At 36.4% G+C, this 72,089-nt stretch overlaps 1 protein-coding gene across 2 annotated transcripts; it reads left to right on the top strand.

Moving 5' to 3' along the window:
- Positions 1–34,716: 34,716 nt before the first annotated feature.
- On the top strand, positions 34,717–70,988 carry DCN (decorin). 2 transcript variants are annotated; one of them, XM_070454316.1, is made up of 8 exons: positions 34,717–35,062; positions 38,888–39,134; positions 50,213–50,325; positions 56,579–56,792; positions 57,591–57,704; positions 62,089–62,182; positions 65,829–65,967; positions 70,276–70,988. In XM_070454316.1, exons 2-8 carry the CDS (start codon positions 38,921–38,923, stop codon positions 70,468–70,470), a joined length of 1,083 nt encoding a protein of 360 aa, XP_070310417.1. In that variant the 5' UTR covers positions 34,717–35,062; positions 38,888–38,920; the 3' UTR covers positions 70,471–70,988. The 2 variants fall into 2 exon arrangements, with proteins under 2 accessions (XP_070310417.1, XP_070310418.1); XM_070454317.1 differs by lacking the exon at positions 34,717–35,062 and adding an exon at positions 37,973–38,143.
- The last annotated feature ends 1,101 nt before the right edge of the window (positions 70,989–72,089 follow it).

Raw genomic sequence — 72,089 nt, 5'->3', positions numbered from 1 at the left:
GGTTCTGAGGGTTTCTGAGAAAGAAGATTTCATGTTTTCCCAAGAGTTTCTTGGACCAACATGCTCTGTGTCTGCTCACAGTGAATGAGTCACTGGTAGCCACTAGCAGACCCTGGCTGGCATCTCAAAACCCCAAGAAAAAGCAGCCTTAGGTTGAAGAGCACAAGAAAAGTGCCAAGAAGGCATGGAAATAAAGAGTCTTTTTTATATTATCAAGAACATTGAATTAAACCTTGCCTAAATTCGGACATACCTCTGGTGGTCACTTACTTAGCCCTTTAGATTCCTCTGTTTTTTAAGCCTGAGTCTGAGTAAAGTCTTCTGTTATCTCAATGAAAGGATTCCTAAGTGCCCGGTACTGGTGATAACAAGGGGGGTAACACAGAGTCTGTGATTGCAAGGGATTTACATGTTAATAACAAACAGAAAAGAAACAAACTAGATAGCGTGATGAGTTTTAGGATAAAGAGAAAGAGAAGGCTCCAGCTAGCAAGGAGAACTCACTCAGGTTGTGGTGAGGGACAATGACAGATTGTCAAAGAAGATTTCTTTGAGATGATTCCTCAATGCTTTTTATAAATAAGTGAGGCAGAGAAAAAGGAGAGTCAGTGGAAAGTAATAAGTCCAGCACTTAATGAGAGTACTTGCTAACCTTTCTTGTCTGCTATCTCTCTGCTGTGCTCAAATATTTGCAGATATTGCCTCATTTAAGCCTTACAACAACTCTATGAAGTAAATACTTTATATCAATGGGGACATTGAGGCAAATAAAGGTTATACGACAACCCATTTTCAAATAGCTAAGAAATTGCAGACCTGGGAACTGAACCAACACTTTGACTGTAGGACCCACATCTGAATCTACTGTATGCTTCCAGAATTTGGGACTAAAGCAAACATTTTCTTTTCTTTTTAAAGATTTTTTTTTGAATGCAAACCATTTAAAAACTTTTTACTGAGTTCGTTACAGTATTGCTTCTCTTCTGTGTTTTGTTTTGTTTAGTTTGGCCACAAGACTTGTGGGATTCTAGCTTCCTAGCTCCCTGACCAGGAAGCAAAGCTGCACCCATGTGTGGGAAGGCAAAGTCCCCACCCCTGAACTGCCAGGACCCATAAAGCAAGGATTTTCATGTTGAATAATATTTCTTTGGGCTTCCCCGGTGGTTCAGACGGTAAAGAGTCCACCCGCAAAGTGGGAGACCTGGGTTCGATCCCTGGGTTGGGAAGATCCCCTGCAGGAGGGCATGGCAAACCACTCCAGTGTTCCTGTCTGGAGAATCCCCATGGACAGGTGGGCTACAGCCCATGGGGTCGCACAGAGCTGGACACGGCTGAGCGACTAAACACAGAAGACACAGCACAATATTCTTTATATCTGGAATGATGGACAAGAGCAGGAGTAGAAATAGGTGAAAATAAAGAGGAAATCAGGAGCTATATTAAGGGTCTCATGCTCCAAAGCTTATATTTTAGGCCTGAAAATTTAATTTCTTATACGATGATATTCTAAATGTTATAATCTGCGATCTCACCAAGATGTGTCTGATCACCAGAAAACACCTGCATCAAGCAGAGGTCAAATATTGAGACTCAATAAAACCAACATGACTTGTGATTATCTCAGAAGTGCTGTAGAAATTCCTGGGACTCCGCAGTTGCGTATCTAACTTACAGTAATATAAATATACATGAAATGTAGTAAGCATCACATGTAGCTTAAGTGTTCTTAAAGGAGATTATGCAAAACAGTTTTTTGTTTATATGGAATATTTTAGATATATAGTTTAATGGATGATAAAGTCTGTAAAATAACATCATTAAACATACATCAAACCCTTTTTATCTTGTGTAATCAAGAATTCCTATGATATGAAATATGTTAATTGATATTTATTTATTAAACTATTCACACTCAGGAGCTATTTGGACCAACTTCATTTATATTGTATTTCTTAAAATAAAAACATTTGTGTATAGAAACTCTCACTCTTTTTTGGTCGGAACACAAAACGAAACAACCACTTTGTAAGACAGTTTGGCACTCTCTTACAAGTTAAACATAGTCTTAAAATATAGCCAGCAATCACGCTCCTAGATATTTACCTAAATGAGTTAAAATTTTATGTCCACACAAAAACCTGCCCACTAATGTTTATAGTTGCTTTATTCATAACTGCCAAAAATTGGAAACAATGAAAATGCCTTTCAATAGGACAATGGATAAACTGAAGGTAATACAATTATGTGATAGAATATTTTCAGTGATAAAAATAAATAAGCTATCAGGCCACAAGACATGGAGGAACTTTAAATGCATGTTGCTAAAAGAAAATAGCCAAACTGAAAAAGCTACACATTGTAAGATCTTAACCATATGATATTATGGGAAAGGCAAAACTAGAGAGTTAGGGAAAAAAAAATGAAAATTCAATGATTTCCCAAGTTCAGGAGCAGGGAAACAGGAATGAATTGATGGGGCACAGGGTACTTTCAGGGTTTATGAAAGTATTCTGTATGATACTACAATGAGGACACAAACCATTATCCCTTTGTCAAAACTAGAACATAAGGGGCTTCTCTCAGAGCTCAGTTGGTAAAGAATCTGCCTACAATGCAGGAGACCCAGGTTCAATTCCTGGGTTAGGAAGATCCTCTGGAGAAGGAAATGCAACCCACTCCAGTATTCTTGCCTGGAGAATCCCGTGGAGAGAGGAGTCGTCAGGCTACAGTCCATAGTGTTGCAAGAGTTGGGCCCGACTTAGCCACTAAACCAGCACCACAACATAAGAAGGGAACCCTAATGCAAACTATGGAATTCAGGTAATGTACTGAATATATTGGTTCATATTGCAAGAAGTCAATGCTAAGGGAAACCCTGAGAATGGAGCCCAGAGTACAAAGGCATTCCTTGTACTTTCTGAACGTTTTTTCCCCTGAAAACCTAAAAGTACTCTAAAAAAATTAAATCTATTAAAATTCAAAGATAAAAATTATTTAGAGACCATTTTGGGACAGCATAGGCCACAGATAGCTGAATTCTATAATTCGGAGCATAAGTTTCAATACACTTCAGAATTTAGAAGGAATCTGGAGATTCTCTAGTTTAAGCATTTTCTCAGTTACTCAGTCATGTCCAATTATTTGTGGCCCCAAGGGCTGTAGCCTGCCAGGCTCCTCTGCCGATGGAATTTTCCAGGCAAGAATACTGGAGTGGGGTACCATTTCCTACTTTGGGGGATCTTCCTGACCCAGGGATAAAATCTATGTCTCTTATATCTCCTGCATTGACAGGCAGATTCTTTACCACTAGCTCCACCTGGGAAGCCCAGGTTTAAGCATGACTTTGTTCACTTCAGAACCTCACACTCAGGAAGTTTAATACCTGTCCCCATGGCCACAAAACATGCAAATGGGAGAATCTGGCTTTGGACTCAGTTTACTTGATGTGTAGTTCATAACACTCTTCAGTACACCAACTGACTGTGCTTGCAAAAGGATCAAGGATACAGCTCAAAGGTTGGGGTCTTTTGAACAGCAGTGAAAATGTAAGTGTATATTTCCCATGTGCTTTTTGGTTTTCCAGTAATGGTCCATAGTTTGAAAACACGCTCACAGACAAACTACAAACACTCTCTGCCAGGGGCTTTTGATGTGCCTCCTATAAAGAAATACACTCAGAGCAAGGTAGAACCTACTTATTTGATTGATTCACTGAAGACTGTCTCAGTTACAGTATTGCATTTTGAGGGGAATGAGAGGAGTAGTTACGAACAATTCCTAACTTGTACAGGCCCTTCTTTTTAAAAATCTAGCGTCTGTGTAGATTTTTGTAATTTGGCAGATCCTGTATCTGGACATGACAAATTTCAGCTGGAAAAATATGTTGTGAAAAATCTTTCAGATGTCACATCACAACTGGGGCCTCTGCTAAATCCAAAGTGCAGCTGGACCATATTATTACATAGTTATTTTATTTGCATTCCTGACCCCTAAGGAGTAAGTGGATTTCCATCTGGTATATTATATCATTCTTCTTCTGTGATGAGGGTAAGCATTTTTTAAAAGTTATACTAACAGCATAACTGACTTAAACACTATTAATCAATTATTTGAAATAATATTATTCATTATTAACTTAGCAAGGAACTGGGAAACCAACTGTGTCTTAAAACAGAATTAATATTTGAATTTGATCATTGTTAAATAACTTTGTACAGTTAAAGTTCAGAATTAAAGACAAAATTAAATATATTTTATTCAAAGGGCTTTTAAAAATAATATATCTTTAAAGTATCTTGTTATCTGTTTAGCATCACGTGACTTCTTCAGAGTCTCAAAGTTGGTCATTGTCTAACTCTTGAGCAAAACCCGAGGCTTTCCCCATTAGAAGACAGCAGAGTTCATATTATAAGAAAAGAAAGAGAGAGAAAGGAACAGAGACAAAGAAAAGAAAAAAGAATGAATTTCTCACATAAATTATGATTTACATAAAGATTCTCATATCTGTTATGTAATTTCTACTCAAGAGCAGGGCAAATATTCATATGCTAATATCACAGATGAAAGCATGGCCACCCAGTAAGGTGAAGGGGGCTCTCTGAGCTGGTGGAGTCAGATTGATCTCAATCTTCTGCTTTAAATTATATCCAGCTACTTTAAAGCAAGAGAGGAAAGACATTCTGAAAATGTGCTTTTTGTTCAATCATATGCCATTCCAGAACCTTATTCCCCTGAGAGACTGTTATGGAACAGTCTGAAATCACCAACTATTTCCCATGAAAGAAGTTCCTAAATTAAATGTACTGGTAGAAAGGGCAACTACTGACAAGTATCTTATATTTGATAAATTTACCCTCTTCTATTTGGAAAAAAGTTAAAAACTACTTGTGTTCCAAAGTGTGTTTTTGGGAGAGAAAAACATGGTGGTGGTCTGGGTGCTGATACTGGAAATGACTCGGTAGAATCACACAGCTACGCCTGCACCTTTTCTTCACATCATAGCACTCTTGGCAATGATTTTCCACGATGAGGCCAGGTTGAGAAGGCTTCCAGCATAGGGAAGTTCTGTGGACTTCTGACCTCAAGACCTTGGATTTGAAAGAATTCCGCATGGCTGAGAGAGAGAGAGAAACTGGCGTCCAGAGCGGTGGGGGCTCCAAGGAGGCCACAGCTGTATCCTGGATGGGACAGAGCAAGTGTTTACTTGGCAAGCAGGCCCAAATTGTCACAATTCTTGAGGAGACATGGGACCTCAGGAGATGGTTAAATTTAATATCATGCTGGCTATCCTCTTTTTACTATCTTCACCCTGTCCTGAGCCCCAGTGGGCTGTCCTCTATGGACCTCCTTATGGTGTTTCCTTCATCTCTGGCTTTCACTGGATCTGATGAATGAGAATAATTTGCCAGGCAGAGGAAGAATTGAAACCCTTCACCTTTCTCCCCACCAACTGTGGCTGGTTCAGTGGCTGTGTGTCTCTGCTTCTACAGCCACGCTTATTCAGAGACCCTCCATCCCCAAGGCTACAGATTTCCCTGGATTCTGATGATACCAGTCCCTTCCCTTTATCCTACAGGGTAGGTCATTGCTTGCGACTGTTGCTTGTTAGGGATAATCAATCATTCTCTCTACTTTATCTCCTTAACACACCTCTGTCCGTTCCTTCATTATGAAGTCTTTTTCAATTCAAACTTTGGATGTGTTGTTGCTGCTCAAAACTTAATATAAGGTAGTAATAATAGCTAATAAGTATTACTATATATCTAATATTATATTAGAGGTAAAAATGAGATAAAATTTTATAATCAATATCTGAGGCTGATACACATTATTCACAAATAAATACTAGAAAAGTTGATTGGTTTCACCAAGGTCATGCATCTCAAATGGATGAACCAGTATTCAAGCTCTGATTTTCTGACTCCAGAGTTTAGTCTCTCATTTATTATGTGATCTATATTGTAAATCATCACACCCTCTAGCAAATATCAGAAGAGTCTATGTGCAAAAGCTTTAGAAAATTTCATAGTTGAAAAAATCAAATGAAGCCTGGTTTTCCAAATTATATTTCCAAAAGGGTAAAATTTCCACATTCTGCTTAACTATTACAGCATAAGATGATACAGCAAGTAGTCATACTTGCTAAGCCAACAGTGTATATTTTCACATGTGGAAATTCTGGTTTTAACATTAGCTATGTGGTAGTAAGATGCCTATATAAATCTGCCCAACAACAAAGTGAATGATACAACATCTGTCACTGTTTTCCCTCAGAAACACCAATAGCTCTGTAGCCTAATCCCAAAGAGACAGACTGATCTCATCCTGCATTTGATGTCCTGAGAAATATCTACTGATCTATAAAACTTTTCGCCAGCTGCAACAGAGAAAATCTGTCAGTTGTTTAGTAAGTGCTGTAGTTGGCTTTGCAATGGAAGCCTAATAATACTGGAGAGTATCCTGTCCACAATTTTTTTTTTTAATCAAGCAAAATTTTGTCTTGCCAACTTATAGAGGTTATGATATTCAGACAGTCAGAGTTATGCCAAAGTATGTTACTGTCAAAAGCTACAAGGATGAATTCATGTTGGGGTTACAGAAGTAAAAGTTATGGCTCTACACCTGAGTTGGTATTATTTATTATAAGTTTCAGGCAGTTCATCTTCTTTGGTTATGTTATTCTATATCAGGGAAAAATAGAAATAATAGCTTTGAGAGTTACAGGGACACAGTTGAATTCCATTCTTCTATATTGCTGATTTAAAAACATGAATGCTCTTCTCAAAGCTAAGTTAGGTCTTATTCGTGTCACCTTATATTTCTCTCAAAAAAGTAAACGCTAATTGAATGTATAAATGAAGGGACCAATTAATGAATGAAAAATCAGACACCTCTTAGACTGAAATTTATTTGCTGAGGGCTGGGTAATATAAAAATTAGCTATACAATATTTTACAATTTCTAGTTTACTTGATTCTCCTCTTACTCATAAAACAGTAGGAGAAAATTTCACAATTATTGAACATCTTTTATGTGTGGGATATAGCTAATGAAATTACTTAAACTTTAAAATAATTATAGTATAAGAAAAAGGTGACTTATGGTTAAGAATAAGGAAGGCCTTATGGAGAAGGCAATGGCACCCCATTCCAGTACTCTTCCCTGGAAAATCCCATGGATGGAGGAGCCTGGTAGGCTGCAGTCCATGGGGTCTCAAAGAGTCAGACATGACTGAGTGACTTCACTTTCACTTTTCACTTTTAAGCATTGGAGAAGGAAATGGCAACCCACTCCAGTGTTCTTGCCTGGAGAATCCCAAGGATGGGGTCGCACAGAGTCGGACACAACTAAAGTGACTTAGCAGTACCAAAGTATCAGATTTATGTTTGAGTCCCAGCTGGTGATTTGAGTAGATCCAGAACTTCTACAAAGAAGGGGTATTAAATATTTATGAAAGTCACAAATAAAACATCTTATATACATAGGAGATAAATTGATAGGATGGATATGCCAATTTTATTGCCAATAAAAACTGTATTGGAAGATGTGGCTTAGGATAATGGCCAAATAGGTTTGGGAAAGCCGTTTGTCCTTTATATACACCCTCAACCTCTCTTGAGACATTAGCATAGTCCATCGAAAGAAAAATTGAGGTCTACTGAGGCAAACCCCACAATAAACTGTGTAAAATTCTGAAAGAGATGGGAATACCAGACCACCTGACCTGCCTCTTGAGAAACCTATATGCAGGTCAGGAAGCAATAGTTAGAACTGGACATAGAACAACAGACTGGTTCCAAATAGGAAAAGGAGTACGTCAAGGCTGTATATTGGCACCCTGCTTATTTAACTTACATGCAGAGTACATCATGAGAAATGCTGGGCTGGGAGAAGCACAAGCTGGAATCAAAATTGCCAGGAGAAATATCAATAACCTCAGATATGCAGATGACACCACCCTTATGGCAGAAAGTGAAGAAGAGCTAAAGAGCCTCTTGATGAAAGTGAAAGAGGACAGTGAAAAACTTGGCTTAAAACTCAATGTTCAGAAAACTAAGATCATGGCATCTGGTCCCATCACTTCATGGCAAATAGATGGGGAAACAGTGGCAGACTTTATTTTTTTGGACTCCAAAATCACTGCAGATGGTGACTGTAGCCATGAAATTAAAAGACACTTGCTCCTTGGAAGTAAAGTTATGACCAGCCTAGACAGCATACTAAAAAGCAAAGACATTGCTTTGCCAACAAAGGTCCATCTAGTCAAAGCTATGGTTTTTTCAGTGGTCATGTATGGATGTGAGAGTTGGACTGTGAAGAAAGCTGAGTGCCAAAAAATTGACGCTTTTGAACTGTGGTGTTGAAGAAGATTCTTGAGAGTCCCTTGGACTGCAAGGAGATCCAACCAGTCCATCCTAAAGGAGATCAGTCCTGGGTGTTCATTGGAAGGACTGATGCTGAAGCTGAAACTCCAATACTTTGGCTACCTCATGTGAAGAGTTGGCTCATTGGAAAAGACCCGGATGCTGCGACGGATTGGGGGCGGGAGGAGAAGGGGACGACAGAGGATGAGATGGCTGAATGGCATCACCAACTCAATGGACATGAGTTTGAGTAGACTCTAGGAGTTGGTGATGGACAGGGAGGCCTGGCGTGCTGCAATTCATGGGGTCACAAAGAGTCGGACATGACTGAGCGACTGAACTCAACTGAACTGAGGCAAACCCACTCATCAGTACTTGCTACCGCTTTCAGGTCTGGAATAAGAGTGGAAGGAAACAGAATGAATAGAGCAGCATTCCCCATTGCCTGTGAACTGAGAGTCATTTAGCTCCATCTAGTTGAGCACAGCGGAGAAGGCAATGGCACCCCACTCCAGTACTCTTCCCTGGAAAATCCCATGGATGGAGGAGCCTGGTAGGCTGTGGTCTCTGGGGTCGCTAAGAGTCGGACAGGACTGAGCAACTTCACTTTCCCTTTTCACTTTCATGCATTGGAGAAGGAAATGGCAACCCACTCCAGTGTTCTTGCCTGGACAATCCCAGGGCTGGGGGTGCCTGGTGGGCTGCCGTCTATGGGGTCGCACAGAGTCGGCCACGACTGAAGCAACTTAGCAGCAGCAGTAGTTGAACACGGGCTTCCCTCGTGGCTCAGGGGTACAGAATCTGTCTGTCAATGCAGGAGACGTGGTTTCAGTCCCGGGGTTGGGAAGATTCCCTGGAGAAGAAAAATGGCAACTCACTCCAGTATTCTTGCCTGGGAAATCCCATGGACAGAGGAGCCTGGTGGGCTACAGTCCATGGTGGTCACAAAAGAGTCAAACCTGACTTAGCGACAACAACATGCAATTGAGCACAATGCCAGACACAGCCTGTGGTGTTTAATAAGCAATAGCACTACTGAAAGGCACAAATGTTCTGATTTTTCCATTCTAAACTAGGGTCTTCAGAAAGGAATATGGCCCCACTGACATCTTCATTTTAGACCAATGAGACCATTTCAGATTTCTAACCTCCAGAATGGTAAGATAGTAAATTTGTGTTGTTTCAAGCCATTTGATTCGTGGTCATTTGTTACAGCAGCGATGGGGCACTAATAGAGATGTGAAAGGCAAACCTTCTTGCCCACAGCACACTCTTCCTAACTGAACAAGGACTGAATCAAAGGCTAATGTCTAAGGGCTGGCTTAGAAGGTGACATGGCATGAATTCCAGTTGTGCAGGAGTGGCAAGAAAGATATATTTTGATGAAAATGGGTTGTTTGTCCCTAATATACTTTGAGAAATATTATATAGGAGGCTTTGGTGAAAAGACAATGGAAGAGTCAACCCTTTTACCTCAGTGACATGCTGGCTTTCGGGGACACTGAATAAAATGACAAAGGCAGAGAATTTCTATAACATTTTTTTCATGAATACATTGTGCTTCATAGGCAATTTTAAACCACACTGTCATTCTGTGGTTCTGTCACTAAAAACTGGTTACCAAAATACAGATTACTCCAACGCAAAAGAACTCCAAAGCAACGTATCACGTCCATTTAACTCTACCTTTTAATCTAGCACTAAACCAAAACCTTTTGTGAAGAAATCCAACAGCAAGACTAACCTGTTCTATTTTAGAAACTAGTAAAAATGACTATTAATAGTTTAGGTTAATTATGGTCTTTAGGACATAAGCTGATCTTTTGAAGGAGAGTTGCCTTGTGTCCATTCCCCTGAGTTGAAATCATACTTTTTATTTGGGTTCTGCCTGGAAAGGAACCAGCCCCAAGCAGAGAACATAAAGCATCATGGGCTTCAGGTGGGAGAGAGTTAAGAAACTGTAAATTATATGAATCAAACTTGGTCTCTTCAAAGCAATTTACAGTAATGCATTAGAACTTTACAGAAATTTATCTGTACACAATTCTTTCCGCTGCTTCTTTAAAACCAGTTTGTGGAGATGTTTGGCTATGCATTGATCCAGAATTCTGGATCCTCATGTTTTCTTTTGCTCACTCACCCTTCCCCAGCCACCATTGCCTCTCCTTGTTGTCTGGAAGCTAAAATTTGGAAAGAATTTCAAAGGGCTTCTGCCCTCTAAGACCCCTACTTCTGTTCTCAGACAAAACATGGACTTCCGGGACTGCAATTTAAAGATCTGAGTTTTCTTTCTCTACCAATGTCTCTAGGAGAAGCAACTTATGAAACACATCTGGAACACTCATCCATGAAATGGAAATTCCCTGAAGTGAGTGAGCACATGTGATTAGTGATAAATATTTTCTTATGTATTCATTCACAGACTAACTTGCAAAATTTTGAGCAAGCATCCAGGAAAAACACATGCAGGGTAAATAAAGGTGGTATTAATAAATAGGAGACGTTGTTTTCACAAATTCACAGCTATTTTTGAAGAACTGAAATCTGAATATGGATGTTCCCCTGACTCCAGGAACATCTCACTCCATATCTCACCCATGGGTATTTTTAGGTCTTTTAACATGAATTTCATATTTTAAACGGCTTACTTTACAAATTTTGTATGTGGGAAAAAAAAAGAGCAGCTGAGTAAATTTACTTTTATCTTCTGCGTTTAAACTTAACTTCAAGTGAAAACATGCATTAATGCATCTGTCCAAATACCTAAGGGCTTCCCAGGTGGCTCAGTGATAAAGAATCTGCTTGCCAGGATAGGAGATGCGAGTTCAATCCCTGGGTCCAGAAGATCCCCTAGAGGAGGAAATGGCAACCCATTCCAGGATTCTTGCCTGAAGAATCCCATGGACAGAGGAGCCTGGTGGGTTACAGTCCACGGGGTCGCAAAAGAGTCAGACATCACTGAGTGACTGAGATATACACACACACACACCCCAGATACATAAATTATGTTTCTCCATGATTAATAGGCTCATACAAACATCATGTTCAGTTCACACGAACATCATGGGGAAGTGGATTTCTTTTAGAGAACAATCAGCTTTGGTCAATAATTATTTACAAAATTAAGCAATGAGGGAAAAAGACAACCAATTGGTAAAAAAATATGGAAACTTCAAGTTAATAATTTAAATAATATACAATATTATGCTCAAAACAGTATTATAAAAATCTTAACCCATCAATTTTTGTGTTCCTTCAATAAAAACATAAAATTTCAAAAATAGAAATTTTACATATGCATGAATAAATATATTCCTTCTCTTTATGCTTTCATATATAAAAAGCAAAACTCATTATGGGGATAAGATGTATGGTAAGACCATTTAGTTATAGATTTGACGTTTACAACTTTTCAAATTTTGACTTTTTATACTATTTCCAAATATAGTCATAGATATCATAGAACTACATGTAGTCATAGAACTACAGTGATGAAATTTAAAGGAAATCATAGTCATATGTCTTTAAAAACATAGCTGATTTCAAATCCTATTTTCATGTATCTTACTTTTTAAAATAGAGGCTTCCCTCATTGCTCAGCAGTAAAGAATCTGCCTGCAATGCAGGAGACACTGGAGGCACAGATTTGATCACTGGGTTGGGCAGATCACCCAGAGGAGGAAATGGTAACCCACTCCAGTAATCTTGCTGGGAAAATCCCATGGACAGAGAAGCCTGGTGGGCTATAGTCCATAGGGTCACAAAGAGTCAGACATGACTGAGCGACTGAACACACACACACTTGTTAAAATGTTATCCTTTAAAATGAAAGGGATATTAGTCTCTATTAAACAAAATAAGACAGTAAAGAAACATATTCTAGATGAAAGGATAAGATAAAACCCAAAAAACAACTAAGTGAAGTGAACATAGGGAGTCTTAGACTGTTGATTAGTTGAGGAGAAAGTTCTGTCATTTCCTGAGGTAAAAAAATAAACAGGGAACACTTGAGCAGGTGAATAATGATAAATTCAGTTTTCAGCATGCTGAGATTGAGGTACCTATGGACATCCCAGAAGGAATGTTCAGTAGAAAGAGGAATATAAAATTATAGAGTATACATCTGGATCAAATATCTGGACTCCAGTGTAGGGTTAGCCAAGCCAGGGTACATGGCTCAAATCCAGCCCACTTCTTAATTTTGTAATTAAAGTTTTATTAGCATGCAATGATGTTATTCATTTACACATGGCTATAGCTGCTTTTGCTCTACAATACCACAGCTGAACAGTTACAACAGGGATTTATGGCTCACAAATCAAAAATATTTAACTTTACCTAGAAAAAATTTGCTAACTTCTGCTCTAGAGCAGAAATCTATAATAAATACACATCCCTCAACACAACGTGTGAATGAATGCATTCATTTGATCAATTAGAAAACATCATTTATTAAAAACTATCTATGTGCCAGACATTAGAGTAACAAATGAGATATGGAAATTCTTCCGTAAAAGTAATAATTCAGCATTTTAAAAATACTTGCAAGTATAATTATGATAAGAAAAAAGATAATATTAAAGACATTTTGCTTTTCTTCCAAGGTATTACAAGAAGAATATCTTACCAAGACAAATATTTGACTTTGGCCAGTTTTGACAGTTTTCAAACAATTTTGTTTAGGTTCATGCAAATTTTCTACTGGAATGTTACATGATACTGGCTTCTCTGTCATTTCTCCCGTCATTCAACATGAACACAGAACTCCAGAAACAAGAAAATGCTTCCAGACTGACACCTTTGAAACTCCAAAGGAGCTTCCAGCACAAGCAGACCAATGATGAGGTGGTTTGAAGAGAAGACTCTTCTCGGCATACCTATAACTGCAGTAAAGAAAGTAGCCATTCATTCATTCAGCCATTTAGTCTTCTACCCATTCACTTAGAACATATTTTTGAGGTACCTATTATTTACCAAGCACTGTCTTGGCCCTGAATATATAAAAGTGAACAAAGTAATCATTCTAGGAACTAATATACTTATTGACCTAACTGAGGAAACTATGTTTCATGGAGTTCTGAGGTGATATAATGGTAAAGTTGAAATAATTGGGTGGGAAATTGAAGGAATGTATTAACCTCTACTTTTCACCAAATCCCGTAAAAATGTTAATAAAATGAGTAAACATCAAAAAAGGACAATGAAAAGAAGAACTAAGACTGCAACGATAGAAATTTAGAAAATAGGAAGAAAGACACAGTTCACTCACCTAAAAGAACTAAGACATTTCCAGTTTCACCAATAACATGTAAAAAGCTTAGAAATACCTGCTATTACAATTTTTAAAAAGAATATTAATGACTTTTCTTGAATTCATCAGAAAATTCAGGTTTCAGGGAAAATACCATACTGGCTTTGTTGTTGTTTAGTTTTTCAGTCATGTCTGACTCTCTGCGACCCCGTGGACTATAGCCTGCCAGGTTCCTCTGTCCATGGGATTTCACAAGCAAGAATACTGGAGTGGGTTGCCATTTCCTTAGACAGGTGAATTCAGGGATTTGCAGCTGGAATCTGCTAACTAGGGCAGAAGCAGAGGTAGCCATAAACTAATTGTTGTTTGTTGTTCAGTCACTAAGTCATATCTGACTTTTTGCAGCTTCCCTGTCCTTCACTATCTCCCAGAGTTTGCTCATACGCTTGTCCATTGAGTCGGTGACGCCATCCAACTATCCCATCCTCTCTCACTCCCTTCTCCTCCTGCCCTCAATCTTTCCCAGCATCAGGGTCAACATCTAAGTAGCAATTTTGTGGTTTAGCATGCAAATGAGAAATGCTTAGGTTTTGAGGTCTTAGGGGATCTTTTGTGGGTTTTACCTCTAGAAGCTCTACCAGGTTTCAGTTGAAGATCTGGTGAAGATCCTCTCAGGGCTCTGAAATGGGAAGGGGATGTGTAATCTTTGTTTATGACAAAAAGCAAGAAAAAATAGTCTAAAGAGATAAAGTAAGCTTCAGAACTAGACTCAAATGTGACACAGATGTTAAAATCATCACAGGGGATTTTTAAAAACTCTTGACAAAATATCATGAGTTCTATTTTAAAAAATTAATGTGCAAGAACACTTGGGTAAAGCAAGCACAGAGCTACAAATTCTGAGGAAGAATTCGAAGGAAATGCTAGAAATGCCCAACCCTATAATAGACATTAAGAATGTCTATGATTAGTTCATCAATAAACTAGATAAATCTGAGGAAAGAGTCAGTGAGCTTGAGGACAGATCATTACAAACTTCCCAAAATGAAATTCAAAAAGAAGGGAAAAAAAAACCAAAAAACCCAAATCCAGAACATCCAAAAACTGTGGAATAATGTCAAAAGATATAACATACACATAACTGGCATACCACAATAAGAAAGGATTATTTGAAGTAATAATGGCTGAGAAGCTCCCAAACTTTATGATAGACACCAAACCACACATCCAGGAAAGTCAGAACAAAAATAAGTACCAAAACACTACTTCCATATACATAATATTTAGAAACCCTCATCCTCCAGAATAAAGAGAGAAAGCTAGAAAAAAAAATCTTAAAAGAATTCAGAGAAGGGAAAATACACCTTACCTACAGAGGAACAAAGATACAATGGACATTTTGTTAGAAATTATGCAAGAAAGAAGGTAGGATAAATCTTCAGTGTTGAAGGAAAAATAAAAAGAACCAGTCAAGAATTCTGTATCCAGAAAGATTACTCTCTAAAGTGAAAGAGAAATATAAAAACCTCCTAAGACAAAAAAAAAAAAAAAACTGAAGGAATTCATCATTAGCATAGTGTGAGTGAGTCGCTCAGTCATGTCTGACTCTTTGCGACCCCATGGACTATACAATCCATGGAATTCTCCAGGCCAGAATACTGTAGTGAGTAGCCTTTCCCTTCTCCAGGGTATCTTCCCAACCCAGGAATCAAACCCAGGTCTCCCGCATTGCAGGTGAATTCTTTACCAGCTAAGCCTCAAGGGAAGGCCAAGAATACTGGAGTGGGTAGCCTATCCCATCTCCAGTGGATCTTCCTGACCCAGGAATCTAACCGGGGTCTCCTGCATTGCAGGCAGATTCTTTACCAACTGAGCTATGACTGAAGCCCCATTAGTAGCATATCTGTATGCAAAAAATGTTAAAAATTTTCTTTAATCAGAAGGAAGATGATATACACAGCAAACTTGAATCTACTTAAAGGAAAAGAAAAATTTAAAAAAAAGAGATTAAAAAATATTTTTTCTTAGTCTTACTTAATGTAAAAGATAACTGTGTTTCAAGTAATGATAGTAACAGTGTTCTGTGTGAGTATGGGGAATGTCACAATGTCACAGAGAGAAGAGAGAGGAATTGGAAATATTCTGTTGGTACAAGTGAAGTGGTCTAGTATTTTAATAAAAATTACATTAATTAAAAATGTATATTGGGGGGCTTAGCAGAAGGAAGATGATATAGGCCACAACCTTGAATCTCTTAAAGGAAAAGAACATGTCAGAGAAAAAAAAAGATTATATTTTATTTTTCTTGTTCTTATTTAATATAAAAGATAACTGTATTTCAAGTAATAATAGTAACAATGTTCTGTGTGAGTATGGCCTTTGGATAGATAGTGAATGATAGCAATGTCACAGGGAGAAGAAAGAGGGATTGGAAATATTCTGTTGCTACAAGTGAAATGGTCTAGTATCATTTTAATAACAATTAGATCAATTAAAAATGTATATTGGGAGGCTTCCTTGATGGCTCAGTAGTAAAAAAAAATCTACCTGCCAAGGCAGGAAACTTGGCAATCCTTGATCCTGGAAGACCCCACATGCCGTGGGGCAACTAAGCCCATGCATCACAACAATCGAGCCTATGCTCTAAAGCCCAGGAGCCACAACTACTGACCAGGAGCCACAACTACTGAGCCCATGTGCTGTAACTACGGAAGCCCACGTGACCTAGAGCCTGTGCTCAGAGGCAAGAGGAGCCACCTTAAAGAGAAGCCCCATGAGTAACCCCCATTCACTGAAACCAGAGAAAAGCCCAAGCAGCAAGAACCCCCCAAAACCATCATAGCCATAAGTAAATAAATAAATAAAGTTATACATATATATGCATATATATATATATAGACTATCAGACAGGGCAGTTAAAAAATGTATATTGGAAAATCTAAGGCAAATGCAACATTTAAAAAACCAATTTATGTGCTAATATATGAAGTTAAAGGGAATCATATTGGATATTCATTTAGTAGCAGACAAGGCAGAAAAGGGGGAAAAAGAACAAATTCAATGAATAGAACAAAGTTACAAAAATGTTAGATATTAATCCAGCTGTATTAAGAATAACTCTCAACATGGATGGTCAGAGCACCATTTAAAATTCAAAGATTATCAGAATGGGTAAAAAAGTAAAGACTCAGTTTATGTTGTCTGATGCAAGCCAACTTTAAAAATAAAATCTCCGATTGGTTAAAAAGGATGGAGCAATGTATATTGTGCTAACAACAATCAAAAGAAAACTAAAGTAACTGTGTTGATTCCAAATAAAGCATACTTCAGAAGAAGGAAAGTTATCATGGATAAATGGGCATTACATAATGATAAAGAAGTCAACTTTAATTTCTCTTAAATGTGTATACCTAACAAGAGTGTGTCCAAAAAAAAAAAAAAGAAGAAGAAGCAAAAACAGATAAGATGAAAGGGAAAAACAGACAAATTCACTACTGTAGCTGAAGACTTCAACACTGTTCTTTCAGCAACTGATTGATCATCAGGTAGAAAATCAGGATATATTTTATCCAGAAAACACTCTCCATAATTTGAGCCAACTATTTATGGACTATTTCAGCCAACAACAGCAAGGTACACATCCTTCACAAGCTCACATAGAACATTCATCAAGACTGACGACACTCTGGGAGGACATAAAATATGTCTTAACAAATTTAAGAGAATAGAAAAACACAGAGTATGTTTTCAGGCCCAAAGGGATTATGGTACAAATCACACAGAAAGATAGATGTTAAATCCCCATATATTTGAAGTTAGACAACATACTTTTTAGTAACTTTGAGGTTAAAGAAGACAAATGTTTGAGTCAAAGAAGATAATTGTTTAAAATTACTTTAAGTGAATGAAAATATAAAGACAACTTATCAAAATTTGTGGAATGCAGTAAAAAGCAGTGATGGGAAGAAGTTTATAGCATTAAGGGCATGTCTTTCATCTTAAGAAACCAGACATAATATTTTTTAAATGTTTGTGAATCTTACAAGCAGCTATTTTTTTAAAAAATGATATGACAATGTCTAATTTGTATATTCTTGTAATTGTCTTACTTTAGAGCTGTTTGTAAACGTGAGAAATTATAATAAAGCCTGTTATAAGCTCAATGATTGTAGCCCCTCAAAACTCATATACTGAAATCTAATTCCCAAGATTAAGAGGTGATTAAGAGGTGGGGCCTTTGAGAGTGATTAGATCATGAGGGTGATTCCCTCATGATTGGAATTAGTGCTCTTATAAATCAGGTGCCAGAGAAGGTCCCTTGCCCCTTCTGCCATGTAGGTTATAGCAAAACCACAATCGTCCAGGAACCAGGAGCAAGTCCTCACCAAATACACAATCTCTGGAGCCTTGATTTTGGACATCCCAGCCAACAAAAGAGTAAGAAATAAATGTCTGTAGTTTATAAGCCATCCAGTGTCTGACATTTGTTAGAGCAGCCTTCACAGATTAAAGCACTGTGTTTTTTTCAACAGTTACATGAAATAACTATTGAGAACCATTAGCTTTTTATGGACTTTTTTTCAATGAAGGGATGATGTGGACATAAAATTTAAGTATTGTTGCAGATGCAGAGGAGGATTAGGGGAGAATCAGCTACCTCTTTCCTCACCCCTCAAGTGCTAGTATGCTTGAAAATCCTTGGGTTAGATTACAGTTCATCACATTTGATAGCAAAATGCTATAATATATAAACAGTCATGTATAAGTCTTTTAACTAAATTTGTGATTTTTATATACAGTTGTCCCTTGAACAGAGTGCCAGACATCCTTGAGTGTGAACTCAGGCATCACTATGAACAAAGCTAGTGGAAGTGATGGAATTCCAGCTGAGCTCTTTCAAATCCTAAAAGATGATGCTGTGAAAGTGCTGCACTCAATATGCCAGCAAATTTGGAAAACTCAGCAGTGGCCCCAGGACTGGAAAAGTTCAGTTTTCATTCCAATCCCAAAGAAAAGCAATGCCAAAGAATGTTCAAACTACAGCACAACTGCACTCATCTCACACACTAGCAAAGTAATGCTCAAAATTCTCCAAGCCAGGCTTCAACAGTACATGAACTGTGAACTTCCAGATGTTCAAGCTGGATTTAGAAAAGGCAGAGGAACCAGAGATCAAACTGCCAACATCCGCTGGATCATGGAAAAAGCAAGAGAGTTCCAGAAAAACATCTATTTCTGCTTTATTGACTATGCCAAAGTCTTTTTGACTGTGTAGATCACAACAAACTGGAAAATTCTTAAAGATGTGGGAATACCAGACCACCTGACCTGCCTCTGGAGAAATCTGTATGCAGGTCAGGAAGCAACAGTTAGAACTGGACATAGAACAATGGTCTGGTTTCAAATTGGGAAATAAGTATATCAAGACTGTATATGGTCACCCTGTTTATTTCACCTATATGCAGAATACATCATGCAAAATGCCAGGTTGGATGAAGCACAAGCTGGAATCAAGATTCTCAGGAGAAATTTCAATAACCTCAGATATGCAGATGACACCACACTTATGGCAGAAAGCAAAGAGGAACTAAAGAGCCTCTTAATGAAAGTGAAAAAGGAGAGTGAAAAAGGTGGCTTAAAACTCATTCAAAAAAACAAAGATCATGGCATCTGGTCCCATCACTTCATGGCAAATAGGTGGGGAAACAATGGAAACAGTGACAGACTTTATTTTCTTGGGCTCCCAAATCACTGCAGATGGTGACTGCAGCCATGAAATTAAAAGACACTTGCTTCTTGGAAGAAAAGCTATGACCAACCTAGACAGCATATTAAAAAGCAGAGACATTACTTTGCTGCCAAGATCCATTTAGTCAAAGCTATGATTTCTCCAATAGCCATATATGGATGTGAGAATTGGACCATAAACAAAGCTGAGCGCCGAAGAATTGATGCTTTTGAACTGTGGTGCTGAAGAAGACTCTTGAGAGTCCCCTGGACTGCAAGGAGAACAAACCAGTCCATCCTAAAAGAAATCAGTCCTGAATATTCATTGGAAGGACTGATGCTGAAGCTGAAGTTCCAATACTTTGGCCACCTGATGCAAAGAACTGACTCATTTGAAAAGACCCTGATGCTGGGAAAGATTGAAAGCAGGAGGCAAAGAGGATACAGAGGTTGAGATGGTAGAATGGCATCACCAACTCAATGGACATGAGTTTGAACAAGCTCCAGGACTTGGTGATTAACAGGGAAGCTTGGCGTGCTGCAGTCCATGGGGTTGCAAATAGCTGGACACGACTAAGCGACTGAACTGTGCTAAACTGTCTTGTAAACAATAAAGGTTTGAACTCCAAGGGTCTACTTATACACGATCTTTTTTTCAATAAATTCATATTACTTAACCACACTATCTGTGATTCATTGAATCTGCAAATGTAAAGGAAATTTGGGTACAGAGAAACCAAGTATATGGAGGCCCCAGTAACCCTAATGTTTGCTCAAAGGTCAATTGTATCATTAATCTTTTGTAATTTGCTTACTTACGGACTTGTGTCAAGTGGCCAGTTTTTTAGTTTCAATATTTTAATGATTTTTGAACAACCGTGTACATATTGTGCCAGATGTCAGAAGTTAAAAGTGGAAAAGTCCTGTCCCTGACCTTCAGTCAACTCATGGTTTAGTGAGATAAACAACTACAAAGACACTTTGAAAATAATGGAAAATGTGAACTTGATTCATATAAAAATTCAGTTTGCATTTTCCTATATTGTAGGATAGGAAGCTCTTGTGGTGGATGTTGTGGGTCATTGCTCAGGTCTCCTCTTTAGTACTGAGGCACTGATTTCGGTCCTGCCAGGACTTTTGTCATCGGATGGTTCACAAGGTGGTCCTATAGTGAAGGTAATTACCTTGCACAAGGTCAAGTCCCTTCTCAGAGACAACATACACACTATCTGGCTGCTACTGGGGTATAGGAGTTCAGCAGCTTTGCTGAATTGGAGTCAAGTCTAAAGTTCACTCAGCTCCAGAGCTTTCCATCGGATCTGCCAGTATTGCAGTTGTGACCTCAACACAGTTCAACTTTTTCTGTCTTCCCTCTCTCCCTTACAAGGTTGTCTTCCCACTCTCCCTTACAAGGGTTGTTTCTGAGATATTTTTCCAATCGACTTCATGTAAGAAAGCTTTGTCTCAGGATCTACTTTCTGATGAACCTGATCTAAGGAATTTCTAAGTATATGGATAGGTAAGAGTCTTAATTGTTAAAGAAAATATTGAGGGGCAACCTTGTAAATAAGATAAGGCAATATTAAGGGAATCTATTAGGCAAGTCTAAAGTTGGATTTAAGGCTTATCTTGTGCTCAGCTAGTAAAGAATCTGACTGTACTGCAGGTGACTCATGTTCAATCCCTGGGTCAGGAAGATACTCTGGAGTTGGAAATGGCTATTCATTCCATTATTCTTGCCTAGGAAATCCAATGGACAGAGGAGCCTGGCAGGCTACAGTCAATGGGGTAGTAAAGTCAGACATGACTTAGTGACTAACCAACCACCACCAATGCTGGATTTACAAGGTATTAAAAGATAATATTCCAGGTAACTTTATCCACTAAGAGCATTGTAGGTAACTAATCCAGGATCCATACAGAGTAGATTTAACACGAAGAAAGTAAGACTAGTCTAGTCTTTAGATTGCTGTTATTAGGAATATCTGTGACACTGAGAAAGAGATTTGAATGACTTCACAAACATGGAAAACTAGGGACATGTTTCTGACCTGGTCCCAACAAACTAAAGGGGCCTCAGGTAGGAAAACCTCAAATATCTATATGTCAGTTATCTGTTATGGATTAATCATTGCTAATGTTAATTTAAGTATAAAGTATTGAAATTTGGTTTTAAAAGCACTGGGTAAGAGATTACTAAGTATTTTCCAAAAGAGTAAAGTCTCTTTCATTAATAGTAAGCAATGTGAATTTAAGGAGTTAACTATACTGGTTATTCACTTAAATATATTGGTAAGTCGTGTCCTACTCTTTGTGACCCCATGACTGCAGTACACTAGGTTTCCGTGTCCTTCACAATCTCCTGGAGTTTGCTCAAATTCATGTCCATTGAGTCAATGGTACCATCCAAACATCTCATCCTTTGTCACACCCTTCTCTTCCTGCCCTAAATCTTTCCCAGCATCAGGATCTTTTCCAATGAGTCACTCTTCCCATCAGGTGGCCAAAGTATTGGACTTCAGCTTTAGCATCAGTCCTTCCAGTGAATATTCAGGGTTGATTTCCTTTAGGGTTGACTAGCTTGATCTCCGTGCTGTCCAAGTGTCCCTCAAGAATCTTCTCCAGCACCACAATTTGAAAGCATCTATTTTGATTGACTAGCTTGATCTCTGTGCTGTCCAAGTGTCCCTCAAGAGTCTTCTCCAGCATTACAGTTTGAAAGCATCAATTCTTTGGCCCTCAGCCTTCTTTACAGTCCAACTCTCACATCCATACATGACTACTGGAAAAACCATAGTTTTGACTATATGAACCTTTGTCAGCAAAATGATGTCTCTGTTTTTTAATAAGCTGTTTAGGTTTCTTTAAATATATTTTAAAAAATAACTATCATGTGGTTTTTTTTAGACTTTATTATTATTTGGAATAATAGTCATTAAGTGAATAATTACTAATCAAGTAAAATTAATAATCATTGAGTAAAACAGAGAAGATAGAAAGCTATGATGTCAGTAATCAACTTCCTAAATTTTGAAAATCACTGAGTTATAGGGGAAATGACAGTCTTGAAAGAAAGGAGGCAAGGTGAAAGAAAAAAAAACATTGGATAGGGAAATGGAAATAAAGAGGAACATAAGAAAGTTTAAACAGAAGAGGTTTTGCAATTCTCTGTATGGGTATCTGGGGACCATTTGTAGGGCTTTGGAGAGCTACTAGGGATGGTGAAGTCTGAACTCTGGAACATGGCAGGGAAAGATGAAAGGACCGATATCTCCAAAATTATCAGTCTGAAAGGAGCAACTTGAACTTGATCCTGTGCCAACTACGGGTCTTTACCAGTGAAGACAGATTCTTCTAGATATTTTAGGATGTAGCATGGAAGAATTGAATGTTGTATGCCCTGGAGCTAGGGAACCTTAGACCCTACAGGGCCAATATTCAACAACTATTTACTTAGGTCTGCCATGGGCCATGCCTGTTTAAACACAAGAAGTATTGCAGTGAAACAAAGGGCAAATATCCCCTCTTTGATGGAATTTTCATTCTGGTACTCACAGCTAGGATGCCTTAGACCAGATGGCTTCACAGTGGAATTCTACCAAAAATTTAGAGAAGAGCTAACACCTATCTTACTCAAACTCTTCCAGAAAATTGCAGAAGAAGGTAAACTTCCAAACTCATTCTATGAGGCCACCATCACCCTAATTCCAAAACCAGACAAAGATGCCACAAAAAAAGAAAACTACAGGCCAATATCACTGATGAACATAGATGCAAAAATCCTTAACAAAATTCTAGCAAACAGAATCCAACAACATATTTAAAAAAATCATACACCATGACCAAGTGGGCTTTATCCCAGGAATGCAAGGATTCTTTAATATCTGCAAATCAATCAATGTAATATACCACATTAACAAATTGAAAGATAAAAACCATATGATTATCTCAATAGATGCAGAAAAAGCCTTTGACAAAATTCAACATCCATTTATGATTAAAACTCTCCAGAAAGCAGGAATAGAAGGAACATACCTCAACATAATAAAAGCTATATATGACAAACCCACAGCAAGCATTACCCCCAATGGTGAAAAATTGAAAGCGTTTCCCCTAAAATCAGGAACAAGACAAGGGTGCCCACTCTCACCACTACTATTCAACATAGTTTTGGAAGTGTTGGCCACAGCAATCAGAGCAGAAAAAGAAGTAAAAGGAATCCAGATAGGAAAAGAAGAAGTGAAACTCTCTCTGTTTGCAGATGACATGATCCTCTACATAGAAAACCCTAAAGACTCTACCAGAAAATTACTAGAGCTAATCAACGAATATAGCAAAGTTGCAGGATATAAAATTAACACACAAAAATCTCTTGCATTCCTATACACTAACAATGAGAAAACAGAAAGAGAAATTAAGGAAACAATACCATTCACCATTGCAACAAAAAGAATAAAATACTTAGGAGTATATCTACCTAAAGAAACAAAAGACTTATACATAGAAAACTATAAATCACTGATGAAAGAAATCAAAGAGGACACAAACAGATGGAGAAATATACCGTGTTCATGGATTGGAAGAATCAATATTGTCAAAATGGCTATACCACCCAAAGCAATCTATAGATTCAATGCAATCCCTATCAAGCTACCAACGGTATTTTTCACAGAACTAGAACAAATAATTTCACAATTTGTATGGAAATACAAAAAACCTTGAATAGACAAAGTAATCTTGAGAAAGAAGAATGGAACTGGAGGAATCAACCTGCCTGACTTCAGACTCTACTACAAAGCCACAGTCATCAAGACAGTATGATATTGGCACAAAGACAGAAATATAGATCAATGGAACAGAATAGAAAGCCCAGAGATAAATCCACGAACCTATGGTCACCTTATCTTCGACAAAGGAGGCAAGGATATACAATGGAAAAAAGACAACCCCTTTAACAAGTGGTGCTGGGAAAACTGGTCAACCACCTGTAAAAGAATGAAACTAGAACACTTTCTAACACCATACACAAAAGTAAACTCAAAATGGATTAAAGATCTAAATGTAAGACCAGAAACTATAAAACTCCTAGAGGAGAACATAGGCAAAACACTCTCCGACATAAATCACAGCAGGATCCTCTATGACCCACATCCAAGAATATTAGAAACAAAAGCAGAAATAAACAAATAGGACCTAATGAAACTTAAAAGCTTTTGCGCAACAAAGGAAACTATAAGCAAGGTGAAAAGACAGCCGTCAGATTGGGAGAAAATAATAGCAAATGAAGCAACAGACAAAGGATTAATCTCAAAAATATACAAGCAACTCCTCCAGCTCAACTCCAGAAAAATAAATGACCCAATCAAAAAATGGGCCAAAGAACTAAACAGACATTTCTCCAAGGAAGACATACAGATGGCTAACAAACACATGAAAAGATGCTCAACATCACTCATTATCAGAGAAATGCAAATCAAAACCACAATGAGGTACCATTACACGCCAGCCAGGATGGCAGCTATCCAAAAGTCTACAAGCAATAAATGCTGGAGAGGGTGTGGAAAAAAGGGAACCCTCTTACACTGTTGGTGGGAATATGAACTAGTACAGCCACTATGGAAAACAGTGTGGAGATTTCTTAAAAAACTGGAAATAGAACTGCCATATGACCCAGCAATCCCACTTCTGGGCATACACACCGAGGATACCAGATCTGAAAGAGAAACGTGCACCCCAATGTTCATCGCAGCACTGTTTATAATAGCCAGGACATGGAAGCAACCCAGATGCCCATCAGCAGACGAATGGATAAGGAAGCTGTGGTACATATACACCATGGAATGTTACTCAGCCATTAAAAAGAATTCATTTGAATCAGTTCTAATGAGATGGATGAAACTGGAGCCCATTATACAGAGTGAAGTAAGCCAGAGAGATAAAGACCATTACAGTATATTAACACATATATATGGAATTTAGAAAGATGGTAACGAGAATCCTATATGCAAAACAGAAAAAGAGACACAGATGTACAGAACAGACTTTTGGACTCTGTGGGAGAAGGCGAGGGTGGGATGTTTCAAGAGAACAGCATCGAAACATGTATATTATCTAGGGTGAAACAGATCACCAGCCCAGGTTGGATGCATGAGACAAGTGCTCAGACCTGGTGCACTGGGAAGAGCCAAAGGGATCGGGTAGAGAGGGAGGTGGGAGGGGGGATCGGGATGGGGAATACATGTAAATCCATGGCTAATTCATGTCAATGTATGACAAAAACCACTACAATATTGTAAAGTAATTAGCCTCCAACTAATAAAAATGAATGAAAAAAAAAAGAAAAATAACTATTAAAAAAAAATTAAATTTGGAAGGAACCGAGCTATGATTTTTAAACTGTGAATGACAGTAACTTCACATTTCCCAAGGTAGATTTTGTCTGGTACTGATATATTTTTCCTAAGAATCTTTGCACAGTGCTTAAATGATTTCTGCTGTTTGGAATTAAATATTTAAGAGATTTATGTTTAATTGCAGCATATTCAATGTTTTAAAAAGAAATTTTCAAAGCACCTCACATAAATAGATGCTACTCTTTCAGGAAGATGTTATCTTTAGTACTTTCATAAAAATAGCTAGTTTTTGCAGAAAGTATTTCTAGGAAGACCAAGATTAAAGGTTTTATTTGGCTAGGTTGCCATGTTAGTTTAAATGTATTTTATAGTCACAAAACATACCCTTTTGTTCCTCATTTCACAAAACTGCTATGACAAGACAGATATTTTGCTAAAGCTCAGTTGCTAGCATTGAGCAAAGAATTGGAAATAAATGCTTGCTAAGGAGTGTCAGTACCATCATTCTGAATGCATTAACTGGCCTGCAAACTACATTCTCGATGTTTATAAACAAACATTTGGTGATAAGAAAGCTTCCTTGGTGAATTATTTTCTACAGATAATTAATATACCTTAATTGTCATGTTCTTGTTTGGTGCTGATTTTAATTAAAGGATGTTAGATGCCCTCAAATTACATTTGACATAACCATAGCAAGCTCCCAGGCCCATTTATCAGGCTTAATAACTGAGTCCGGGGATTTCTTCCTGGAAGAAACCCATCCCTTGAAGCAACATCGTTCCAGCTGTTTCAGTGCCTCTGATAGTTTCTTCCCATCCCACTCTCCCTCCATTTAAATACCTTTAAAAAAACAAAAAATTAAAAATTAAAAAGCTGATTTTTTTCCCCTAAAGTAAAAATTTCTTGTGATTCCACTTTGTGAGGGATCTAGAATAGGCAAATTCATGGAGCCAGTAAACCAGAGATTACTGGGGACAGGAGGGTGAAGGAAATGTAGACTTATTATTAAATGGATACAGAGCTTCTATTTGAGATGATGAAAAAGTTCTGGAAATGGAAAGAAGTGATGGTTGCACAGCATTGTAAGTGTACTTAATGACATTAAACTGAACACTTAAAATGTAAATACGATAAAATTCATGCTATGTATATTTTTGCTACAGTAAAAACACACCAAAAAAAAAAGCTCTTGACACCACAGGTCTGCCATAGCACCATTAAGTACTTGTTAGTATAAGGTTGATGCCATTAGGTTTTAATTGCCAGCTGGCAACCATCAAGGTTTGCAACTACATAGATTAAAAACAAACAAAAATCTTCCCAGTATTTCCCGTTCTCTCCCAGCAGCTTTCACTATGGTTTTACCCTTCTCAGACAGGTGGTACATAATGTTCTTATCATTTAGTAGGTGGGAAACCTTTAGGAGCTGGTTTGATAGAATCAATTTGTATGATTCTTGGCCTATGGGAAGAATTAAGTACTCTGTTTCTATTTAAATTTTGTATTGTCTCAGACCACTGACTAGTTATTGAAACTGGCCTCCAGGAAAGATGTTTCAGAAGAAGCCAACCTTTTGATACAGAAAGCTCCAAAGAGATTTAAACCTGAAGGACCGAATGTGATTATGCCTCCAATTTTCTGTTTTTTCTGCATAGACTCATAATCATTTTAAAGTAAGCTCACACATTGGTGATTTATTGCTTTTATCAATAATATGCTCAGGCATCATTCTCCAAAAAATGGGCACATAAATTACTTCTGAACAATAATATTTCTTCAAGAAGTTAAAATGGATTTATTAAAAATAAAAAAGAATTTGTTCCAAAAAAATAAAAGCTCATGAGATTTAAATGGGAGAGCATAGTTCACTTTGTTTTCATGTTAATATCTATCTGCCTCAAAGACTTCATCTCATGAATTACTTAAAAATAACCTAAATAAGACAAATTACAAGGGATGAATTATTGCTATTGAAAAGATAATTTGAATGAAGTCAAATAATTCTTAAGGGGCTATAATTATCCCAGAAAAAGTTTCTAAGCAAAGCCATTATTTTACAGTACAGACATTAGAATCGAACTTTTCATTCATTTGCCTTCTTAAATTCTGGAGGACTGTATCCTGTGGTGGAGCATTTATTTTTTCTAGGATACAAGGTAAACTCAAAGTAGAATATTTACAGACCAAATAGGCGCCCTGCATTAAGTACACTGCACAGACCTGACTTGCATTTGAATGCTCCAAACTAAACAGGACAGAAATTTCAGGCAAGAGTATGAATAAACGGCAAGACGAAGGAGAAAATTTCTTAAATTCTCAGTTTGTTCTGAAATGTGCATCGCTCGACATAAACTCACAAAGCTTATCCTACAGGACAGGTCCTGTTCTAACCCTTTGCAAACACAGACTCATTTTATCCTTCTGTGTAATAAAGTGCGATCATTACCCTTGTGTGATAAACTGTGGTCCCTAATGGGGAAATAGCATGAGGTCACACAGATAATCAGTGAGATCACAGAGCCAAGAATCAAAACCTGAGCATTCTGGCCCCAGGGCCTGTGTGTTCAACTCACGATTCAGGCATTACACATGATTGTTGTCTGTCTCATCTTCTACTTGGTTTACTTTTGTCTATACGGAATGTTTTTCTTTGCTTGAAAAGAAAGTACAGCACTGCCAAATGTCGGTGGGTTTGCAGTAGCAGGTCTCATTTCCAGCAGCAATAGTTAACTAATAAGTACACAGGCCGGAGCACAGCTAGAGGGTGGTCTTTCTTTTATCTCTTTCTTTGGGGGTGGTCTTTCTTTTATCTCTTTCTTTGGTAGCTCCCACTCACTTTTGATAGGTACATCTCCAAAGGTGGTCTCACCTGTAAAATGTCACCTTTCTGCCATCATTCTGTGGGAAGTAAGACTTTGTGCAACCCAACGGCATTTACAATGTGAGAATTCACAGAGAAAGGCTAGGTGTAAATCCTTTCTTTTTTTTTTTAATTCCGTACTTCCGATTGCATGATTTCTCCATAATTATTCACACTAAAGTCCCTATCAAGACTACTGATTATCTTAATGCCTTAAAAGTTGTACTCACATAAAATGGTTAATTTCTCATGACCTTTGCAGACATCAAGAGCTTTAGTTAATCATCTCTGCTGGTCTTTTCCTTTTAAACAATGTTCTTCTTACAGATAAAGATACAAGCAAGGAAGTTAACTATTTTCCTGCCATTGCTTACATGACAAAGACCATGAACAGAGCTTCTTCAAGCCCTAGTTCCAGGCTTTTAAAACTGATTATGAAAATTAATTATGATAGTGCTTAACTGATAAGGTTATCAAGAGTCTCAGTTGAGTTAATGACTTTTGAGAACATACCCAGTGCCTGGCACAAAACAGATCCCTAAACATTTATCTTTAATATATCATATCAGCTTTGTGACCAGCAGCCAAAGTTTTTGCCAGCTCATTTTCTTGTTGCTAAGGTATTATTAATAATACTTCAACACTAAAGCAATAACCATCTAACTAGTTTCTTGATTCCAGTTTCATCACACTGCATACACTTGCTAGATTTGATTTGTTAAAACAAAATTTTATCATGCTATATCTCATTCAAGTACCTTTGATGATATCCAGCTGCTAGCACAGGAAACTGGCACATAGTAATCATCAAATGAATATTTGCTGAACAAATGAATGAATAAATAAGTGCCCCAAGGGAGACTTTCAAGTCCTGTCACAGTCAGACTCTGCCCTCATTTCTTTCCTTATCTGCCTTTAGTTATTACCATAAACACGGAACATTCATTTAGTGTGTGACATCCACATGTCAGATACCAGGGTGGTTGCTGAATATTCAAGGATGAGAAAAGAGCTCAGAGCTTCTTTGAATTTAAGCCAAATTGACTGATTTATTGTCTCTTGCCTTCCCATTGCCAAGGTTTTGATAGTGCTGTTCTGTCAGCCTAAAAAGCTGCCTCAACTTTCACACTCTTTTTATCCTTCAAGATTCAGCTCTAACTGTTCCTCATTCCGCATTAAACACTTACCTAACCACCCATGTGTAAAGTGATCTCTCTGCCATTCCTCTTCTGACTTGCTAAGATAATTATTTTTAATTACATCATACTTTACTTTCGCCAGGAGTTATAATTATATAATCCATTATGCTTTTTCTGATACTGTAGTGCTAAAATGTCATTATATATATATATATACACATATATAACTCTGAAATGTTATTATGTATATGTGTCTGTGCTTAGCCTCTCAGTTGTGACCAACTCTTTGTGACCCTATGGACTGTAGGCCTCCAGGCTCCTCTGTCTACAGGATTCTCCAGGCAAAAATATTGGAGTGGGTTGTCATGCTTTCTCCCACGTGATCATCCCAACCCAGGGATTGAACCCATGTCTCTTGCATTGCAGGCAAATTCTTTACCAGCTGAGCTACAAGGGAAACCCATATATGTGTATATATAACTCTAAAATGATATATCTATACATGTATATGTATATAGGTATATATAATACAATATAGCTTTTACCCTACCTCCTTACTGCAGTGAAAGTCCTTTGAGGTCGTGCCTTTCACTTTATATTTTCTGTTTATTAATATCTTCTACAGGTCCTAGGATCAAAATTTTCTCCCACAGCGGTTCCTCAGTCAGTATTCGCCGATTCATTGTTTATTTAGTAGGTTACTGGACATTCAGATATTTAATATCTTGGCTTGGTGTCCCAGTACAACTTATTGATCAATACTATGAAAATAATAAATCTCTTGACTGCAATTGATAAAAGAGATGCTAGTGAACATTCAGGAGTTGGAGAATAAAGCAACTGAATGCTTCCTTGCTATGAAAGAGAGGCACATATCTCCGTAGCTTTATCTTAATTCATCTCTTGCCCAGTCCGTGTCTCTATTCCCATTTTGCCTTCATTGTTCAGAGTAGAGACTCTTTACCTGGAATCTCTGGATCCTTATACAGTCCTACAAATGGATTTTGTCAAGTTTTGGAAGCCAGCAAAATGTCACGCATTTTAGGATTAGAAGAAAACTAGACAGTTTTTTTTACAAGTAGCAGTTTAAACCCAAGCTTATCTAACTGAAAAGTCCCTGCTCTTCCAGCTATATCACTTATTACATCATATCGTTTATAGGATTTCTTTGAGTTGCTAGGCAGATAACATCTGTGGGCTAGGACAGGGATGTGATCCAATCACCAAACTGGTATGTCCAGGGAAAGGTTTGTAACAACCACGCCCCCAGGAGTGGCCACAGCAGAAGCAATGAGTGACACTTTTATATTATTTGAGATATGTCAGGGGCAGTTTTAAATGCTTGATGTATTAGTCGTTTTTTTTGTTTTTAAACCTCACAGCAAATCTATAAGGTAGGTAGTACTAAGGTTAGATATATTTTATAGATTAAAAACCTAAAACACAGAGAGGTTTAGTTACTCATATGCAAATCGCAAGAACACTAAACACAGTGGTGATAGGATGGGGGAGTGGAGTAACATGGGGAAGAAGAAGAAATGTTGTTCCAGTCCATCCTGCATACTAGGCTGGCCTGACTTCCACCTTCGCCTTCTTTCTTGGCTAAAGAAGAAAAACCATCTAGGGTGGCTAATAAAGAGCCAGACACCCATTCTAGCTGCTGACCTTACTTTGAAGAGTCAGTCTAAGAATAAACCAGTCACAGATTTGTGAAGATAATCACTTACTTCCAGACCTCTTCGAAAATAAAGGGTGTCAGAAGGAGACCTTTCGAAGCTCTGGCATTCTTCACATCTTAGTATGCAGGTATAGTTTAGACCATTTGTGTTTGATGTCGGTGGGAAAGAGTGACTAGCCCTGAAATGAACTTTGACAACATGCAGAATGTAGTCACCCACTTAACTAGTGAGTTGTCAGTAGAAATCACTGTTTAAGTGGTTTTTACAGCAGATGTGGTATCTGCTCTGAATCTGAATATTTCAAATATCTATGACAGCAGCCAAGGTTTCAGTGAACCCTACCCCCAAACATTCCAAGCCAGGATAAGTTTCAGCCTTCTCCACACATGCATGGCTTCTTGCCTCAAAATTGTTTCATTTCCCATTTGATTGCAAAAGACCTAGATTTTGACAGTGGTCCCTATGGCATCTTTATGACTTGCTATGTGTGACTTTTTGTAACTTCATTTCTTCTATCTAAAAATAGGTATGATGACAGATGCAATTTAACATCTGATTAAAGGCACAAATTTGAAATAAACTAACATTCAGTAAAGTCCTTAGGATTTTGGAGGTGAGGTTCTTACTAAAACTTAAAAGATAGAAATATTTGTTCCTCCACAAAGATAAAGTTTAAAAAGAATTGTAAAACCTGGTCACAGTTTTTAAACAAGTCTACAAAGACATGTTACTCAAAATTTTTTATTACTAATCTTTTATAACTTAAGAGTTTGAGCTTTCTTAAAATGAAGTATAGTTACAGTAAAGTAGATTAGGTACTAAAATACTTGGGTATTCACTTCTGTTGTGCTTCTTACTAGCTCTGTGAGTTTGGGCAGGTCATTGGACTTCAGTAAAATGATTTCCCTTGCCCAACTTAAACGATTGCTATGATATATATCAGAAAATAATAAAAGCTAACATTTACAGGAAGCTTAATTTCCTGGGATAACAGCAATGCTCTGAATTACATACCTTAAACCTTCGCCTCATTCCATCTTTATTTCAACATTATGAATTAGGTAATACTTTTAACCTATTTTACAGATATGGGAACTCAGAGAGGTTGAGTGTGCTGAGTTCATACAGCTTACTATCAGAGGAAAGAAACTGGTTGTGAAACTTAGCCAAAACAGTCCTGTTTTATAAAATTAAGATGGTCTGTATATCAAGATAACGTGTCTTTCCCGCCTGTTCTAATTCTTCTTCTTTTTCTTTAATACCCTCTTCCCCTTCTCTTTCTCCTTTTACCCCTCTGGTAACAATTGCTGCTGTTATTCATCATCTACACTGTAGCACCATAGTAGATTGTTTTCTGTTCTTTCTTTAATTTTTATTTTTATTGATTTATTTCTTCTGGGGCTGTGCTGGCCGTTCGTTGCTGCTCGTGGGCCTTCTCTAGTTGCGGCGAGTGCCCGGGGGCCCCTCTTTGTCCTGCGATGGGGGCCTCTCACTGTCGTAGCTTCTCTTGTTGCCCAGAAGAGGCTCCGGGGTACAGAGGCTTCAGCAGTCACCACGCAGGGGCTCAGTCGTTATGTTTCAGGGATCCAGAGCACAGGCTCAGTAGTCCTAACGTGGACTTAGGTGCTCCCCAGCATGTGGGACCTTCCTGGACCAGGGATGCAGTCCGTGTCTTCTACAGTGGCAAGCGAATGCTTGACCCCTAAGCCACCAGCGAAGCCCAGATTGGGTTTTGATAAAGAGTGAAGCAGACCTGGGCAAAACAATAATCATCCTTAGTCAATGATCTATCTATCTTCATTTATGGTCATTCATGAAAAGTTTCTTAAGAATTTACTTTGTGCTGATTGTGGGGACACAAGTATGAAGAGGATGTGTTTTATTCCTTGAGATGAGAGATGTACATAACTAACCCTAATATGAACAAATGATTGCATGTTATAAGAATGAGATAAATGTAAGAGGAGTTCAAGAGGAAAAAGTTAATTGATTCCAGGTAAGAGGATCATACAGCTTCCCTTGCATCTCAGTTAGTAAAGAATCTGCCTGCAATGCAGGAGACCTGGGTTCAATTCCTGGATCAGGAAGATCCCTTGGAGAAGAAAACGGCAACCCACTCCAGTCTTCTTGCCTGGAGAAGCCCATGGACAGAGGAGCCTAGTGGGCTATAGTCCGTGGGGTTGCAAGAGTCAGTTACCACTTTAGTGAATAAACCACCACCATGGGGTTCATGGATTTTGCACCAACGTCCAGAGAAAATATTTGCCTTCTTCTAAATCATCAGACTAACCAGGCATGAGGTTATTAAATGCCAAGGAGAGGAGTAGGGTAAGGTGTTAACATTATGGAGCCTGGGCTTGGAAAATAAGGCAAAGTATCATGTGATAACAGCCCTACCCCTTCTTCTTTAGGTAACACACTTAAAAATTTAATCCCTTCAAGTTTCATCAAGGCAAAGTATATTTACTGTAGAATTGTGTACTTAGATGGCTAGAGAAGGGAAGAAGGGAGGGTGGAGAATGGAAGGGTTATCCTCTCATGTTTCACAGATGTTGATTTCAAGTTTCCACCTGGTAACAGCCTAGGGGCCAGGGCATAAAGATACAAGTCAAAACATAGAGACACTCAGAGAACTGACAGCATCCAGCAAGGGAATTACAAAAAGTCAAAAAAGCTTTCACTGGCTGAATAAATATCTTTCCTTGTATTTGCACTTTCTTTTTTCTATTTACTGAATTTGGAAAGAGCCATAGACTTTATTGCCTTTTCAAATTCTGGATTATATAAAAGTATAGCCTACAAAAATAAAAATTTTCATATACAGACTAAATTAAATTGTGATCATCTTCTAGTATCTATGTGCTTTATTTAAAAAAAACACGCACAACTGGTAGACAACAAGAAAGGTTTTAAACTATAAGTAAGGAAAGTAATAAATGGTGTGCTTTTCATATAAAATCATGGCTTTCTTCCAGGGAACTTTAGAAATATGTTCAAGATATATAGAAAACCTCCATAGCAGAGTACTTGAATTTTTGAATTTGCACAAATAGCCCAAGGCAAGTAAGAATCTGAATGAGTACTCATTTATTTTCATAGCCCACACTTAAAATAATTTCATTCCATTTGCCAGACTTACACATCCTGAAAGCAAAAAAAAAAAAAAAAAAAAAACAAACAAAAACTGTCATTTCGGAAGTATGATAAATGTGACTCATAAAGAAGACTAGAAAGAGTGGATCAAGGAGTAGGGTTGGGGGTGGGGAAATAAACCCTTTAGTTACAATTTCAGGGAAATGAATCGACACAATGAAACAAATTCCAAGTCAAGTTGCTCCACTACTATATTACAGAAGCAGTTTAGAATTTTAAGCAGATGCAAAAGGAATAAAGCATTTAAATGGGGAGAAAAAAAGGCCGATAAAGTTTCTGGCTACAATACAAGAGACATATCATTACCATATGATCTAATGTGGGTGTCAGCCGGATTGTGCTCATTGAGGGAAACCTTATTTTTTAACTGTGCTATGGAGTAGAAGCAGGAGGTTTTCAACCTAGTGACGGTCACAGAGCAGCACCTTCCCCCTCCTCCTTTCCACACCTGCAAACTCTTTTGCTTGGGCTGAATATTTAGTGTAATTACATCTCAGCTTTGAGGGCTCCTGTGGCAAATCCCCGGATTAAAAGGTATGGTTTTCAATAATTGTCCTGAACTCTGCTACAGACTAATAAAACTTTGATCAAGTTGACAAAAAAGGAATTATTTGGTAAGAGAAAAAGAGGAAAAAAATGTGTACTGAACTTTTAGTAATCTTTATGCAGTGTTTTAAACAAGTATTGCTTGAAAAGAGAAACTAAGTATTTGGTAAAATGGTTGTAATGCATTGTTTTAGTTCTTTCTCTCTTCTTTGCAAAGATGTTTCTTAGAGAAACTATAACCTAACACTGACTCTCTTTATTGATATATTTTGTGTTTTTACTAATTAAATGTTTAGGAAATGTTTATAGAAAAGTATTCTAGACTGGCATGCTATTCATAGTTGGATTGTATATTTAAGAATTTATTCTCCTCCTGAATTCTTGTATACTTTAAGAACTTTTAAACTTCAGAGAAGTGAACTTTGGTGATTAGTTATAGACATCTAGTGTATATTTCTACAACTTAGAAAATAATAGAAACTGTCATCAGAGAGGTGAAAACAAACACTGACTATATTTATGCTGATTATTAAGGACCTAACTAAGATGATCTCACAGTTAGCTACATAGTTACTAAAATGTAAAGAGACTCTGCCAGAATTTTTGCCGCAAATGAAATTTTATCATAAGATACATTCATTATAGAATGAAAGTGTGGGTTATTTTTCTTTCTAATTTCAAAACAGGGTAACATGATGACCACTGATTAAGTGGGCTCCCAGTGATATAAATACCTGTGGCTTTTTCTTCAAATCGCTATTTTGACCAGAAAAAGAATCAGATGCCTCCTATAGCACCCCTTATTGATAGATGGATACTGCTTTTACTGTTTACTTTTAACTCATTTCTATTATTATTGAGGTTTTTAATTCACCCAGTGCTGGGGCGGGGTGGGGGGGGGCAGGTAATTTGCTCTGCATTTATAGCTTCACTTATCTCCTGAGGTTTAAATTTTGACTTTGAAATTCACACCAAAGGCATAAATGACATCATACAAATTGATCTGAATGGTATAATTTAATGGGATGTCATTTAAGAAACCTAAAATTATTATTTTTGATAAAAACATTAAATTATGGCAATGAACTTTAGTGAAGTAGTGACATTCTTAGCAATTAGCATTTAGGAAATAGGCATACATTTTGAGAATACTTAAAATGGTTGAAATGAAATTTTAATAGTATATCATCTCATAACAGTCTTTTTGATGTCTAAATGGGCTACTGATATAGGTTTGTTTGTTTTCCTGATTATTAAGAAAGGAAGGAAATGATAAAGAGACTATCACTATCAGTAGCCTACATTAATTATTTTAAGATGCTGTGTTCTAAGCATTATGATACTAATCTAAAAGAAGTTATTTCATGGAGGAATTTGTGCAAAATACCAAAATACCTGGCCATATTATTTTCCCCAGGACATTCAGGGTTAAAATGCACACCCACACACACACACACACACCCACACACACACACACAAGAAAATGATAAGTAATGGAAGCTAAAAGCTGTCTGTCTGAGTTCAGATTCAACCAAAAAGAATATTGTGTAGAGAATTGGCAACATTTTAACAAGAGTAAACAAATATAAATGATAATATTCCCCTGAGCTAATATTTAATATTCTGTTTTTAGGATTAGTGAACCAGGCATTCTTTTTTTCTGAAGAAAAGATCAGAAACAGACATCTGCATTAATTTCTCATTGCTATTTATTAAATCTGCAATTAGTTTGCTTCATTTTTTTCAAAAATTGTAAGACATGAAATATGCAAGGCTAGCAAACTTGTGGTAAACCGTAAACATTGCATTTTAATGTGAAACAGACAGAAAACCACTCCCTGAGATCCAGTCCAAGGGAACCCTGCCAAAACAATAGGGTCTCCTTTAAAAGGCAATGCAGTAACTGAGTGGGAATGGGTTTCCAGAGAGAATCTGATACTGAATTTAAAGGGGCAGTGTGAATAATAATCTTCATGGTATTATTTTAAAGTCTGTATGGTATATTTAAAGCCTGTATTGCATACTGTTGCCTTTGATGTGCTTCAGTAATAAATATAAACTAAGAATAAAAGTATAAGAAATTTTAAAACACTTGTTTCCCCAAAGTGGATCTAGACAAAGATTTCCAGAATATATATTAAGGTTAGCACATATGAAGACTTATATTCTCTGTATTGCTATCATTTGGATAGTGACTGGAAATAACGTAATTAAAGATGATGAGACTAAAGATAATATCTACAATGTGTTTTGGGAGTATTTTGAGCAGTTTTCATGGAGTTTGAAAATATATATAACAACTCAGACTGTTCTGTCCATGATCAACTACTTTTCATTATTCAGATTTATTAAGATTTTGTTACTCAGATTCATTTAGTTCACTTCAGCCATCTAAACAACCAACTCAATAACAGAGATGTATATATATCTAGAAGGGCTTGTTAAATGAATGGATAAAAATGGTACAGATGTGTTGAAATCATATTTTTATTTGTCAGTTTGTTTACAAAATAATCATATTAGTAAAATTAGATAACATATGTCATATAAAAATCAGATAGGATTTTCCACATGTGTTTACTGGTTTACACAGTCCTTAAAAAGGATTCATTTGAGAAACTCTCCAGAAGATTTATGTTAAAAACTGAATCATGCTTGTACCAAGTTCAGGTTTTCAATTTGGTATCTTTTTTATGCTAGAGATTTTATATTGAAACAAAGATAACCGTATTTTTAAAAATCAAACTTGGTTGCTTAGAACAAATGGAATGACTTGTATTATTAATAAATTGACGGTCAACTGAGTCATTTATGGGCAAAATATTGTGCAAGGCCCCGGTACAGAACAAAGGATAATAAGACACGCCCTAAAGGAGTACATCTTCAAGTGGGGGAGCAGAGCAAGCACGCAAAACAAATTACAATATAATGTGATAAGTTCTTTAAAAGAGGTAAGCAACGTGCCTTTGGAGCACAGAAGAAGGAGAACGCAGCATCCTGCCTGGATGCGCCAGAGAATACACAAGGGAAGCCCATTATCTCATTTAGCCTTTGCAACTCTCTCACAAGGTAGGTATTTGAAATGGTGATTAGCTTGGAGTGTCAGGGTTGAGGTGGGGACTGGGAGTAGAGAGAAAATGGAGAGGAATATGGCTTATTATCAGTTGGTGTCAAACGTGCATGGTCTTATATGCAACCAAGGGGATGGAGACCTTACTGGCAAGCTGTGAGAAGTCAGCAAAGGATTTGCAGTAGAAAATTGATACAATGAAATTGAATTTTTAGAAGATGACTTGGGCAGCAGAGTGGAAGATGGCCTGGAATGGAGGAAATACTCAAGACTGAGACTATTTGAAAGCTCTTGTTCAGGGAGTGATGAGAAGGGTCTGGACTGGGATAAATGCAGTGGGATGGAGAAATCAAATTGCCTTCCAGAGATATTTCTGAGCAGGAATTGGAGAACGCTCATGTGTACAGACAAAATTGTTTAACTGTGGCATGGCTTGTGGCCTTGAAAATTCCAATGTGATTTATCATCGCAACAGTTTTGCAGCTTGACTATATAATCTATGGTCTTAACTCAGACCCCAAATTCAACGAAGCGATTCAAACGCTATTTAAATTTTTCTTCATAAGTAAATAGTGCAAGTTTATCTCTACTGAACCTTATTACCTTCCAAATATATTTCTAATGTTCTGCTCCTAACAGTACATAAAATATTACTTTTTTATGCTTTTTTCTATGTGAACTCCACTTAGGTAACGCATACACTAGGCAAGGCTACTCTTCTAAACCTTCCGCTTATTTCCCAGGTTCCTTGGTTGTGAAAATATACCAGAGAAATCATGAAGGCAACTATCATCTTCCTCTTGGTTGCACAAGTTTCCTGGGCTGGACCGTTTCAACAGAAAGGCTTATTTGACTTTATGCTGGAAGATGAGGCTTCTGGGATCGGCCCGGACGACCGCTTCCATGAAGTTCCTGAATTAGAGCCTATGGGCCCAGTCTGCCCTTTCCGTTGCCAGTGCCACCTGCGAGTTGTCCAGTGTTCTGATCTGGGTGAGTGGGATGCAGGCGCTCTATCGACCTCATCTGCTTTATTCATGGGAATGGCTTCCCTGGGAGTGCAGCATTTTCAATTTCTGCAATTCCAAATGTGAGACACAGTGCCACCTAATGAGGAGTAAGGGAAGGAGAGTAGGAGTGAAAGAAGCAACTTTGAAGTTAGGGGACTTGATTCTTTTAAGTCAGAGAAGCATCACTCTGCTATCTTGGACTAAATCACTAAAAAAAAAATGTTTTTCTGAGCTTCATGGCTCCCCTTATGTAAAATAAAATTTTGAACAAATAATATCTTGTGTTCTATGATTCCAAGGTGGTAGATTATTTTAAGTCTGTGATTTGCTCCCATGAAATCTTAGATATTAAGAAAACCTGGGTGATCTCTCTACTCTTGGCTTAGCCCAGATAGCAGGGTTTGAACAAAACTGTAAAGTATGCAGTGTTATCAAAAGCAAACCCAGTAAAGTTTTAGAACAAAAATTTATCTTTCAAGTACCAAAATACTCTCATAATCCCTGGGTCTTAGTTTTGCCTCTGCCTTTGGAATTTTGTAATCTAGCTGTTTATATTCTTTAGAAAGTTTCAAAGAAAATCTTTATAACTAAGTCATGGTATAAATATTCAATATGATCACGAAGCCTATATCTTTAGCCTAACACTGCAAATGCATTTTGATTTATTATCTTTCAAGAAAAATTTGGCCTGGGAATTCCAAGAGCCATATACTCAGAAGATAAATCTCCAGAAAGTTTGGAGCCCCAACAGATGAGCCAAAGGGGAATGAATTTAGCTTACATGGCAGCTGATTCACATTCCTCTTTTCTTTTGGTTCGTTTTCTTAGTGGAAAGAAAAAAAAGAAGGAAAAAACCTCACAGGATGATTCTGCCATGGAGCATTTCCTTATAGAATAAACCCCATAGCATTGTAGAGTACTTATTTTAGAAATCCTATAGTTATTCAGAATATGCTTTTTAGGGGTATTTTGCAGGAAAATGTGCCACTAACTCCTAGAGCTGGAATAAACACATATAGGAACCCAGGAAAATATGAAGCATGTTAAATAGTAACAGCTGCTGAAATACAAACACTTTGAGCTAGATTCTTTGATACTAACATGTACTGTACAGTCATTTAAACCCAAATAAAAAATGTAAAGGGAGATTTTTAAAAGGCTACAGGATAATACCATTAGATTAATTAATTATTCATTCATTCAGCAGATATTTTTAGATCTTATAATGTGTCAGATCTGTTCTGGGCCCTGGGGAAAAAGCAATGAGGAAGACAAGTATGGTCCCAGTTCTTGTGGGTCTGTTATTCTACTGGTGACGATTTTCCTTTTCTGAATTGTTTATTCGAGACAAAGGGGATTAAATTATTACCAAATTCTACAGAAACTTTTTTAGCATCTAGAGATTGTCCCCATAACTGGTTTAGACAAGATATCTAAAGAAGAGAATAAACATGTGATGGATATACTGGTAGTAAAATTTTTCAAATGTTGCAAAAATGGCTGGGGTTCTTAAGAAGTGTGATGAAAATTGAATCTCACTTTTCCTGAGAACAAGTTTAAAAGGATCCATAATTATCCCTCACTACATATATTATCAACAATAGACTTGATATTTTTAAGGAAGATGGGTCCAATCACTTCACTGAAGTTTTTTTTTTTTCCATATATATAGTTTTACTTTGCTTTCTTGATAAATAACTCATAAAGCTTGACTCTGATGAAAGCATTGGGACAGTTGACTAATTGTCTATCATGAAAATTTCCCAAGCCTATTGTTCAAAACTAACCAGAAAAAATGTAACCTTAGGAAACATCAAGATATTGATGTGGCTGTTTCGTGATAGAGTTTCTTGGTTGTCCTTGAGATTGTTTTGTTTATTTTGTGTTGTTTTCAAATGAGACAGTTTTCCAAGTTATCTTTTTCTCTAAGATCCCAGAGAATACATTATTCCTTTAGGCTTACTGATCTTATTTACAGAAGTAGCTAAGATTGAAATAATGATTCATTTTGGGGAACCATGTTTGAAGAGGAGCCCTGAGTTCTAGTGAGCAATGAATGGTCTCCTATAAGTTACTTGTAGTGTTTTTTAATTTCACAGATGAGTAGTTAAATATATATTTAAAAAATTGGTCATGAATTTTTAAAACAGAAAATACAATTTTTTTAAAAAGGAAAAGCAATCCACTTGCCTTTAAAGAAAACACTGTATTCACATTTTCAACTACAACATAGTCTCTGCTCCCTTTATGATCGTGGTAAGCTGTTCAGAGTCTGAACATTTTCATCTGCAAAGAAATCACAGTCCTAAAGATCCTATTATGTGTGTGAAGTACCTGGCCCATAGTAGAGGTTCAATAGGTTTTGTGTAATCATCATGTGTGATGATTACATGGAGTAAAAGATGAAAGAAGCATAGGAAAAAGCAAAGAAGAAGTGGACAATCTCATTCATAGTAAAAGCATGCGTGCTAAGTCACTTCAGTAGTGTTCAACTCTTTGAAACCCTATGGACTGTAGCCTGCCAGGTTCCTCTGTCCATGGAATTCTCCAGGCAAGAATACTGGAATGGGTTGCCATGCCCTCCTCCAGGGGATGTTCCTGACCCAGGGATCTTGCATTAAGTGGTTCTTTACCACTAGCGCCACCTGGGAAGCCTAAAATAAAGGCAATGCAGTTTATTTTTTAAGTTCTCTAGTGAGCTGAACTACTCTTGCCTGAAAAATCCCATGGACAGAGGAGCCTGGTAGGCTGGCAGTCCATGGGGTCGCTAAGAGTTGGACATGACTGAGCGACTTCGCTTTCACTTTTCACTTTCCTGCATTGGAGAAGGAAATGGCAACCCACTCCAGTGCTCTTGCCTGGAGAATCCCAGGGATGGGGGAGCCTGGTGGGCTGCCGTCTATGGAGTGGCACAGAGTTGGACACAACTGAAGCGACTTAGCAGCAGTGAACTGAACATGAAGCTTGAATTATTATCCTTTGTTTTCTTCAGTTGGTAAGCAAATAAAAATGCAGTGCAGTTTGGGATAAGAAATGTGAGTGCTTATCATATAAACAATTAATATTTTCTTAAGGATTATTTTTACCAGAGCTTTTAATGAACAGGGAGGAGCTTCAGTGTTGAAGAACAATAGTGCTTTGTCATCTTATTATCCAAATAGAGTTTAATGTAAGCAAACATTTCTTATTAAAAATATCTGATTATTTTGCAGTAAGAAGTATTTCTGACAAAGGTAAACAACATATCTTTAAACAGTTCTTTCAAAGCTGATATGTAAAAACTGTGAAATTAAAAATGAATAATCAGCCCATGGGAAACTTGAAGTGTTCAAGAAGACCCATTGACTATTTTAGTTCCTAGTTTCAACTTATCTGAATAGTATTATCATATGTTTTTCTACAGCATGGGGGATTGAAAAAGTAAACATATATTTTAGCCTAAGAAAGTTATGAATTCCCCATTGATATTGACCAAATTATTTGGTTGAACTTGTATTTAACTTGTGATTTGAACCATAATTTTATGAGACACATATTATTTTCATTATCTATCCTTTTAAGGCATAAAAATTCACTCATAATTATAGCATTTATAAAAATATCAATATAAAAATCAATGTAGGATTAGCAAATTCAGAAACCTATGGATTTCCTTAAAATAATAAGCCCACAATGTAGCTCATTCTTGTCAGATCTTTTGAAAAGATGCTTTATTTTACATACCTAGTACCTTAAGGGAAGACAGTTCTCTTACTTACTTTTTGGCCCAGCCATTCATCTTTGGATCAAGTGTCACCAAGAAGCATTATTTGGTACTTTCATCTCATTTATTAAAGACAGATCATCCCTAACTGGTGAAATAAGCATAAGTATTGTTTTTTTGACTATTCTTCCAAATTAAAGCAAAGTTTATTAAGATTTTTATTATAAACAACTTTCAAAAGATTTGAAATACCCTTAAAAACACTTGATTGTGGAAAGATCTTGGTCACGCAGTTCAACATCTCTGAACTCAAGTTCTGCTTTACTATTTATGGTAGCTCAAACAGTAATGAGTCTGCCTGCAACATAGGAGACCTGGGTTCAATCCCTGGGTCGGGAAGATCCCCTGGAGAAGGAAATGGCAACCCACTCCAATATTTTGCCTGGAGAATCCCATGGACAGAGGAGCCTGGTGAGCTACAGTCCATGGGGGTTGCAAAGAGTTGGACACGATTGAGTGACTAACATGGAGACTGAGACCTATAACGTTGAAACTTTCAAAGCCTGTCTCTTCACTGGATAAATGGGAATATCACTTCATTAGGTAAGAATAGAAAATATTTATACAAAATATATTTCATAGTAAATTTTATGTTCCGTTTACTACTTAAGTAAGCTAATAACATGAGGCTATTTCTCATTATGGTCTTTATTTTTATATGAAATTAAGAAATACTAAGTATATGGCTTGCCAAGCTGGATACAAAATAGCACCTTTTTTCTGCTCTCCCCCAAAGAAAGCCATATCACATCCATATATAAATAGGCAAAAATTAGAAAATTATATAATTATCAAATTAATATAATTATCAAAATAATATTCTCCAAAGACTATTCCTTTGAACTAAATTGGTTTGGTTGAGTAGAGAACAATAAAATGTTTGGCTATTTTATAATCATAAATGATTCACGACCTATATAATTATATAGGCATCTTCTCTAAAGAAGATGCCAGAAGGTGGAACATTTTATTTTTCCAGGCAAAAGCATTATGAATAACTAATGTTTTTAAAATGTACCTCATAATGCAAATAATATTTTACTTGTCTAAAATCTCAGGAAAATCTACAGCCCTTTAAATTGCATAGTTTTCTTCTTTTTAAAATCATTTTGCTTCAGTTAGGAAAATTTTGTCAGTGGTCACCACTTGAGACTTAGATGCCACAGCATCTAAGGGCAAACTGGTTTTTTAGAAGCAAATCTTATATATGAGGTAAATGAACCATTAGACTTCTTCCATGAAATCATTTGGAAGAATAAATTAGTCCTCTTTGTCAAGGGTCAGAGAGAATGCTGGAAGCTTAGTTGCTTTCATAGTTTATGTCTAGCTTCACATCAGCAGGGATGTGGGATGACCCTCATTCAGAGTTTCAGATGCATCAAAAGGGCATCTCTAAGAGGTGGTACAAGCAGGAGGCTGGGCACAGAGCATGCCCATTGCTTGCCTAAAGCAGTTTGGGGTAGGAGTGGAGTATGACAGATCTCAGATGCAGCGAGAGGAACGCTCAGGGATGACCCAGATAACCAACGCCTCCGACTCAAGGGGTTAAAGAGAAGGAGGAGGAAGAGAGGAGTCAGAGAAGGCCAAAGGAAGCATCTGTCTCCTTGATCTGACTGACAACTAACATATCCCTGGTTTCCTTCTAGTCCCAGAGGGGAGAAGGAGGCAGCTGTGTGGGATCAAGGCATTTGGTTAGACTGCAGCTGTGATACATTCTCCTCTGGAAGATCATTCCTGGCTCCAGAGGACAGGATGGGAATAGGTTAGCCAGAATATCAATTTCCTGGATGAAAGAGGAAACGCAGAAGACCCTCTAATCTTAATTTTCTCCTTCAAAAGAGTAGCGAGAAAATTATATATTTCTTCGAAAATAGGCTTAAAGGAGAATTAACTCAGTTTGCAATCCAGTCTTAATAAAAGGAAGAAGCCCTGTAGCAGCTATACTGTAATACTTAAGATTCAATTAACCCTTGACTTAGTCTGAAGATGGTTTTCAGGCAATTTCTACAGCTTGTCTACTTCTGTGTTTTCACTGTAATCTATATTTGCCTTGATGACTACAATAATCAATTAATTATATTTAAATAGATGATAATTATTCATTATCTTTAATTATCTATTTAAATATATACTTTCAGGGACTTCCCTGGTGGTCCAGTGGTTACGACTGTGCTTCCAAAGCAGGGGGCAAGAGTTCAAACCTTGGTCTGGGAACTAAGATCTCACATGCTACACAGCATGGCCAAAAAATAAAAACAAACAAACAAAATGTAATTAGGTTGTTATATAAAAATAAGTATCTACTTTCCCTACCAGAAGAAAAGCATGGTGATAATTTATCTTTTGGCCTTCCACTCCAAAAAGTGCCTTATACTTGGTAGGTTCTCAAACATCAGTAAATGCTTGATATGAATAAATTAACATGACTTAGTGCTTGAATGAGTGCTTAATTCTATTTTCTTGACTCTTGGAAAGAGGGTAGAACATGACTGACTAGAAATTAGGAGTCATGAAACTGTAGTGTATCCTTTTTTAATCTTTTTGAGGATGACCATAGAACCAGGAGTGGACTTCCCAGGTGGCTCAGGGGAAAAGAATCTCCCCACAATGTGGGAGACCTGGGTTCAACCCTTGGGTCAGAAAGATCCCCTGGGGAAGGGAATGGCAACCTCCTGCAGTATTCTTGCCTGGAGAATTCCCTGGACAGAGGAGCCTGGCACGCTACAGTCCAAGGAGGTGCAAAGAGTAGAACATGACGGAGCGACTGAGACACACATAGAACCAGGAGTGGGTTTCCCAGGCGGCTCGGGGGTAAAGAGTCTGCCTGCCAAAGTAGGAAATGCAAGTTTGATCCCTGGGTCAGGAATATCCCCTGGAGAAGGAAATGGCAATCTGTGCCAGTATTCTTGCCTTGAAAAAAATCTCATGGACAGAAGAGCCTGGCAGGATACAGTCCACGGGGTCCCAAACAGTTGGACACAACTGAACACACACACACACACACACACACAAAGAATCAGGAAGCTCAAACTTTCCTTAAGTTATTTGGAAAGAGAATTAAATGAAAGGGAAGTTTTAGTATTTCTGAGTCCACTGCCATCAGTGTTAAATTGCCATTTTTAGAAGAGGGAAATGTGCATGCCTTTAGCAGAAATGTTTTTTGATGGACCTGGGACTCCATTATATTATACTGGTCATGTGTCAAAACTAAGTGTATCACCACTGTCTTGATTATTACCTTGGAGACAGAAATATTAAAAAAGTGTTGGAAATCAACGAGAATAATCTTGCAGTTTGGACCCCTGCCACAGGGCAGAAAACAACAAAAAAGGCATGGTATTTTAGGACATCCTGGCCTTTGTCCAACAAGATGTTTACCAGATTGCTGAAATTTACTAGCACAACAATACCATTCATCACTGAGACAACTAGAAAAAAAATACACTTCTTATTTGCCTTTATTTCAGAAATGATTTCCTGGTAATATGTTAAATAGAGTTTTATTTACTTTAATTAATAACCCAATTTTACAGAAGATAAAGTTTCCTTTACTGAATTTGGAAGAGCAACTAAATAATTCAGTCTAGGCTTGAAAACAATTGTGTTTTAACAAAAGATTTAGAATTCTATTAAAGAATGCTCATTGAAAAATAATTAGATTTAGGAAACCACTTTGTTCCTGTTACTATTTTGAGTAAATATTACCTCAAAACTAAGTGACTTAAAAATAATTTTATTTGCTCATAATTTAAGCTACAGAAAATTTGAGCAGGGCTTAGAAGGGCTGCTCTCCCTTGGGGTCTGTTAGGCATTTGCAGTCAGGTGGCCGCGGTTTTCCAGATGGCGCTAGTGGTAAAGAACCCACCTGCCAGTGTAGGAGATATAAGAGATTCGGTTCCATCCCTGGGGTGGGAAGATCCCCTGGAGGAGTGGAGAGCAACCCACTCCAGTATTCTTGCCTGGAGGGCCCCACGGCCAGAGGAGCCTGGCGGGCTACGGTCCACAGGGTCGCAGGCAGATGTGACGTAGCACGCATGCGTGTTGGCTGAGGCCATAACCGTGGTGAGGCTGACCCGGTGTGGGTCACCTCAAGGCAGCTCGCTCTAGTGACTGACAGTTGGTGCTGCTCTCGCCTGGGAGCTCAGCTCCTCTGTCAGCTGGAGGGTCTTCAGGTGGCCTCACCAGCACAACGGTCTCTATGTAGACAGACTCAACTTACATGACCCCACACTGTCCCCAGAGAAAACATCCCGGAAGAACTGGGTAGAAACAGCCTTTTCTGACCTAGTTCCAAAAGTCATGCCGTGTCACCTTCACCACAGCCCTTAGTTCTGAGAGACATCATAAGGCCACGCCAAATTTGAAGGGAGAAGAATTTGACTCCATCTTTCAATGGGGTTGGACAAGTGTGTATTGATAAGAATATGTAAGGATCCCGAGTTTCACAAATAAGACCAAATTTGGAGCAGCCAAATAATTACCTTTTTTAAAAAGAAGGTATATTTTAAATGGAGGCAGGAGTTAGCCTCACAAAGGTGTATGTGCACATATATATGTATATCTGATAATTTATATTAAAACCAAATTTCCAAATAGGTTGCAAAAACCAAATAACCAAATTTCCCTATAGGTTTCTGATTTTGACACCGACTGATAAGAACATCATCATAGAGTCTACCTGATCAGCATTTAGGAATCAAAGACTAGCTGATATTTAATGGTCCTTCCCTTTGTGACATTCTAAGAATACATAGCTAGGATTATTTCCCCTTTGTATTCTTCCTGTAATTTCTGAGTGAGCTTAGTTAGCACTCTGATGCCTTATCTAGCCCTTTCAGTATGTTATTGAGTCTGATGTCAGAACAGTTCTTGTTAGGGATACAAATAGGGATGACAGGAAAAAAAATAATATCCTGTTGGAAACCAAGAGAATAGTCTTTACACCTACATTTTGTCACTCCAGTTACATGAGCTTGTTCATATCACCGAACTTTTTCTAAAAACCTTCTGAAAAAATGAAATTATCATATTGCCTTACCTATTTCATTTGATTGCTGTGAGATGAATGAGGTAACATATTTTCATTTTTTATAAATTGTAAAGCTATGCAAATATAAAGTTTTAATAATAGAATACAAATCTCTTAAGTCCCTCAAGTGAATATAAATTTTCTAGTAATTCAGAGATTGTAGGGTTATGATTTTAATCATTAAGATGACTCTCTAAGAACTAAGCTGCAAAAGCCACAAACCTGATTTTTTTATGGTAAATCATCAGGGGAACGATGTATATAATTCATCCCACGTAATTTTTGTTATTATAAAATTCTAGAATGACAACATAAGTAATCAAAATGATCAGCCATCCAGATATATCATTTTTTGTCCACATTTGAAATGAACCTGCACTTTGGCACTGAACAACTGTTAAGGCAGTTTTGACACTGAACACTAGAATTCACATTCAACAGTGTATAAAAGTAAGCAAAAGTGGGAATTAAGACTTGGACAAAGAAGCCCATGAAGTAATAATAAAATGTAGGCAGTAACTTTTTTCCAAATGAAAGGAAACATGTCTTTTCTTCGTTAAAGAACACTAATTATCAAAGATTTGGCAGAAGTCTGACACTCCTTAATTGCATGAAATTAGCAAACTGACATTTCTGAAAATGGCAGTGATCATGAGTGTATAGTGCAGTTAAGTATCCTCCTACAAGGGGGCTGTTCTGTGGTTTGCTGTTTGTCACTGAAAACACTTCATTTCTGTTATTCCTCTGTGAACTATTTCCGGAGTTAGTTGTTAGAATATATTTATGCATGTGCAGAATTACCTGCATTTTGATGTTCGAATTTATAAGCATAGCTGATCACTGAATTGGAAACTATAGACTTCTTTCCACTATCATCAGATAGTGATAATGTGAAAAATTCTTCGGAAAGAAAGTAGAAGTTGGTGATTTCAGATACATTTTCCGTAATTTCCAAGGAAATATGAAAATAGAAATATGGTTACCTTGATAATCTACCTTCATATGCTTATGTATGATAAAAATCAAAAAGATATCTTCCAAACCTAGTTATTATATACCCTGTTGTAATTTTCCTTTTAATTGAAAACTGTAGCTTGAATTCTTTTTTCCATGAGAATTTGGGCAATTTCTATCTTGTGCCTGATATATCCTCAGGCAGGGCCTGCCTAATGAATTAATGATGTCTAAAAATATTCACTAAGCCTTTATTGAATGAATGAAAGAATAATCTTCAGCACTTCAAGTTACAGATATAATGAAGAGGTTAAAAAGCACTTCTGATTTGTTATACAATCTTAAAATATTAATATGAAAATGTATATGAATTTGAGTTAATAAAATATCATCTTATATTAATATGGGACAAAGCCAATGGAAGAAAGCAAGGCAAAAGACCTCATAATTTAATATTATCTCCATTAACATTCATCATGATAATTTATTTTAAATGCCATGCCTTTTGAATAAAAGCAATCTATCCTTATACATCTAGTGGAATGACTATGAAAATGTCTTTTTAATGCCATAGAACATTTAGTTTTTCAATGTATTTGCATTCATAAACTAAAAACTCAGTCATTTAGATCCAAATTTAAAGTCTGAAAGTAATGCTTTGTATAATACAGTTTAGAGAAGTTACAATCACAAATTTTATTCATTTTATTCTGATTAATAGTCATAAAATTGATACTGTTTTGTTAATTAAAACTGAAAGAACCATTTTCCCAAAAGCTTTGAATAAATTTTCAAGTGTTGACACAATAGCATGGTTACATACTCACATAATTTTAATTTTATATGTAGATCTGCGATAGTGTTAAGTTTATCAAAAGAATATTTGATGATTTGGTTAAAGTTCTCTACTGAAAGCATGTTTATATAGAAAGGTATAGATTTACAAATCACTTCCACTTAACACTTATCAAAGAAATGACTCTCTAAAATAAGAACAATGAGGTGAACACACTGTGTATGGAGACATTTGAACCATACCTGGCAAACGATTAATTTTTCTTTTATGCAAAAGAGTAATTACATGGGTAAATAGTGTGCTCTGTTTATGATTTTTTTAAAAATAAATCCTTAGACTTTGTTAGAAAAGGTAAAGCAGATATTTTAAACAACAGTTGATATAATTCCTGGAAGAAGACAAATGTGCTAGTGGAAAACTATCACTGAAACACTACTATCTTTGTAAACGCATTCTTTGTGACTCTGTGCTCATGTGTCCCTTTTTAATGACTGCATGTTGCTTTTCTTCCCCTGCTAGGTCTGGAGGCAGTGCCAAAAGACCTTCCTCCCGATACTGCGCTGCTGGACCTGCAAAACAACAAAATAACTGAGATCAAAGATGGAGACTTTAAGAACCTGAAGAACCTTCATGTAAGAATTGCCATTTTCTTGAGCTATAACAAGATCTGACTCAAAGTATTTTTGAAAACAAAACTTAGGTAAGGTCAAGAGTGCTCTGTGCTAATAAATAAGCACATAAGTGTTTATTAAATTCTCTTTTTAGGGAGTGATGGAGTAGAGCATGGTATTAACCCCTAAAAATCAGAGCCAATTTTCTCACATATACCCCTATACAGGCTTCCCTTGTGGCTCAGTGGTAAAGAACCTGCCTGCCAGTGCAGGAGACTTGGGTTTGATCCCTGGGCAGGGAAGATCCTCTGGAGAAGGAAATGGGAACCCACTCCAGTATTCGTGCCTGAGAAATCCCATGGACAGAGGAGCCTGGCGAGCTACATTTCATGGGGTCACAAAGAAGTCAAACATGACTGAGAGACTAACCACTGGCAACAACACCTATGTAGCTTTAGTATTTGCATTCTAAAAGATACATTATATCTTAATCTTCTCACATTTCACTGATAAAAATCTTTCTCTTTCCAATATCTTCCCGAGAACTTATTTCAACAGTGGAACAAAGTGGACTGATCTTAGTTTATTTCATTGTTCTGTTTTCTTTAGGAGGCTCAAGAAACATGGGTTTGATCCCTGGGTTGGGAAAATCCCCTGGAGGAGGGCATGGCAACCCACTCCAGTATTCTTGCCTGGAGAATCCCATGGACAAAGAAGCCTGGCAGGCTGACTCTGTCCATGGGGTCACAAAGAGTAGAACACAACTGATTGAGCATGCACGTGCTGAATTCTTATCTGTATCTGTGTGTGTATTCTGATTTTTCACTTCCCTCTAATCTAGTATAAGGTAACACAGTCTACCAGTCAGGATTCCAGCAGAAAAGGGATGTCACGATCAAGACAGTATGTACTTATCAACCTTCAAACAGCCAAGATGAGAAAAGCAACATTTACCCAGTAGGAGAAAATTTACCAGATTTTAAAAAGGAAGCAAAGAATTTTTCCTTGACACAGTTAATAATAAAATGACATCATCAAATTACTGAAGTAATATAGGCACATTATGATATAAGTAGTGAATATTATGGGCACTAATGATGAGAAAAAAAAAGACATGTTCCTACATCAGGTTACCCAGATGGTGTTTTGAGATAATATGAGACAAAAGGGTCATAGAGGATTAGCAGAATTTTGAAAGGAAGAGAAGAGTTTTCTGTGCAAGAGGAAGGAAAGGCAGAAGAAAATGATCAAGAGACAAGAATAGAAGATGGCTAAAGTGAAAGATACAGACTCCAAAATAGTGGAAGCTGAGGCCGGAGCTGGAGATGAACCCTGGACCAGTGGGATCCTTCTCCACTGACAGGATACAGGACATGGGACCCTACTCACCTTCCTCTATTTCCATGTTCTGATTTCACTGGGAGTGAGCTGATGCAGATGCCAACAAAGTTTGTTAGTGATTATTTAAACTAACTATTGAACAAGTTAAAAGAGGCAATAATAAAAAAATGAATATATTAGCTTCAATAAACAAAAATATAAAATGCTTCATTTTATTTGCATAAATTTACCCTCAAGCTACTTTTTAAGAAAGGAAAAGTCTCTTGATCTCAACTTCCTGTTTGTTTAAATGTTATCTCAAAAGTTTGTTTAAACTCCTCATACCTTAAATAAGAGATACCTAGCTCTGTGACCTTCTCACTAAATCTGATGTTTGTAATAATGTGTTCTTTTTTTGCCTGATCCGCTCCTAAGTATGTTTTTAGGCAATTTATCATCTTGGCAATCCCTTTCTTTCTAATTTAAAGTAAATACTGAAAGAAGAGAGAGAGTTTATTAGAGCTTCTAAACATTTAGAGGATGTTAAACAGCTATTTTCCTCTTACTCTTTCATTCATGATCATTTCTATCCTTGTTATTATGCAAATAAACATCGTAATTTTAGCAAGGAAAGCCACCCTTGAATGAGAAGGGAGAGAAATAAAAAACTAAGTATTAAAATGGAAAGGATTTAAGAGAAAAATTTTGCTTTATTTCCCTCAGTCAGTCAGTTGCTCAGTCGTGTCTGACTTTGAATTTTTCCAGTTTACAATTGCGCCTCACTATGAGCGGTACGTACTGCTTGAGAGTAGCCGTATTCTTATAAATAGCATAAAAATAAGCAATTATTCTATAAAATAATGGAAAGTTAAACATTATAATCCAACATTCTATGTACTTCCTTTGAATTAAAGTTTAGCTGCATTCTTGCTCAGTTGCGTCTGACACTGCAATCCCATGGGCTGTAGCCCACCAGGCTCCTCTGTCCATGGGATTCTCCAGGCAAGAATAGAAGAGGGGGTTGCCATTTCCTCCTTCAGGGAATCTTCCCAACCCAGTGATCAAATCTGTGTCTCCTGTGTCTTATGTGTTGGCAGGCAGATTCTTTACCATTGAGTCACCTGGGAAATAAATCTAGTAAAAAACTTTTGTTTTAATTAAAGATGAACAAACATTGTCAAGAATTGATAATAGCAAACATTTGTTCTTTTTTTGGATTTAATGGATAGGTTTTTTTTTTTGATTGAAAGAATCTTTAAATTCTATAGTGCTTTAATTTTCAAAAAGCCAAGCACTTGTTTAGTCATTACTATGGGGCTTCCCTGGTGGCTAAGCTGGTAAAGAATCCACCAGCAATGCAGGAGTCCTGAGTTCAATCCCTGGGTTGGGAAGATCCCCTGGAGAAGGGGATCTCCTGGCTACCCACTCCAGTATTCTGGCCTGGAGAATTCTATGGACTGTGTAGTCCATGGGGTGTGCAAAGAGTCAGACACAACTGAGCGAATTTCACACACACGTACTAAGCACTGTTTCTAATATCTTGTATTCATTAACTTATTTAATTATTATAATTGTTCTAATGAAGTAAACACTCTAGATAACACCTTAATACAGATGAGGGCACACAGGCACAGTGCGGTTATGCTACTTGCTTATTGTCACACAGCAAATAATAGCCAGAGCTTGAGCCCTAAACTCAGGAGCAGTCTGGTTCAAGTCTGTGTACTTATCATTGTCTGTAAAAATGATAACAATAAAATTCCTTAAAACAACCCCTCGTACAGTATGAGCCCTACATTAGTGGCTTTGGGGAAAGTTGTACATACTATTAATTTGGATTTCAACATTTTTCCTTTCAATTTTATTGAAATATAATTAATATACAGCACTATATATCTTCACCAGGGATACTCTGATGACACAGCCAGTAAAGAATCTGCCTGCAATGCAGGAGACCTCGGTTTGATCTCTGGGTTGGGAGGATCCCCTGGAGAAGGAAATAGCAACCCACTTCACTATTCTTGCCTGAGAAATCCATGGACAGAGGAACCTGGTGGGCTGCAGTCCATAGGGTCACAAAGAGTCACCTGAGCGACTAACACTTTCACTTTCATACAACTTCAAGGAGTAGAGCATAATAACTTGGCATACATATATTGTGAAGTGATTACCATAGTATGTTTAATTAATATCTATCATCTCATACAGATATTAAAAAAGAAGAAAAACAGATGTTTTCTTTGTGATGAGAACTTATAGGATTTACTCTCTTAGCAATGTTCAAGCATACCATACGGCAGTGTTCACTATTGTCATTTTATACATTGCATTCCCAGTACCTATTGGTCTTAAAACTGGAAGTCTGTACCTTTTGACTACTTTCTTTGATGAAGGTGGTGAAAATGCTTTTACTCCTCCTTCATCCTATTTCTATTGCCAGTCACTTTTTCATCATCTCTCCCCTACCTACCAGGCTACATCACTTTTTCTTTAGTTACAAAGAAGTAGGTAGTTCTGATTTTTTGAGCCTGTGCTTCACTTTTAGGTTAAATGGCACTCAGGGCATTTTCTGATCCTCAAGCAACAGTGCCCCTCCTAATCTGGCTTCTCTCAGCCTGTTATCTAAATAATGATAGTCCATTTCTGCTTGTCTTTCTTCTTTTCATCAGCTGATCTCCTGAACAATATACATGGTTTACCTTTGACTCTTTGGTTTATCTGGGCTTTGTCATTAGTCAGTGTAATTAGTCCATTTTTTGCCATATAACATTTGCCATATAATTTTATAAACCATGCTTTCCTAAATACCTATCCCTGTGTATAGAAGTAATGTTAGCTATTCTCAGCAGTACTAAATATACAAGTGACTTTTTTCACATGTGGATCTGTTTTATATGAAACTCTAATTTATACAGGTCTTGGAAAAGAATCTGCCTAGAAGGCAAGAAACCTGGGTTCATTTCCTGGGTCGGGAAGATTCCCTGGATAAGGGAATGGCAATCTACTCCAGTCTTGCCTGAAGAATCCCACGGATAGAAGAGCCTGGCGGGCTAAAGTCCATGGGGTCACCAAGAGTCAGACACAACTGAGCAACTAACATTCCACTTTATATCATGATGATCAAAACTTGAAGTTTATTTATTTTTCAGTGGTGATTCTTCTTGCTGGACTACAAACAATGCTATTTGAAAGTTACTTTGCAAGAAAGCAGTCTATATACATGATTGATTTTTTTAGTCCTCACAACAAGCCCCTGTAGGTGTTATTATTATTTCTGCTTTACTGAAGAAATAACTAGGGACAAATGTCACACCACCTCCAAAATATAGCAGCAGTTATTACTATAGCATACTCACTAGTAGAGACATTATCTAGTTATTATCTAGTAAAAGAAGCGATATTTTATTATCTGAAATGGCAGGTAATACATCAGCAGGTTGACTCTTCATAATAGGTTTCAACATTCAACATAAAATAAAACATATTTTTCAGACCAGGTTTAGTGCATTTAATTATATCAGACTTTCAGAATTTCCTTCCACAGTTGGCACTTAAGGACGTCCTGTGTTTATAATTAAGCATCCACCATTTTGACTTTTTTAATGATGCAAGTCCTCTCTTCTGTCCTCTAGCTCTGGCTTTTACTGATTTTTCTGGACATTTTGCTTATTAATATCAATTTCCTAAGACTTTAACCTTCATTTTTTTTTTAACTTTCTGTAATAGTTACTGAAATTTCCTAGGATTTTATTTTAATCAAACAATTCACCTGTTAGGAATAGTTAAAAAGATTATTAACTTATTATTTGTAATAAGTTTTAATCAAATAATGTGAACTACATGAGAATGTACATGGGTTATTAAACTAGCTATTACCTTCCAAAAATAGTCTTACATTTTTGAGATGGAAAGTTCCCACTCTTCTATTCCTCTTGTTCCTTTCTTGCTGCTTTACATTTTCACATTGCCTAAAAACAAACCACAATTGAAAATAGAAGTTTCTTAGATCTTGATAATATTATCCTAAATTCCTTATGATAAGTCAACAAGTTGACATAATGCCGTGTGGTTCTGTATACACATAGATCATTGGAAGATAATTGAGGTAGTCCAAAAGTAGGTGTAGCAGTATCTATAGTATAACAATAATGGATTACAAGTAATTTCCTACATTAGGAGAACATAGAAACACACATTTTAAAATTACAAAAAATTAACATATTTGACTACATAAAACCATTATGTGCAAAATGAGCAAAAGCAGAAGGAAAATATAATGTATCCATAAATCATTTTTTAAAATACATTAAACATTAAGAAAAATGAGAAGTTTTGTGACCAAGCAATCCTTTTCCTCCAAAAAATAAAGTAAATGGCAGTAAAAGAAAAGGAAATTTCTTTAACCTCTCAAGAGACAAGGTAATTCAAAGTAAAGCAATGAGCTACAACATAATGTGTTGATTTGCAAACTTTTGGAAAATGATTATATCACATTCTTCGAGGCTACAGGATAATTTTGCTCTCTTGCATTGTTGGTGATGGTATAAATTAGTGCCACCATTTTGTAGTGGATTCCATGACAACAGCCAATGAAGATGGACTTACAGGTTGAAAAGCTGACTGGAGAATAGATGTCTATGGCACTAGATTCTTTCCAGGTGACTCTAGGAATTTCAATATTTTGGAGCATTTATTGTTTAAAAATTAAATATTCATATCTCTGTATGTATAACCTGTATTTTATCAAATTTCTCTCCCCTTTTCTCCTGATGTTCAGATTCTCATGTGCTTTTCAAGTAATCAGATCAGTTTAATTTTTTTTCCAATTTCTTCTAATTTTGCAGATTTCTCTGCTAGTCCCATAAATGGAATGAAATTACACACTTGCTTGACATACATATTTATGTGTGGAAAGTTCTGGAATTAAGATGTTCCTTTTGTTCACTATCTACAGACACTGATTCTCATCAACAACAAAATTAGCAAAATCAGCCCTGGGGCATTTGCCCCTTTGGTGAAATTGGAACGACTTTATCTGTCCAAGAATCAACTGAAGGAATTGCCAGAGAAAATGCCCAAAACTCTTCAGGAGCTGCGTGTCCACGAGAATGAGATCACCAAAGTGCGAAAGTCTGTGTTCAATGGATTGAACCAGATGATCGTCGTAGGTACAGATATTCTTATAGCTCTAAAACCAGGATTCAAGGTTCACCTTAAGAGATTACAAGTAAGCTTTAGCTACAGGAAGGTAAATTAGCTAGAATTTACAGCTCTTAAAGCATGTAGAAATAACAGTAGCTAGGCCAGGAGAAATGGGTATTGAATGTGTGCCTTACAAAACTTTTATTCTTGAACTTGAGGATCTGAAAACGTAGGAAGAAATCTCTAGGCTGATGCTACACTACCTACTGCAGGCCCAGGATGCAGGATGGAATTAAGCTGTGCTTAATTAGAGATATTTGGAGAATACCTTTACATTATTGGAATTTAGTCTGAACATCTATAAATCATTTGCTTTAAATAATGTGTTCTAATGTTTTTCTCTATGTGTGATAAAATATTTGTCATATTATAATTGGCTTACAAAATGCTAGATTCATATTATTTAAGAGTATTTTAATATATCTTAGTAATTGCCCTATAACAAGTGTGATTTATAAAAACTCACTTTTGTTGATTTCTAGGCAAACCTGTGTATGGACCTTAAGTAATTTTGTTGTTATTGTTTTTTATATTATTACTTTTTCCTAAATCATTTTTGTTGATGTTATTGTTTTTGGTTGTTTTAATAAGGGATACTTTTACCACATTTTGCCATCCCTTTGAGACACAAGCCCTTTATTTTCTCTTTTGTATTTTCAGTCAAGTTGTTACTGATCCAAATTTTTCTTGTTGAGCAGACACTACTCTGGCTTGCAATTTCCTCAGGTTGTCCTCTGAAAGTTTTGCACTTATTGCATTTGTAGAACTTGGCACCAATCCGCTGAAGAGTTCAGGCATTGAAAATGGAGCCTTTCAGGGAATGAAGAAGCTCTCCTACATCCGCATTGCTGACACTAATATAACCACCATCCCTCAAGGTGATGAAAATTCTTTTTTTTTAATATATTTTGTTTATTTGATATTCTTCTTTAAAAAAATCAATTTATTTATTTTGACTGGAAGCTAATTACTTTATAATATTGTAGTGGTTTTTGCTATACATTGACTTGAATCAGCCATGGGTCTTCAAAGCAATTTGAATATCTAAATCCAAAAGCTTTGGCACTAAAAAAACAAAATGGCTTTGAAAATTTGAATGGTGACTCAAGTGGCCAACATCATTTCTAGTAAATTCTCTATCCCTTGAAGTGTTCCAGTAAAACTAGCTGGCCACTGGGCCATCCAGGCTGATTGTAGAGAAGGCTAGACTCTTTCAGCTATAAAGATAATTACATCTAATGTAAGATGCAAGTTAACACACAATTATTTTAAATTATAGAACTGTGATATCATAAAGAAAAGATTACAGTTATTTAAAAAAAACAGACTGCTTTTGTAGTACTTTGTTTTAAAAAATGATACTATGGAAGAACGTCTGAAATTGAGCCAATTTTTACTTTGAGTCTCTAATCCCATAGTGAGTTCCATTGCATTTTAGGACATTCTAGTCATTACTATCTTAATAACAGGATCTACAATGGTCACGCTCTTTTAAGAGTGGTGGTTATATGTTGTAAAGAGTGTGGATTTTGGAGTCTGCTTGAGTTCAGACTGTCACTATTTGGCTGTATGATCTTGGACAAGTTATTCACCATCTATGACACATTTGTAAAATCTGTAAAGTGGTAATAATATTAGTATCCACTTCGTTGGATTGTTTTAAAATTAAATCCATAGAAAAATATCTGGCCTATAAATAAGTAGTGGGTAACTGTTACCTTCATTAAAAGTATTTTAAACACTCATTTAGCTTAGGCAAAGTATAAGGATGGAGACAGGGCATGAATAGGATATAGGCCTGCCTTCAAAAAGCTTATAGCCTAGAGCGAAGCCAGGCAAGTAAACAGCAATCATCACACAGTCACAGGGATAAGTTCACCATTCTAAGGTTTAGTCAAGAGAGGCTTTTAAGCCAACAAATCAGCAAAAATAAGTTTCGCTAATTTTCACATTTTTCTGGTCCCTGGTATTTCAGTCACACAAAACCACCTCTGTACTCTCAAATTTTCCCCTCAATCTGGCCTTTCCTCAGTTTAGATGTCTTGTTCTTGAATTGATACAAAATACAGGTACTTGCCCACAGGAAACAATTATCCTTTATTGTGCTTCTACTGCAATTTCAGGTCTAGAGAGTACTTAGTGCATAGGATGGTTCTTACTACCCCTTGCCCTCTCTATAATATTTTTGCTACAAAGCGTTTTTGATGCCCATTGATAGCAACTACTGGTATAGATGATAGATAGATGATAGATCAATAGACAGATGATAGACAGATAGATGAAGGAGATTGATTTATAGTTCACACAGTACTTTCATATTGAGTCTCTGATTTGTTACATGGTAATAGGTAATTTTTACATCACCAGTGCAGGGATTTTATGTTTGTAAATATATTTTAATTTACACTTACAATAGTACATTTTATTTTATATATATATATATATATGCATATACAGACACACACACACACACACACACACACACACACACATATATATATTCTCTAAAGCCTTAGAGCTGTAGGAGGTAAAGTATAAAGTAGCTGGAATTTAAAGTCCAGGTATTTTTTATTACTTCATGCTACCAGATGACTTGCATTAAAGCACATTCTTTGATTTTGCTGTACTTCTAATCACATCTCCTAAATATATTTCAGTAACACATTTCATCACCTAGTGATCAGTTTTCCTTGATTTCTTATATCTATTTATTATTATGCTAGGTGCTCTTTTCTCATCTTCTCTACTTACTTTTATTTACTAAACTCTTAATAGAATTAAAATCATAATAACTCAGTTTTATTAAGCACTTGTGCCAAATGCTTTTCATGAATTCTGCTATATTATGCCAAATGCTTTTCTTGGCTTCTGTTATATGAATCTCAAAACGACCCTTTTAAGTAATATTATCACACCTGTCTTATAATTGAGGAAGATAAACTGAAAGACATAAAGTGAATTGTGACCAAAGCCTCCAAGCTAGGCAGTGGCACAGCTGGGCTGTGCTGGGCTGATGCCATAGCTCGTGTTTTTGACCCTTTCATTCTGCTGGCGTCTCAGGTCCTTCTGCCTGTGTATATCTATACCTATGTCATGTATGAGTCTACCTTTCCTAGGCTGGTGCCCTTATGCCTGAACGTAGCCTCTTGCCAGGAGTCTTAATTTCCACGTGTTATCTCCGATCACTGAGTGGCGTCCAAAGGCAATGGGGTAGAGTAGAGAGATTTTTAAGTTCGCACTCTGAAGTTAGACCTACCTGGGAGAGAGGATTGACTCAGTCGTTTAGTTATCCCGTGACTTCGGGCTTATTACTCCACATTTCTAAAACCTCAGTTTTGCTACCTATAAAATGGTGGTATTAGTGACACCTCTTACAGAATATTTGTGAGGATTAATACATATAAATAAGATTTGGACATACACAGTATCTGGCCCAAAGTAAGCTCTCAACATATTTTATCTTAAAAACAGAAAAGGGAAAGAGAAAAACAGTAATGAGTATAGAATCTTTGGCTCAATGCCACTGTGGCAGAGACTAATGATGTTCTTTATAAATTTGGATCTCTCTACCCTCCTATTGCAAACTTCTCTTTCACAGTGAAACTTACCATAACTTTCCTTTTGGGAAATTGATGTCCCCAAAGGGAAGACACTTAGAAATGAGGTAAGAATGAGGGATGTGATGATAATTGTTGTTCCAGAGATACTACATTTTTTAAAATACCTTTTCATAGTGACAGGGAAGAAAGGATGTACATTCACTGTTTTGCTATATACTCGCTTGCTTTATTTATGTGAATATTTTTAAAAATCCACATTTATATATTCTGAGACTAAAGTGATTGAAATCCCTTAGTCCTTATTGACTGTGATTTCCTGACATTTACCTGCAAGAATCATGCCATTGTTATTTCATTTTCTTCAGTGAAGAGCATGTTATTCTCTTTGGCCATCTGGGAGCATACCACAGACCCCACCTATTAGCTAGATAATCTACAAAATGGGTAGCTGTGAATCTCTGTTTCTTCATCAGTGAATCAGAATTAATGAAAAATAATTTATATATTGAAAAAACTTACATGAGCTAGGTTAGGAAAATGCTAATCTCAGTGTTCAGCACACAACAGACCTACAGTAAACAGAAGTCCCTTTCTTTGGTATCTCCCACACAAATCTACTACTGGTGAGAAATTAATAGTCATTTTCAAATCAAATATGGAATAAACTTTTACATTAATAAAATGTCTTGACTGAGTTCAGTGGGATATAGTGAAAATTTCAAGCCAAACATAACCTGTGATTTTCCAATTTTATTCATTATAAACAACCAACCCTATCTGCTAAGCAGATGTTAGTTCTCCATGTAACCAATTTGCTGTTTTCTTTGTAGTTGTTGCTGTCCTTGTAAATGGAACAATATGTAGGTTTTAAAAAACTGTATAAAAACATAATAGATTCTCAGATGGCAGAGGAAATGAAAATATAGTATTTAAACTTTTATACTTACATTGCTACATTTTTAGAGGTCATAGACATTCAGTAGGTACTATCCAGAGGTTTAGCTGATGCATTGGATTTCAAATTATTTCCCCAGGTGCCCTACAGATGGCAGATCACTTGATTATAGGACTCTGTACTCCTCTAGTATAAAGAAACAGTCTTAATTTAAAAGGATCAAGTAAGCTCTTTCTACACATCATGTTGCAGAAACATTTGATGTTTTATGGAAAAATTGATTAAAACTAAAGCCAACACAGTATATAAGAGTTATTAATGAATCTCAGTAATGAAATGCATGATTAAGTTTGTTTATATATAAGTTTGAACTTATCCATAATTACTTATTTATACTTCAGATGTCAAAAGCTTCATTTTAGAGCCATTATCCTTTGTCAATGGCAGTGTGAACCCGTTAACAAAGGTGTGAGAAACTAATGAGGTTCAGAGTTTGACTTCACTTCTACAACTGTATCGGCAGTGCCTAGGACAAAAATCTACTTCATGGTAATCGACTACATAGCAGACACAGTTTGTTAAAATCAAAAAAGTAGAAATGGCTTGTACTACTTCTGAAAACATGTATTATTGTAAAAGGGATAAAGGAAAAAGATGAAAAGCAAAACTGATGAGTAAGATGCAAAGCAAATCCTTTGAAACTGAATGTCTTTTGGAAAATTGATGACATGTGTCTGCATTAAGTCTTCATACATTCTCTAATTATATTTCTCTGCTAATTTAAGTTCCTGTATTTCCATATTGCAGGTCTTCCTCCTTCCCTTACTGAATTACATCTCGATGGCAACAAAATCACCAAAGTTGATGCAGCTAGCCTGAAAGGACTGAATAATTTGGCTAAGTAATAATGTTATTTCATAATATTCTATCAGTGAAATGGATCAGTATATTAGTGCCTTTATGCTCGGAATTATAAACATGATGATTGATTTTTTGCCTGTACCACAATTTTTGTTTTTGTTACTAATAACCACAAACTTTGGCTTTGCTGAATTATTAAAAAAAAAAAAAAACTAATGAAATAGTGTACTTATCATAAGTCCACTAATATCAGCCTTATATTTTATGAATACCATACTGTTTTTAGATTAAGATATATCATATGTACCAAGTATTTGATTAAATCAGTATTCTCATTCAATATGTTCTAACTTGATTGTATCAAACAGAAGTCTAAGTAATTATAACATAGTATTCAGAATTTGAAAATATATTAAAATGAAAGCTACTAGGACATGAAAATATTGGGCATCTTACAGCATGTATTAGAATATATATCATGTGATTTTTTAAACTCCTGTTCCCTGAAGAGTTTAAAATATCTCTCTGGACATTAAATATACTTTCAAAAAAATTTTTGTTCTGATCCTTCTAAACTTTTTTTCTTTACAGATGATCATTAATGGCCATTCTGCTTTCTAACCTAATTTCAATTTTTTTTTATATTTATAATCTGGTGAAGCTGTAAAAAGAGAGTGTTGGCAGACCCTTTCAGCTGTCTTCATGAACAGTCTGCTCCTGATTCACATGTACTGCTGAATGTTCTTGCTGAGAAGCACAGTTATGCCAAATTGGCTCACTCCTTTTTTTGCACATAAATTTCACCATGGATAAATAAATACAAAACATATCATTTATCTTTGAGAAATACATAAAAGTAGATGCATATATAATGCAGTTTTCCCCTGTTTCTGTGGGTATTCCCCAGTGACCCAGGGGAGCGTGAGGGATGAAGGTATTAAATGCATGTGACTGTAGCTGCAATATGTAACCCTGGTGCCTCAAATGATAAGAAACCCATTATCTAAAGCAATTTTAATTAATCTCTAATAGAGAAAATAATATTCAAAATAGTGTTGCCTACCTTTGTATGTTGATTAGGCCTCTCTAGCTAGAGAGAATTGTAGGTGATGAGTTGCATTTCTCACTGTGTAGAACTATCTTTAGGACAGCTATTATTATTGGATTATTATCAGTAGTATTAGGAGGAGTATAAGTAGCAGGGATCAGAAATATTATAAAATTCTAAATGTGGTAAATCATTCATAATATTGTGCCATTTTAGAAAAGTAAGTTTATTTTGTACTGAAAGTGGTATGGAGACTTTAAGATTCCACACTTCAAAATTAACATCACATACTTTTTATTAAACAGAAGCATAAAGAGCTAATAAACTTTAAGAAGGTCAATAGAAATGAAGATTTTTGTTTAAAAGGATGTGAATTCCAGTCATTAAATGAGAGAAAATTGCCTCACTGGCCAAGCAAACTTTCTCAGTTCTTGAATTAATTAAATACATTCCTCTTTGGAATCAAGTTCAGAAAAGTCTACTTCGTAAAGCATTAAATCCTTATGTTTTTGCTCCTCCCTGATTCTGGAATATGAGAAGTACATTGGTGCTGAAAATCAAAACTGTGAAAGGGAGAAAAAAGCAGCCACTAATCTCAGAACACTGTTGCAGAGCAAATATTCCAATTAGTTATTAAGATCAAGAGAAAAGCCTGTGTGTCCCTCTGCAAGAATACAAAGTGGTTTTCAGGCAAACCTCCCTTTTCTTATTAAGCATATATACCATATTCTCTCCTAATAGGTGGAATTTTCTTTGATGGAAAGAATCATGGTTTTTGAGCCATGTCTCCTCTGCCCTCACAAGCTTAGAACAGAAGTCTTTAACATAATAGGTCCTAGAAAACATTTGATGAGTGAATATAAATTAATCATTGAAAATGTAGTTTCCTTCAATTAGATTATTAGGAATATTATATTCTAAGAAATGTATTAGCCCAAATTGGATATGAGACTTGGAGTGCTATAAGAACTAGGAGTCAAGGTTCTGAAGTAGAAAAGGAAGACCGGAAAGAAGAGATGATAGTTTAAGACTGAGGGAAAGACAAGATATTACGAGACAAGGAGCCAGGCTGATAATCAACAAGTAAGGCAAGCCACCTGTGTTATTAAGAGCCTAAAATAAGTACATTTTAATCTCAGTTATTTCAAATACCAAGTCATGATGAAAACTGGAAGACTTTGGTTACCTAAAGTGAAAGTCGCTCAGTCGTGTCCAACTCTTTGCGGATCCCATGGACTCTTCAGTCCATGGAATTCTCCAGGCCAGAATACTGGAGTGGATAGCAGTTCCTTTCTCCAGGGGATCTTCCCAACTGAGGGATCAAACCCAGGTCTCCTGCACTGCAGGCAGATTCTTTACCAGCTGAGCCATCAAGGAAGCCCTAGGCAATATCTGAATCCCAAAAGGGCTCAAAAATCTCAACTCACTGAAGGCAAGCAGGAATCATTTTTCAAAAAGGGCCAAGGCTTTTTCACTAAATTTGAAGGAACTCAAGAGATTCTTCTGCTTTCTTTGCCTTAGAGCTTTCTGGTTCTCTTCCAGCTGTTTATTGCCTCATCTCTCTCTGCCCTTTTGGATTGAAAGCACCCTGGTATGACAGATACTTATTCCGAGAATGTTGGGAACAGTGAGTGGTTCTGTCTTCAAGTCAGCTTCTTCTGAGTTTTGAATCTGATTTAGTGTGAGGGAGGGCTTCCGTGGTGGCTTAGTGGTAAAGAATCTGCCTCCAATGCAGGAGCTACAGGTTCGAACCCTGGGTCTTGAAGATCCCCTGGAGAAGGGCATAGCAACCCACTCCAGTATTTTTGCCTGGAAAGTCCCATAGACAGAAGAGCCCGGCAGGCTCCAGTCTATAGGGTTGCAGAGAGTCGAACATGACTGAAGTGACCTAGGACGCACTGTGAGGGAACATCAAAGCTGCAGATTCTCACTTGTTAAACATTTAATGAAAAAAATGCAACCCAGAACCTTGAGTGGCATTGTATGAGAAATGGAAGAGGGAGCAAGATCAGCGTCAGAGATCAGGGTTCTAGGGATCATAGCTCAGAGATCAGTGTCAGAAGCCAGGAATATTGATACCAGGCATATTCTGACAGTAACAGATGGTCATTGGTAGACTCTTTCAAACACATCTTCTGTTAAGCTTTCTGGCAGGTAGATTTATTGACATTACAAACTTTCACTTTTTATTTACAACAAATAAATTTGTACAATAAATATACAATTGCTTGATTTACAAAGTGACCAAGATAGTAATAGTGTCCCTTTCATTTTACCTCAGTCGAGTTAACTGCATTAATTATACAATCAACTCTTGATCACATCAAGCTCTGTGTTAGTACCGGATATACAAGACAGTCACTTTTCTCAAAGCAAGACACAAGTATACAGTCCCTTGAGTACAAGAGGGTGACAACTGGATGCTATATGTATCTGCTCATATAGCAGATACAGATTTAACTGTATCTGAGATGGAACCTTAAGAACAAATGGGCTCTATCCAAGCTCAGATAGTTTGGAAAAAATCACATTAGGCAGAGGTAACAGGAAGTACAAAAACAAAACAAAATAATTCCTTTCTTATTGTAAGAAGGCATCCACGTGCAGTGGATCCATTCATTTCTGTTTTCTGTTGCAGGTTGGGACTGAGTTTCAACAGCATCTCTGCTGTTGACAATGGGTCTTTGGCCAACACTCCTCATTTGAGGGAACTTCATTTGAACAACAACAAGCTTGTCAAAGTGCCTGGTGGGCTGGCCGATCATAAGTACATCCAGGTAATATAAAGCCACTAACTATTGTGAGGAATATCTAGGGAGCAAATCATCCCTACTGGGATGCCTGGAGGCAGGAAGTTCTGCTTAGAAATGTTTTTGCAGAGAGATATTTTTAATGTTTCTACATGAATTTTCATTCTGGTTCTGTGAGACATATAGGTTTAAATTAATATTAATTTTTTAAAAATTAGGACTACTACCTTGAACTTACTATAATACTTGCTTCCAGAATGTAATTTTTTTTTTTTACAAAGCAAGGTAGTTTCAAGTCACAGATCAGTGTAACAAATACATAGTGTTTAGATATCATCTGTAATCTATAGATATGAAATAAAATAGTAGTTTTAACTTTGAGTTTCAACAGACATCTTGTAGGTCAAAAGACAATGTTTACCTAGCAGTGTGACCGAATTAACTTCATATAAATTATCAGTTATTGTGTATTCTTAAAGATAAGAAGATATGGTTCAGTGGTTCACTATGCTAATAGAGCTTTACAGTTCATAAATCTATAAATGTAAGTCATGCTTATTACTTTAAGTAGTCATAGTGATTTCATATATAATAATAAAAGATTTCCATTGTTACCCTGAGGAAATTAAACAAACATGTTATTTAAATTATGCATTTTAAAAAGATTATGCATACTAAAAGCTCAATATATTGTGTCTTACTGTGGTCACAGAGAAAAAATTATGAAACATGACATTTTGAAATCTTTGTTGAATATCAGCAAATTTCATGGACATTTACACAAGTCCCCACATTCAGAAGGACCTTACTCTTAGTTTCCCATTTCTAATTGGATTCCATGTACTCATATTACCTGCATTTCTAGAGGCTCTTAGAGGTTTTACCTACTGTACTTTTTTTTCTATATCCATATAGTCCAAATATTTTTAGTAAAATTATGAAATTATCCAACTATCACCGCAATCTAGTTTTAGAATATTTTGATTACCTCCAAAATAGGCCTCTTATATATTTATTTCTAGTTGTTCTCAATCTCGTCCCCAGGCATAGGGAATCAGTCATCTGTTTTCTGTCTCTATACATTTTTCTTTTCTAGACATTTCTAAGTGTAATCATACAATGTGTGGCTTTTGTGGTTGGCTTCTTTCACTTATCAGAGTAATTTTAGGTCATCCATATCACAGCGTATGTCAGTAATTCATTCATTTTTATTGATGAATTGCACTTCATTGTATGGATGTACCACAGTTTGTTTTGCTACTACTACACCTTTTGATAACTGTAACTTTTGATTATGTTTAGAAATTAGAAGTGAAGTTCCTCTAACCTTGTTCTTATTTTTCAAAATTTTACCTGTTCCTGTTTCTTTGCATTCCGTTCAAGTTTTAGGGCCCGCTTGTTCATTTCTTCTCGAATAGATTGCTGGGGCTTCGATAGGAACTGTGTTGAATCTATAGATCATTCAGGGAAGAATTTTTCTTGTAATATCTTTGAGTCTTCCAATACACAAACATGGAATATCTTTCTATTTTGTCTTTATTTTCTCAAATACAGCAATATTTTGGCATTTTTAATATGTAAATTTTACAATTTATTAAGTTCATTTCTAAATTTTGTGTTATTTTTGGTGCTGTTATGGATGGTTTCCCTTAATTTTACTTATTTATTTTAATTTTATTTTTGAATTTTTTTGTTAGTTTATAGAAATTCAATTGATTTTTGTATATCTATCTTCTGTCCTAGTGCTAGAATCCTGTGCTAAAATTGTTTTTAGTTGTAGTACTTTTAATACATTCCTTTGGATATTCTACATTCAGGATCTTATAATTTGTAAATAAAGAGAATTTTAATTATTCTTTCTTATATGAATTTTTAAAATTTCTTTTCTTACTTCATTGCATTGGCTAGAATCTATGATACAATGTTAGTAGAAGTGATGAAATCAGACATCTTTGAACACTGGGGTACATGTGACCTCCAATTTAAAAAAAAAGAAATTAGACCTCTTTGATCCTTATTTTACAAGGGAAATCAACCTTTTGTCATTAGGCATGATGCTAGCTATAAGTCTTTTGTAGATGCTCTTTATCAAGTTAAAAATGTTTCCTTTGATTTTTAGTTTACTGAAAATTTTTGTCATGAATGTGTGTTTTTTCTTCCCAATGTTTTCTTTTCCTGTTGAGATGATCATGTGCTTTTGTTTTTATTCCTTTAATATGTTGTATTAACTTGATTGATTTCCAGTTAAATAAATTTTACATCCTTGAGAAAAATCATGTTTGGTTTTGACCATGGTGAACTGTCCTTTTATATGTTGTGATATACAATTTCCTAATATTTTGTTAATTTTTTGTCTGTATTCATATGTGATATTTTGACTATAGCTTTCTTTTTTGTAATGATTTTTGACTAGCTGTAAGAAAATATTGACCTCATCTAATGAGTTGGAAATTTAATTTCCTTTTTACACAGACTAACACTTGCTTTATGTCTTGATATTTCCTTCTCTTATTTTAACTATTAGCCATAAACTCCCACCAAGCACCTCTCCTTTCTTCTTAATTATTGTTAAGCAATGGAGACTGTCAAATGACAACAAGAAATTTTCAAAGTTTGAGAATCACATACACGCATACACACATATATAAACTTTACAGATATTGTTTTGATATTAATATCCCTTGTTTCTGTTTTTGTAAGACATCTATTGTTCTCTTTCTAAATCTTTTCTTAATCAAGAGTCTTCACCATAATATAAGTACAAATATTCTGGTAGGTGGAACAGTATTTCAAGTCAGTTATTTTAAGGAAGGACCTCATAGATTTTATAGCTTTCTTTAGAAATTATTACTTTAACATTATATTTTTGCCTTGGTTTTATGATCAATCACTTCTATTCTTCAGAATTCACATATAAATAATGGGACTAAAAGCTCATTCCCAAACTTCTTTTTAAGTCTGATATTTAGTTTTGCTAAAAAAAAAAAAAAATCTATGAACAAATTGCATTGTCTTAAACATAGCCATAAAATACATTTTGGAAAAAATTTCTAATGAACTATAATATTATATTCATTGAGTAAAACTTGTAACAGAATACATCTTTGTTAAAAATTTCTACGTCTGCTTATTCCAAATACAGTGACATTCAAGTATTTCTTAGAGTTTGTGATTTTTAATTCTGATTCTAATACTCTATACCCTCTTATACTTCACTATATTACTTCCTTATTTTAAGTAATTCTTTGAATAATCTATAATTTTATCTTTTTCCTGAAAACATAATATTCAATGTGGGCACAATTTATGAAATAACCATGACATCATTCATTTATTCATTCAACAAATATTTATTGAACATCTACTCTGTTCTAGCAGACACCAGAGATATAGTCACAAACAAAGCAGAACAGGTTTCCCACTTCATAGAGCTTTTATTTTAGAGAAGCAAGCCAGACAAAAAGCAAATATAGTGATCATTGCTCTGAATAAAAATAAATATAACTGGAACAGCAAATAGCAGAATGGGATACAAGAAAGATTTCTTTGGTAAGGATAAATGAATTACATGAGTCAGAAGCCTGGCAGACATCTTGGAGTTTATGGCAAAAGAAGGATATGGTGTGTGTCAACCTGAGGAGGGACAGTGCTCTAGTTGAAGAGAAGTGAGTAGGTCAGGGGAGTTAGACTGAACAGTGAAGAAAGATGAGCTCAGAGTAGAAGGATGGCCAGATCAAGTAGGATGTGTCAACCATTGTGAGAACTTTAGACTTTACTCTGCATGAGGTGGGAAGCTGCTGGGGTACTGAGCCAAGATGATACAACTTGCTTACTTTTTAAAATAATAGCTGGAAGGAAGGAAAGCAGGAAGGTAGAAAAGAGAAAGAAAGAAAGAACAGACTTCAAGAAGGCAAAAGAGGAAACAGGAAGAACAATCAGGGCAACTTCAATAATTTAGAAGGAGATAATAGTGGTTTTGGGTAAGGTTGTAGGATATGGGGAGAAGAACTGGATTACACGTGCATTTCTAAGGTTACTCTAGCAGGATTTGTTGATGGTAGGACAGAAAGTATAAGGCCAGGAGAGTCAAGGATGATGACAATGTTTTTAGCCTCAGTCATCTGGAAAGACTGAAATGCCATATACCGAGATGAGGAAGACTAAGGAGAGGAAAAACAAGATTAAAAAGAGAGAGAAATCAAACATTTGGTTTGATGAGTATTAAGGTATTTAAACTGAAGGATGAGCATGCTAAAAAGAATTAAGTAGTGTTCACCTGTACGGTCTCCGTATTTTTAGAGAAAAATAACCATGTGCCATTATTTCGGGTTGCAGGTTGTCTACCTTCACAACAACAATATCTCTGTAATCGGCTCTAACGACTTCTGCCCACCTGGATACAACACCAAAAAGGCTTCTTATTCAGGAGTGAGCCTTTTCAGCAACCCAGTCCAATACTGGGAAATCCAGCCATCCACCTTCCGATGTGTTTATGTGCGTGCTGCCGTTCAGCTTGGAAACTACAAGTAGCTCCCAAGAAAGCCCTCATTTTTATAACCCGGCAAAATCCCATTAATGTCATTGCTCGGAAAAAAAAAACAAAAAAAAAAGAAAACTAGATACTGGAAATCTATCTGCAATGTGGATGTTTTTCCCACATGACTTATTATGCATAAAGCCAAATATGCAGTTTAAATAATTGCCTACAATAAAAAATATTTTGCCTGGCATTTTCAGAATCCTTTTTTGAAGCTTATTATTGATGTTAACTGAGCTATTGCAGATATTCTTATTTCACTAAATGTAAAATTTGGAGTAAACAATTTTAGTAGAGCATTTAATTTCCAGAAAGAATCAAATAAAAATGGTATCAATCTTCTGTAACTCATAGGGGGGGTTAGCTCCGTTGACATAGTCTAGCAATGTATTCATCCCCACTATTATTGATAAAGCCTCATTTGAGTGTGTGAATTCAATCCAGGCTATGTAAAATTTTTGCTAATGTCATTGTTTTGAAAAAAATAAATTCACAAGTACATTTAAAATTACTATTGTATAAAGGTGTAATTTTAAATCTTCCCTAAACTTAATCTTCTGAAGAGAGTAGACATTGCTTTCTTGAAAAAAAAAAGCACATATTTTCAAGTTCTCAGGTTTGTATTCTACCCCTGTCCTTTGATGTTTGTGTATTATAACTTACTTTATCTATATTAAGTGTTAAGCTGATAAGGCACAAAACTGACTTTTTCTTATTGGTCTAAAAAAAGAGTATTTTCAGTTACTGGATACTAAATCAGCTTTAAAACTATGTGTGTAATCAATCTGCTCACAAAAACATTTCTGTACTTACCAGCTATATTAGAAATATTTCCTACATTTAGTTAAACCTTTGGTTCTATAAATTCTTTTGTGTAGAATTTAAAAATAGCTATCAAAGCAGATCATTCAACAAGCCTGGGAAATGGGCTGCTTTACCAAGAGTAAATATTTATCAAAAAGTACGTGTATGCTATCAACATCTAACAAGCAAACATATGAGAACACTTTGTTTCTTCTATAATCTTGTATGTTTTCTGATTGTAAATACTGCAACCCAAACTGGTTTAACTATGAAGGGGAATACAAAACAGTCTTGCTAGTAGATTAACCTTTCGCAGAGTTTCTCATCAATTCTTTCAGCTTTGCCTTCCTGCATTACGTTTTCAGGCTGGCCTCTCTTACGGCTGCAAAATATGAACTTCCTCCATCACTGCCCCCCAGACAAAAGCATATTAACACAAAATTCCAGGAAAAGTCATGAGATTGTCTCTCACTATCACATACAAACTTCACAACCCTATAGAGTAAATACTATTGTTATCCCCATTTTGTAGAAAAGTCAACTAAAATTAGGAGAAATTTTGTAACTTTCCCATAGTCAAATACTTGGGAAATACCTGGCAACAGAGCTTTCTCTTTTAATCTTTGTACAAGTCAGGGTCTGGTAGAAAACAGAATTCACCCCACAGAATTTAAATGAAAGTAATTTGATGATGGGTCTGTTCTAGAGGGTGCTCAGAGTTAACCACATGAAACAAGGGATGGTGAGGCAGCTAAGAATGAACAATGGAAGAAAGGCATTCCCACCCACATGGCTGATGGACAGGAGA

This window comes from Odocoileus virginianus, chromosome 24, assembly GCF_023699985.2.
Source record: "Odocoileus virginianus isolate 20LAN1187 ecotype Illinois chromosome 24, Ovbor_1.2, whole genome shotgun sequence".
Taxonomy (NCBI): domain Eukaryota; kingdom Metazoa; phylum Chordata; class Mammalia; order Artiodactyla; family Cervidae; genus Odocoileus; species Odocoileus virginianus.
The sequence above is the reverse complement of the archived record's forward strand: the minus strand, read 5'-3'. Positions and strand labels throughout refer to the sequence as shown.

What these genes read in the sequence shown, in the direction of transcription:
- DCN (XM_070454316.1), top strand. Translation starts at nt 38,921, where the DNA reads ATGAAGGCAACTATCATCTTCCTCTTGGTTGCACAAGTTTCCTGGGCT. An exon ending in TGTCCAGTGTTCTGATCTGG is followed by an intron (nt 39,135 to 50,212) that starts GTGAGTGGGATG and finishes TTCCCCTGCTAG; the next exon opens with GTCTGGAGGCAGTGCCAAAA. An exon ending in CCGATCATAAGTACATCCAG is followed by an intron (nt 65,968 to 70,275) that starts GTAATATAAAGC and finishes TTCGGGTTGCAG; the next exon opens with GTTGTCTACCTTCACAACAA.